This window comes from Homo sapiens, chromosome 3 (assembly GCF_000001405.40).
Source record: "Homo sapiens chromosome 3, GRCh38.p14 Primary Assembly".
NCBI classification, from domain to species: Eukaryota; Metazoa; Chordata; class Mammalia; order Primates; family Hominidae; genus Homo; species Homo sapiens.
Window position 1 is genome coordinate 190,686,268 of NC_000003.12, and position 72,089 is coordinate 190,758,356.

Genomic DNA, 72,089 nt, shown 5'->3' on the forward strand with positions numbered 1-72,089 from the left:
ATTTGGTGCTATTGTAAATGGAATGGCTTTCTTTAAAATTGTAATTTTAACTGCATGTGACTATAATATAGAAGTATAATAGATTATAGTAAATTGATTTTGTATCTTTCAACCTTGCTAAACTCATTTATCAGATTTAATAATTACTTTGTAAAATACATGGCCTGCATTTTTTAATAGCAACCACGTTGTCTGTGAATAGTTTTTTCTTTTCAATCTTTCTAACTTATTTTTCTTGCTTTATCACACTAATAAGAAACTTCAGTACACTAATGAATGAATTAGTGAAGGTAAACAGTCTTGCTTTATTTCTAATGTTGGAGAGAATAGGATGGTCATTTGATATTTTTCCAATAAGTATATTTGGCAGGTTAGGAATACCACAAGTGTATGTGCAAATGTTCATACACATTTATGTACACACACACACACACACACACACACCCCCTTATAGGACGAAGTTATGTTTACTTCATAGTTTACTGAGAGCTTATATTATGAATGGATGTTGAACATTATCAAATGCTTTTTTTCACTTATTGAGAAAAAACAATATGGATTTTATTCTGTATTCAGTTAATATGGCGAATCATATAAATTGATTTTCAAATGTTAAACAAATCTTATGAGGAAAACTAACTTAGTTATGTATTATATAACACATAATAATACTATATTATGTTATATTATATGGCATATATTATATATTATACATGAAGATATATATACAAACAATATATATAAAATAATATTTAATATATAAAGAATAAATATTTGAAATTCAGAATATATATCTCAGATATAAAATATATATCTTATTTTGTTTATATCTTGAAAATATTTTATACTATATCTAATGTATATTATAAAAATATATAATACATAAAGATATATATAACGTGTGATATATATCTGAATTATATATTCTTTTATTATGTGTGTGTACTATATTAAATACATATTTATATTATATATATAAATATTTCTTACGATAAACCATTGGAAACAATATGGGCCTAAGCATTTTGTGCGTGAAAAATTTTGATAAATAAATTCAACATATTTAATAATTTAATGGTTTGTAGATTTTCTATTTCATTTTCTGCTACTTTTGCTGAATTGCATTACTAAGGAATTTGGCCAATTAATCGAAGTTATTAAAGTTGTTGGCATAAAGCTACTTTTATATTGAATTATTAGAATTTTAGTGTCTTAGGATCTGTGTTGATAGCCCCTCTTTTAATTCTGATATTGTTAATTTGTGTGTTCTTTTTTATAGTTTAATTCTTCTGTGGGTTTATAATATTATTCTTTGCAATAAGCAATTATTCCTTTACTAATTCCTTCTATTTTTATACAATTTATTGGTGTTCTTGTCTTTGTTCTTTCTACCTATTTTTGGTTAATTTATTTTACTATCTTCTATCATTCAATTCAAATAAAAAATTATCCAAATCCCTACTAGCCAGCAAGATTCCTGCTGAGAAATTTGCTGATAATATAACAGGCATTCCTATGTATATTATGAGTCATTTTTCTCTTGCTGCTTTCAAGATTATCTGTGACTTTCAACAATATGTCTTGGTGTAGGTCTTTTTAGATTTATCTTAACTGGAGTTTATTGAGCTTTTTGAATTTTTGTGTTCATTTATTTCCTCAGATTTGGAAATTATTCGCCACTGTTTCTTGAAGATTCTCTTTCTCTTTCTCTCTTTCATCTCCTTCTAGTACTTCCAAATGTATATTCTTCCACTTAATGATGTTCCATAAATACCCCGTCTCTCTTAATTTTTATTCATTCTTTTTTTTTCTCCTCTGCCTCAGTGATTTCAAAAGTCCTTATTTTTGAGTTCGATGATTCTTGCTTCAAGTCTCTAATAAATTTTTCAATTCAGTTATTGCATTCTTCAGTTTTAGAAGTTCTCTTTGGTTCTTCACAGTTTCTCTTTGTTGATATTCTCATTTTGTTTATGCATATTATTTGTTTACAAACCACAGCTTCGTGCATATTTTTTTTAACTCTACTCTGATGTGCAAACTGGGGCATTCTCTCAGGCAGAAAGCTGCATCAATAAAAAGTTCACCCAAAACATTTCCCTTCTTTCAAGGGTATAATCACCTCCAGTTTATCTATTTTTTGTCACTCTTCAGTGCCTTCAATTATTTTTTCTTAATTTTTTCTAAAGTTTATAGTCGTTATCTGCAAGACTAAGATTAGACTGATAGTCTTCTCTATCATTATCAAAACCATATTCCCCTTCCTTCTCATTTTAATGTTATAAAACGAATTATGGTTATTTCAGGTACTTCAGATGAAGTATATAGTCTTATGAAATTAAATATAACTAGTATAGGGACTCAGAGACGAACTCCTTGACCATGTAACAATGAACTTCAATTATTAATGACAATGCGTTAACTGTTGAAGAAGGGTGGGAATGGAGATTACCTGCCTTTCTGACAGGAGGAAACGCATGTACAAAAGCTGTAGTGGGAGAAATGGTATTCTCAAGGAAATGAAAAAAGGTTGGTGTGACTAGAGCAGAAAGAGTGAAAAAAGAAAAAAGAACAATTGTCTGGACATATTCATAGTGGCTCAGACCGTGCAGAGCCTTATACTCTGTGTAAAATAATTTGGTCCTCAGTTTAAGAGTAATAGAGAGCTATGAAAGGATTTTTAAACACAAAAAGGGCATGATGAAATTACTATTTTGTAAAAATTGTTCTGGCCATACAAAAAAAGAATGGTTATGAAGAGGAACAAGAGTCGAGAAGAAAGACCAAACTGGAGGCTATTTCACTAATGGTACCAATGAAAGTTGAAATAGCTTAGATTAGCTGATGTTCATGTTTTGAGAGACTGCGCAGATTTAAGAAAACATTAGATAGTTAAAATGTTAGGACTTGAAATATAATGGTTAGATAGATAAATATGACAAAAGAAAATTGTTTCCTCTCACGTGGAGGTGATCTTTGTATGTTTTCTTTGATAATGTTCTCTAAATATATAAAACATTGTCTGCCACTCAGGAGGTCAAATTAATGAATGAAATGATAAATCCTATTTCTGTTGCACAACTGAATAAGTGATGTTACATTCCCACCAGGATAAGGAACATTGATGATACTGATAAAACATTGTTTAAGTTGCGGTTTTGTTTTGATTTGGTTGGAAAAATCATTAGTCCAGTGTTGGATATGTTGAGCTTGGAGTAGGTTTTAAACGTCCAAGTAGACATGTCAAGTTGGCAGCTAATTTTAAGATTCTGGAGTTCAGAGGAATGCTCTGGATTCATGTGCATACTGGGAATCATCTTCATTCAGTGCTAACAGAACCCAGGATAAAAATGAGATCACTTAAAAAGTATGCAGTTGGAAGAAAAAGAATGCTCCAAACTAGGTCATAACTTAATCCACCTTTTACAGGTTAAATAAAGGAAGAAAAAAATTCCAGAAGATTAAGAAAAAAGAAACATAGGAGTAGGAAAAAATCCGGGAAAATGTGGTATTCCAAAAACCAAAGAACTAGACATTTTTTTTTCAAAAAGTATTGCTAATTATAAGACAAGTAAACTGAAGACTGCAAAAATATCTATTAGGTTTAGTTGTGTGGAAGTACTGTCAGTATAAGTGAAACCTGTTTGTATCTCTTTCCCCAGTTCTTCTGTGTCTCATGGTATTTTATTTTCTAAAACAGAGTTGAGGCTCAGGATGCACCACCTCAAAACATGATTATAGGAGGCCAGAATATGCTACCCCAAAATAAACTTCTTTGGCACATTTTCAGCATGTTATTTTGAGGAATTGCAGGCATAGGAGAAACTATGAAAAGCTGGCCTTTTATAAAGGAAATGTACTTCAATAAAGGACATCTATATTAGTAAAAGTATCTGTATCAGGAAGAAGCCTGTTCTGAAATAACTGTTATTATCTGAGAGACATTTTATCTGTATATCAAGACAACTGTTATTCACAATACATACCCTCCCCTTACCTTCCCCCATAACTTGTCTCTACAAACCCCAGAAGCCCCAATCCCCTATTTATTTTTGTAGCTCAACATGCTATATAAGCTTCAATCATCTGGCCTTTCTTGGAGTCTCATATTTTTGTGGGACTCTCGTGCATATGCATGTCATCGAATATGGTTTTTCTCCTGTTAATCTGTCTCATGTCAATTTAATTTGTAGCCCAGCCAAAGAACATAGGAGAGTGGAGGAAAGCCAATTTTCCCTCCCCTTCAATGGAAACATGTTTAAGGATAAACACATGTCAAGTCTTTAAAAAGTTATTTAAGTATATATTTTGAATACATTAAAATACTGTTTAAAATTCCTGTTGAAAGGTAGGTACTTTGGGCCGGGTGCGGTGCCGCACGCCTGTAATCCCAGCACTTTGGGAGGCAGAGTCAGGTGGATCACCTGAGATCAGGAGATCGAGACCAGCCTGGCCAACACGGTGAAACCCCATCTCTAATAAAAATACAAAAATTAGCTAGGTGTAATGATGCTTGCCTGTAATCCCTACTTGGGAGGCTGAGGCGGGAAAATCACTTGAACCTGGGAGGCAGAAGTTGCAGTGAGCCCAGATCATGCCATTGCACCCCAGCCTGGGCTACAAGAGTGAAACTCCATCTCAAAAAAAAAAAAAAGTACTTTAGGCTTTAAAAAATGGTTACTTTCTGGGGTGCTTTCAAAAACGTCACGAGAGAGAGACAGGGCTGGATGGCTCATGCCTGTAATCCCAGCACTTGGGAGGACAGAATGGGAGGATCGCTTGAAGCTTGGAGTTTGAGATGAGCCTGGCAAACATAGTGAGACCCTGTCTCTACAAAAAACTTAAAAATTAGCTATGTGTGCTGGCTAGTGCCTGTAGTCCTAGCTCTTGGGGAGGCTGATGCAGGAGGATTGCTTGAGCCCAGGAATTTGAGACTACAGTGAGCTATGATTATACCACCGAACTCCAGTCTGGGCAAAAGAGTGAGACCCTGTCAAAAAAAAAAAAAAAGAGAGAGAAAGAAAGGAAGGAGGGAATAAAGGAAGGAAGGAAGGAGAAAAGAAAAAGGAAGGAAGGGAGGGAGGAAGGAAAGAAGGAAGGAAGGCAGGAAGGGAAGGAAGGAAGGAAAGAAGAAAGGGAGGGAGGGAGGGAGGAAGGAGAAAAAAGAAAAAAATAAAAGAAAACAGAAAAGAAAAGGAAAGAAAAGGTTTTGAGAGGGACCAGTGCTTCTACTACTTTTTTTCACCGAATACCCACTCTAATGTCATCTCTTTCCAATCTCTACCAAGACGTCTTTCGCTCATATTGTCAAGCTAATCGAGGCTGGTATATAGAGAGATTAAAAATATTTGCTCAAAATCTATTTTTATGGTTTTCTCAGCTCAAAATCAGCTGTACTCCATCTCTGGATTAGAATGTGTGTGTACTCTTTTGTGTGTATATTTAATAAAGAAGTTAGTATTTGAAGAAATAGCCAACAATTAAAGAGGCCTATTCTCAATGGGCTAGAGATATCTTACAAGGCTATGGTAATCTTAAGATCCTGTGGTGAAAATGTATTATAGAAATATTTTTATTTTACAAATCTGCAGAAGATGAACTTTTTACTTCAACCTAGTTACTGACAGCTCAAGGAGGCAATTATATATTTATAATTTATATGGCGGTATATAATGAGGAATAAACACCTCTTCAACTAAGAAAATGCCTTAATAGGATGAAAGAGGATAATATTAATAGCAACTAATATTTATCTTGCTCTTCATAGTTAATAAAGTGCTTTCACAAACATTATCTTGCAGATCTTCACAACATCTCTGTGGGGATGTATTACAGGAGTCACTATTATTTTAATTCTCTGCATGAAGAATCTGAGGCTCAGAGCAGTTAAGTGACCTGTTTATAGACCAAGAAGGAAGTGGTAAAGACAGGACAAAATATATATCTTCTGAAATTCTATGCTTCTTCTACAATCTCAAATCTCATATCTCCTACAATCTCCTATTGCCTCCCTGTGGAGAGCCCACAGAGAGAAGCCAAGAAGTTCTAGGCTGAGAATGATGACAATACTAATCTTATCTACACTGAGTTTAGGTTTCATGGGGTCTTTCCTATGACAGACTCTCCCTTGTTTCTTCCATTGGCCTAAAGGGTTTGTTGTTGTTGTTGCTATGATGGTGGTGATGATCTAGTCTGAGAGCTACTGAAGTAGCTTAGGTAGTTACCTGACCAGGTGACTCAGAAAGGAGGGAATGACCCTGTTTCACATAACACTCAAACCTTTGGGCTATTCAGTAAAGAGTAGCCTCCCTCTCATCTTCCTTCCTCTCCTGAATCTGCCTCTGCTCCTTTGTCTTACTTTCTCTTCAATATAGGAAATTTTAAAAGTAGCTTTAAAACTAGGACAAGTGGTAGAGCCGTGTTAGGAACTTCTTTGTGGAGCTGTATCAGATGTAATTTCGGTGCAGATTTTTCTAAAATAAATGGAAGGAGGAACTTTTCTTTGGTTAATGTAATCATGGACTTCAGCACACCAAAAGTGGAAAACAATTTTCAAGAAGAGTGGCCTTGTTAAAGGCTTCAAAGCTCTGTTTTCAGGTGATATGGGCTAATCTTCTAACTATTGTCTGCAGAAACTCACTAAAAGTACTGTCCATGTGTCTTAACCTTGGTTTTCTTGGGAACCTGAGATGAATGTGAAAGATGTATTCTCTACTGCTTTATTAGGGAGAGGGATTCCAGGAAGTAACAATGATGGACAGGGGGAAAATAAAAAACAAGGTGGGAGAGTTAATATGAAGATTTATTATCCAGTAGTCTACCACAAGGTTCACTGATTGGTCAGTCCCACGGGACTATCTTCTCAAAAACGGTACAAACTGTGTATCAACACAGTCTCTTCTGGAGAAAAAGGAAATCGTTTATACTCCAAGTCTCTGCTCCTATTGGGCAAACATTTCCCCTATAAGTTTTTAAATCCCCAACACTTCTCAGTTGCAGATATGTGGGCCCAAGTGGAAATTCACAGCTTCCATCTTCAGTATGGATAAGGAAGGCCCAACATGGGAGGCAGGAAGAGTACAGTGTGGATGTGAGACAAGGCACTGTCAAATGATACATGTGTGAAGTTAGCAGCCACATGGCTACAACTGCAACAAGAAGCAGATGGGACCAAAATAATCTAAAATGGTTCATAAACGGTACCTGATAGAGCCAACTGTAAACCAAAAATAAAATTCTAAGCCCTCCAACAGACTGAATGGATCCCTCCTCTCAGCCAAGGGCACTCCAAAGTAAACCTGAAAAACTAGTCCAGGCCATGATGGGAAGGGGGGCCAGATATGCCTCATTCATTATACCCTCTTCCCTTTGGAATTCAGACACAACTGACCAGCGTTAACATTAAAACAGAGATCTTAAGACTGACAAAACAGACTCTTTGTAGCAATAAGATACCAGATTCCAACCTGGTTCTAGCATAGCATCACATGTTAGACAGCAGGCCTTGAAAGAAATTGAAGTACCTTATTCCAAAATATATTTCTTTGACATATTTTTTAATGGCCCTAAAAAGCTGGTAGCAGGCTTCATCTATATAATAAGAACCTTGGTCTCAACAACCCCTTATCTTAGAATTAGAAAATCTTTGAGTACACCTATGACCTGGAAGCCCCCACTTCAAGTTTTCCCACCTTCCTGGACTGAACCAGTGTACACCTTACATGTATTGGTTGATATCTGCTTGTAATTTCTGTCCCCTTAAAATGTACAGGATCAAGCTGTAACCCAACCACCTTGGATACATCATGTTCTCAGAACATCTTGAAACTGTGCCTCAGGCCTTGATTACTGATATTTGGCCCAGAATAAACCTCTTTACATCTTTTACAGAGTTTGACTCTTTTTATCAACATCACCCAGTACACCACTCTGATTTCTCATTATTCTATTATATCTGACTGCATGTACCAATATGGAGTCTCATTTTTGTGAGAACCTGATGCCTTTACTTTTGTCCACTCTGTCTCCAGGTCTCCTTCTAGACATTGGCCACTTAAAGTCACTTAGATGTAAAGAGATTTAAGGTAAGATAGTTATTGATGTATACTCAAGTCTCTGCTGCGCCATTCAGCATTGAGGCTGTAATTGATACCCATCATCTTCCTTCTCTACTTCTTATTCTAGATCTCCCTTATCCTCAGCCAGCAGTTGGCTGGTCTGTGTCACTTGCCTGGTTAGTTCTAAGTTCTTAGTTTTCTTTCTGAGCTGTGGTTGCTGCTAGTGTTCATTGACTATTGTCAATGGATCTGAAATGAGTGTGGCAGTTCCAAATACTGTCATCCCTGCCTACATTAAATAGCAGAAAACATCACTCCTCGTGACAATCCAAATCGATTGGGTCCTTATTACATAAATTCCTTTCTTTGCTGGCTGATGCATTGTTTTAAGAGCCAAAAGAGCAGGTGGTAGATATAGTTTCAAGTTTATGATAAACCTTACTGTGGCCTCTGGAAGAAGTGTTTACTTTTCTGGGAACCAGAAACTCTTAACTTGGCAAAGCCTAAGATTGCAGTGACAAGCTTTACAAATTATGTAATTGGGGCCAAGAGGAGGAATGGTGAGAGGTGAGGATCTTATTTCCTTCCTTTAGTTCCCAGATGAATATATATATTTCCAGACAGAGCATTATATATTAACCTTTCCTCTGAAAAAAAAAGGGAAGGAAGAGGAGTACATTGTACATTATTTAATTTCCAATTGCATATGTTTTGTGGCTGCTTACTTTTTTTTTTTTTTTTTTGCATTGAAAATCTGAATCAGTTCAGCTTGGTTTTGGTTTTGGGGTTTTGGGTTTTTTGTTTCTTTGTTTCTTTGTTTTGCCTGATGACTGAAAAAGAAGGAACATAAGATAATATAGGTTGTGTGTGTGCACACGTGCACACGCACATTTATCTATCTTTCTATCTATTCAAATGCCAAGTCAAAGACTGTGAGAGTCTCTAAATGTTGGGTATCCAGTTCCTCCTACTCTCATAATTCCAACTTAAAACATCCTGTGCTTCTGGTTTAGTTTCTTTTCCTATCCACACCCCCATAGCACTTTGTTGTGATATCATAGTCTAAACTTACAACTTGTCCCTGTTATTTAAGGAATTCCCCACACACATCTGTGCATTTAGCTTAAAACAAGCTGTGGGGATTTTTGTTGGTGCGTGCTGTGTGGGTTTCCCAAATGGAGTCTTTATTTTCAACACCTACAGCTTGCTCAGTCCATTCTGATGCTGGGATGGTTTCCTTCTGTGAGTAAATGTCAGTGAAGTGCTCCAGGCAAAGCTATTGCCCTCATGAAGCTTATGAATCTGGTTTGTTCCCGGAATAGACCCCTTATGCCTACATGCAAGTAAACATTCAGATCAGGTATATTAGCTAATCCAGCTTTAGGAGATTAAAAGAATTGACTCTTGCTGCTGAAGGCTAAAGGACAAGTTTTGCCTCACATTATAATGCTTCACCCAAACCAATTATATACACATTTTTTGTGTGTGTATGTACAGGCATATAGTAGGTACAAAAAAATGTGTGTATATAATCTTATTCTACAAAAGTTCATGGGATCTACTATGAACCAGGAACTATGCTAGGAGTAAGCAGAAAAATACATAAATGTAAATGAGACATACAAACTTGTGAGGGTGATAGGACATACCCAATAAACATGATAACCAAAGACACAGTAAGGTAAATAAGAACCAGTGAAGAGTTACGGGTTTCTAATACCATAGCAGATGTAAAATCCTTTTAAACTCTGAAGCACTCTAACATGTAAGTTGGAGATGATCAGGCTATCCTTGGGTAACAAGTGGGTCAATATTTGGCTTTGGGGCCATTATCTCTTTCATTCTATGTTCTTTTTTATTCTGTGTACCTGGGGAGGTAAGGTTTGCTTTCAGGAGTCATCAGAATCTATTTCACTGCCAGTGTTTCATCATACGCTTTTTGGAGAGTCAATTTCCTTCTGAGGAGAGTAGTTTCACCAGCTAGCATACTGAACGTCAAAGCGTGGTACCTTCCTGTATTCGTACATCCCAGTATTATCTTTCTTCTTTGAAATTACACAAAAACATACATATAATTATATATATAATAAAATAAATATAATTAAGCACATATAATAATACATTTTTCTCAAGAGAACTCTTTCATGGAAACATAGTAAGAAAAGCAAATTACCTTAGTTGAATCGGAGGAAGTGCCAGAGCCTGCCTTACTCAGCCCTCTTTCTGCTACCCTCACTTCTCTGGGTAAACTCTGTGAAGCCATAATCTCGTAACCTGGTTTAAAACAACTCTATTATATAGCTTTTAAAACACTTCAAATTTTGGCATTCGTGAATCTGAGACTGATAATGCCCGTGTGACCCTATGTCTTTAGCTGCTCAAGCTTACAATCGATGGTAGAATCAATCTTGTGGCAGAGTTCCCAGCCTCCTAGGCTCCTCTTCGCGTAATGCTCTACCTACTCCCCTAATTCTCCAGTTTTGGCAACTGAAACCCTGCATATGGCCTGCTTCAGATCTCTGGTGTGGAAATGTATGAGATATCAAGTACTTTTAGCCCCTGAGTTTTCCCTGGACTTGGTTGAGCCTTCACCTCTGGCTCCCTGGTCGTGGATACTACGCTGAATTAGAAAATCCTGCCGGTTTTTCCCTAGTGACCCAGTCTCAACAACTAACTTGCATGACCAGTACATGAGCTGGGACTTCTCTAGCTCTCTGGCAGAAAGTATTTACACTAAAATCTTTGACAAAGTGTACTTCTCCTAAGAGTGCGGTTTTTTTTTTTTTTTTAACCATAACACGGAAGAAAACCTTAGGTTAATTTCTGACCTGCACAGCCTCAAACTAAAGCATGCCAGAATTGCAGGAGGATACGAAGAAAACAGAAAATTGCAGTACCTGAAATCTAACAGCTACCACCTTTACTGAGCTGAATGTACTAGAATTACCAGGGAACAGCTAGAAAGAAAAAATAATAATAATTCAGGAAAGGAAAAATGTGTGTTTTTGACCCTATTTCTTTTTGATGCAGGCTGTGTGTGGAAAAGAGCTTGAAAAGAATTTTATCTTGCTCCACCTCGTGGTGGATGCCTGCAACATAATAATTCTTATGCAGTTTCTTCCAAAACAAAAACAAAAACAGAAACAAAGACAAACAAAAAAAAAATCACTGTGGATCTCTTTGCATGTCTTAAATAAAAATTTTCTGAAATTGAAAATTGAATTGCAATTCTTTTGCAACTGTATACTTATAGCATAAGAATGGAGACATCTCAGGCATTCAGTACAGCAGAAAACTATATTAGAAATTATAGTTTAAAAATAATTTTTAAGACATTCTTGCAGTGAATATCAACAATTTTTTGGTACATGAGGAGCTTCTGCCCCTGTAGGAATAAGTATGTCTGAAACATGAAAGAAAGAAAGAAAGAGAAGATAAAAGGAAGGAAGGAAAGAAAAGAACAGAAGGAAGGAAGGAAGGAAGGAAGGAAGGAAGGAAATTAATTTTTAGAAATAACCAGGGGCTGATTTATGTGCAATATGATTTTTTTCAGAGTTCATAAAGGGGAATGTGTGCTCCCCTACTCTCTAATTCCTGACATTTTTAAATGGTTAATACGGGTCTTTTATTTAAATGATGTTCTTTTTTATTGGCACATGTGGGTCAATTTTCTCCTTTTCTGTTTTACTCAAACCAAAAGCTGCACTCTCGGCAATTTGTCCCTTACAGAAGAGGCTGTTTCTTGTTACAACAGTACCGTGCTGTGCTTCAGCCATCCATAACACGCCCACTGTATGTAGTCTCATAGGAGGCATTGCAGGTCCAGTGTCTAGCCAGAAATGAGAAGCAGAGATTGTTATTTTTTTTTTGAGGTGTGACTCACCCACAACCTTCTCAATTCCAACTAGTTTTGTTTTGTTTTCCTGTAACCTAGTTTTAAATATATTTCCAAATCAGAGGCTGCCCTCAAAATGTAACCCTTCACCAACAGAAGCTTGTCTGGGAAGATTCTGCAGAAACTCCTCTCAGATTTGAAAAAATAATGGATTGGAAAATCATGTTTTGGCCAGGGTTCAGCAAAGAAAGTTAGGAACTGGCTACCAACATCACAAGAAACAATACTATATATAAAGGTATTGGTGTATTGAGATAGCTTATATTATTATTCTAGGTAAGGTCATCTAGGGGAATCATATGCCTGCATTTCGGTTCTCTTTTGAGGTACTTACCCTGGGCAATAGGAAGTATGAGAGGGGTTACAGAGATCCTCTTCCTTGGGCAGGAACACGTTTACAGCCATGATAGACACTCACTGTGAGGAACATCAGGTGGTGTGCGTGTGTGTGTGTAGGAGAGGTTGATACTTGAAATAAACCTCCTGAACCATGCTAAGAAGTCCAAAGTATGATAACAAGTGTGGATTTATCCAGATGACATTGGAGTAACACTACAGTGTTTTAAGCAGGGAAATTACATGATCACATTTATATTTTATAACTATAGTAAAGCTTCCATGTGTAGAATAAACTGGAGGAAAGCATACTGAAAGGATGAAGACCATCTAGAAACATATTCAAAAGTCTAGGCAAATGATGGTGATATGCCTAGCCTAGTAGGATTATGGATATTGAAATTGACTGTATTCTAGAGATATTGAGGATAGAGAAACAACAAGACTTGGAAATAGCTTGGGTATCTCCATGATGATAAACAATAATTTGGAAAATACGGTCTTGTTTTAAGTCTTACTGTGAACACATGCAGCTATTTGCCTGTGGATTTGTGTTTTTCTGACTGTAGGAGCATATTGGGTCTACACTCAAGGAAAACTAGAAGTGCAATAGTTATTGCCCCAGAAACAACCCTCAACAAATAACATAAAGGAAGATGACAGATCAATATTTCACTTTCCTCTCACTCGATAATATACCCATAAACTCTGTCCCACTAGAGTTCTAGGGTTCCCCAGAAAGATTTAGCTCCAGTTACCAATAGTGGTACATGACTTCATAATGCCCCCTGCGCTAGAATTCTTCCATTTCCTATTTTACTTCTCCACTTCCTCCCTACTCCCCTACCAGCATTTCTTGGGAAAACTTGAATATTTGTCTTACTGTCTGTTTTGGATAAAAACAAATGATGAAAACTTTCACTACAAAGGGATGATATTGGGGTGGAAATGAAGAATTCACATTTGAGAAAGATGAGATCAAGATACTCTATTCAGGTTGTTGTAGTTTAGCCCTTAGGGTCTTTCTGGTGTCATGTTAGAAGACTGCTTCCAGAAGCCTAGTTTCTGAAGCTTTGAGCTAAGGATTGGCCATCTTTTGCTAATAGTCTTCTTAGATGTCTGATTTGTTCTTCCATGAGTGGTGAATTTGTTTTTGATTATGTCCCCTCTGTTGAATGAAATTTAATTGTATTATACAAATTGCATTAAAGAGTATTTCTGGTATCACGTTTAGCTTCTTACTTCATTTAGCTAGGGTAAAATATGGTACTATAACCTGAACTGTGTTCCTCAAAATTCATAAATGAAAGCCTTGACTGCCAATGTGACTGTATTTGGAGACAGGTCCTTTACAGAGGTAATTAAGATTGAGTGAGGTCACAAGGGTGGGGCCCTAATCTGATAGAACTGGTGTCCTTAGAAAAAGAGGAAGAGACACCAGGGCTGTCTCTTTTTCTTAGTTCTGACAAAGGGAAAAGGCCTCGTGAGAACACAGCAAGAAGTCTGCTAGCCACAAGCTAGGAAGAGTTCCCTTACCAGGAACAGAATCAGCTGGAGTCTTGACTGGGATGTCCACCCTTCAGAACAGTGAGAAAATAAAGTTCATATTAAGCCACCCAGTCTGTGGTGTTTTGTTATGGTACCTTGAGCTAATACATATGGGCACATTAATGTTTAAATGAACGTCTTTACTTTATTTCCAAACTTCAGTATTTTCCTTCCTACATTTTAATTTTCTTTTTTCATAATGTTCTTTCATAAGAGAATGAATTTTGGACCCAGATCATCTGTTACGTTGGTCAAATTCCTTAACTTTATTTGAATCAATTTTCTCAAATGTCTGAAGATGATGATACTAATATTTGCTTCCCCGTCGGATGGCTGTCTTCAAAATAAGCACTTTAATTATAATAAAGGCTGGAAATAAAAATATTTCTTTTATTATTGCTGTATGTTTTCAATATTCTTCAATATCTTACATGAATTTTTTTAAAAAATTAAGTTGAAACTTTCTATTCCTGTCTTATTTTTCAGACATAGCTTTTTCCTGTCTTCCGTTCCACTCCTTCTCTAGAATTTCTTCTTGCCACACACTTCTTTCCCCTGGGTAGACAGAGCCTCACAAGCTCATCCTTATTTTTCCTCACAAAGCCTTGTCAAACAGACCATCCATTGAGATTCCTACTGGATCAATTGACAATTGATTCAATTTGGTCACTAGGCAACATATTTTAGGAAAAGAATGTTGTGAATGCTGTTTTTGCATTTATTTTCCAGGATTAAAACCTTCTTCAAATAATCTGCTTTGTTCCAGGATCCATGAAAGCTTGAAATAGCACCCACACCGTCTGCACTTGCTTGCCCTTTATGCCATAAATTCCTTCTAAACATAGACATCCATGTCAAGTTGGCATTGATATAGGATGCAGATTTATGTGTTTAGAAGTAAGTCAAGAAAGAAAGAACATTTGGAAAGACTATCAAGAAAGATGGGTTGTCAGAAAAAATAAAGAAAAAAGAAAAAAGATAGGAAAACTAATGAATGCTAAAACACACTACAACAGCTTATCAGTGTGAGTTAGCTCTTCATGTTCTCGTAGTCCGTTCTAGAATTGGGACCTTCTTTTCAGGCTCTTTTTCAACAATGGCCACTGGAGGGCATTGCCAGCCAGCAGTGAGGGAGGTTTATAGCAAGTCCTTAACAGGGAAAGTTAAGGTATAAAGGTCAGATGTGGCAATAGCGTCAGACAACAATAGGGCAAACATGAAAAACTACAACTACGTGTCTCAGAGCAAGATTTTGCTGGCACTTAGACTGAGGTCTAAGAAAGAGTTGTTGAAATATGGTGGGTGTTTGCCCTAGGTTTTATTTTCCCTTCTCACTGTTAACATTGATGTTGTCATTTATTTACAGCTTTATGGTTGCATGGGCCTCATATCATTTGATCAGTATGTTCTCTAACAGTTTGGTCTAAATTGAGTTTCTGAAAATTTGAACCTGTCAATGAAGATGGCTGATCTCCATGAAAAGATGGCATAAGCAGGTCTCTTCAAAATGGGAAAAGGTCCTCTAGGAAAGCAAAATGTTACTTTAACATTTGAACATACCTGCAAATTTCTTATTAAGTTGATTTATAGTGTGACACATCAATAAGGTACTTGAGGCTTGATTCACTAGACTGATATGCCACTCAATCGGGCAGTCATTTAGCTTATTCACCACCTCTACTCGGGGGGCCAGTGATGCTTCCTCTGATCACGTTGAAACGGCGCCCATGTGAAAGCCCAGCACCATGTTACATTTCCATTCTACCTTCTCTTCTTATGCCTTGGAATATTCAAATCAATATTCTTCAAATTTCAAGTCTATGGGAAAGGGTGGTATTTTTAAATTCTAATTTGTTTTAGTGTGCATATGTGTGGTTTGTTCATGTAGACGGCTTTGCCGTTTAATCTCAATTCTTGGCAAGCCAGTGTTAAGTGACTGGTTTTACACTTGGTGTGACTGAATGGGTACTGAGGCTCAGCTTGCCTGAATTACAAAGGCCATCGAGATGTTCTAACCTCATGTTTCTGGAGAAGTTTTCAATTGGCTTTTAGCACTATATCATCCTGGATTGCCTCTGATATCAATGACTACTTCTGTCAGTTTCCTTTACTTTCCTCTCTGCTGTTGGAACAGAAGCATGCCCAGAGATCAGACATTGAACCTATTTTCTTCTGGGTCTGCCTCACTTTCATGGTGATATCCTCCAGCCTCATGACTTTTAAAACCACCTATAGGCCAATGACTCCCAAATTTATATTTCCACTCTGCATCTCTCCCATATACTCCAAATTCCAATTTCCAAATGCCTACAACTCTACTTGAGTGTCTGATAGATGTCTCAAACTTAGTATGTTCAAAACCAAACTTGATCTTCCTTCTAAAGCTTAGTTTTCCCTTCTCAGTTTATAGCAGCTTGTGGTTTTCTGTGTGAAAAGGGCTATGTAAACCAAAATAAAATTCTGAGCCCCTAACAGACTAAATGGACTCCCCTCTTCACCAAAGGGATCCCAAAGAAACCTGAGCAACTAATTCAGGGCATGAATGGAAGGTGTGGGAGGGGATCAGACATGCTTCATTAAACCTTTCTCCGTTTGGAATTTGGGCACAACTGACCAGCATTAATAATAAAACAGAGTTCTTAAGACTGACAAAACAGGCTCTTTATAGCAATAAGATACCAAATCCCAACCTGACTCTGGTATAGTGTCACAGGACAGAGAGCAGGCTCTGAAGGAAGTCATAGTGTTTTACCCCAAAATATATTTGTTTGACATATTTCGAAATGGCCATGCAAAGCTATCACTTGGGGGGGAAATTTGAATTCTGTAGAAAATCTTTTTCCCTTACTAGATCTTTTCTGGAGAGGAAAGTCTGATACCATTTAAGGTCTGATCAGAGATGTTTACTATCTATTCTTTTTGAAGCCTGCTACCAGAACTTCATCTATATGACAAGAACCATGGCTTCCCTTAAGAATTTTTTTATGCTGACTTCAAATTCTTTAGGCAATGCCTAACTCTTTCAACCAAATCCACTCATGACCTGGAAGCCCCCACTTTGAGAAGTCATACCTTTCTGGGCTAAACCAATGTTTACCTTAAGTGTACTCTTTTATGTCTTTGCCTGTAACTTCTGTCCACCTAAAAGGCATAAAACCAAGGGTATACCTCTCAACCCTGAGGCACATGTTCTCAGGACCTCCTGAGGCTATGTCATGGGCCATGGTCTTTAACCTTCACAAACTAAACCTTTAAATTGACTTAGACTGGTCACAGATACTTTTTTGGGTTACAGCTAGAATCATCCTTGACTCGTCTCGTACCTACATCAAATTCATAATCCGATCTATAATTAAATCCAGAACCAACGATGCTCACCGCTTAATTGGGCTTTAAATGTCATCCTTTCTCTCAGATTATGGCAACAGCCTCCTTGCGTCTACTGTCAAGTCCCCTAACAACATGGCAGAGGTACTACGTAGATTATAAACCTTTTTCACTATGCATATATAAGCAGGACAGGCCAGGCAGGTTTTAATGGGAGAAACACACACGTTAGAGGGGAGATACTAAGGACACAGATGAGGAACACTGTGATGGAAATGTGAAAGGTGAAATATTTAGTTGAGATTGAAAAGGAATCTAGTTGTTGAAAGAGGGATGAATGTCATCAAATTGGAAAAATCTGAATGACTTAAGGAAAATATTTATTGCTTGCATAGATAGAGATATTTACAGCTTACAGAGTGTTTTCAAGTACTACTATTTCACTCAGTCTTCACCCTTTTGTACTAATGTAAGTAGAAAGAGATAAAAAAAAAACTGGGTCTCTAGAAGGTTAAGGGATTTTTTTCGAGGTCATGAAGTGTGAAATTGAGCCTTAAGTCACAGGAATTTCTTACTATACCTAGAACTAGTGGTAAGTTTTCCACTGGCCCATGGCAAAATAAGAAAAATAGGAACAATGAAGTAAATTTTTCATAAAGCTAAAAGTATTTCATTCAAAGAGGTATTCTTTATTTTGAGATTATATTCTCCTCAATCTTTGATGTCATAATGTTTTTTATTTTAAAACAATAATTAAGAGTATTTATAAATGTCTTAATTGGTCAAAATAAAAATGAGTTCTTAAAAAGCATAACTATCTATCTATGCAAAATCTGGGAACTACTGACCTACACTCATGTCTCAGGTAAGAAAACTTGAGAACCAGGTTGCATTCTCATTAACATGTTTTCTTCTAGTCAGTATCCGGGCTTTTGAAACTGTCTATTTTTTTAATATCTATTTAAAGCAAAGGAATAATTCTAAAGCAAGAAGGACTAAATGGGAACTTTCTGTATGTGTGCCTCATGTGTGATCTTCCTTTCTGGCTCCCTGCTTTCATTTAGGAATTGAGACTATAAAAATTTAAGTGTAAAAAAAAACTTATTATTTTATTAGATGAACAGTATTATTCACGTCGCTAAAGAGCTCAAAGGAAACGATGATTACATTTTAGAAAGTTGTCTCTGTTCCTATTAAATTATTGCTAAGTGTATGTATTTTTCTACCTCTTTTTCCTAAATTCTACTGAAATGATGTAATAGATACAAAAATACATCCACAGCAGTGTGAGTACTTGGACAAAAATACCACCATTTTATCAGAGCAGTGAAAAGTTTCTGACAATAAATAGCACATTCATTTATTTTTTCAACAGCTATCTACTGAGGATGTATTGTGCCATTCTAGGCATATAATATAAATGCCCATTTGTTAAAAAGAAATATGTCGGATTATGATAAATGCAATGTAAATAATAGATAAGTTCATATGATAGAAAAATGACTTGGTGGCTGCTGTAATCTGGGTAGTTACGGAAGAGCTCTTTGAGAAACTGATCTCTTAATCGACAGGTAAGTAAGAAGGAACTAGCTGTTTAGATATCAGAAAGAAAACTTTCCTGAGAGACAGAAAAGCAGTGCAAGGGCTTAAAATGTTTGGGGATCTAAAAGAATGCTAGTGGGGTGATGGTAAAGAGTAGGTCATAGGGGGAAGAAGGACCTAGATTATGTAAGCTTTTAAAAGCCAGACAAAAAGTTTATATTTTATTGTAAATAAGATGAGAAGCAACTGGAGAAATGTAAGCAGGAGAGTGGTATGGTGTGATATGTTATTTTAAAAGACAGCTTTGATTGGTTTTTGGAAAGTGAAGGTGGTATATAAATTTGGATGATTTGGCTGTAATTACGGACAAGGTAATTTAGTCTATATAAAAGTGTTAAAACTACGATAACTAATAACAAATCCATAGATATGACATCTCAAGGGTCGTTTATTCAGTGACAGCAATAACATTAAAAACTACAGCCTTTTAACCTTTTCAATCTGACATCTTTGGTGTCTTGGCTTTGTCCCCATGGTTGCAAGATAGCTGCAGTAGTTTCAGATTTTAAATGCAGACATGGCAACACCCATAGGTATAAGCTTCCCAATAGACCTTCACTCTGACCAACCTTTTCTTTAAAGCCACAAAGAGTTACGATTTACATGTACAGATTTATCTTTACAGCAATAAAAATGTAAATTGGAGTGAAAAATTATTCATTGGCCAATATTTGCCAATTAGGATTTCAAATATGAGTAACTAAGAAAGTTGTACATCAAAAAAAGCAAATAATTAAACTCTAAGTCTTAAGTTAGGAACCAGAATAACCCTAGATATAATTATTGTCCTTTAAATTTTTTTGAGGATACCACATTCATAAAAACGATCAGACTGTTTTGAAAGAAAAATAAGACTTCAAAAATAAAAATACAAATGCAGAAACAAAAAACAGATGGGCCAAAATAGCAGAATGAACACAGCTGAATACGAAATTTCTAAACTAGAAGGCAGAGCCAGTCAAAAAAAAAGTGGAGATTTTTGCAACCCACAGAAATACAAAATTTCAGTATATTTTAAAAAGTGAAAAATAATAGAGATCAGATTTCTTGACTATAATGTGATGATAGTAAGAAATTAACAGCAAAACGGTAGACAGATGAAGATGATCCACTTGGAAAATATAAAAAGAAGACAACTAAAAAGCAAAACTTTGGATAAAGAGGGATTGAAAACTACAATTATAGGCAATTACATGGCGTGCCAGCTATGCTGGCTGTATCTCTGAGACATGTTGATTATTTGCTGAACATACAATAGCAGCATATATGAAAATATGTAAGATTAGGCCAACGCAATATTTAGAAGAAATTATGTTGCCGTAAATACATTAATTAAAAAATAAAAATGATTGAAAGTAAATCAACTATGCATTCAACTCGAGAAAAAGAGAGACAAAACATACCTAAAGATAAGATGGAAGTTACTGAGCTAAGAAGCACGAGAACATGCTCATGGGGTCAGGACTGAATGAGGCTTACTTTGTTATTAAATCTTTCTCACTGAAGTGTCACCTTACAACTTTCTCTGTGCTGCAAGATCCTTTATGCCATAAAAACTTCGTTTTTGAAAGTGACACTTAGCTAAATTTGTCCAGAAATACTGTGAATAGTAATGAAAAGGTAGGTCAGAGTGGGGTAAAATAGAAGCAAATATTTCATCCATGGATGAATGATCACTAGGGAATAAATGTCTACTCAAAACGTACTGTGGGCTCAGAGATGAAGTGTGAGTTGGTCCTATAGATGCCTCACCTATGGTACTTGGCCAAAAAATGAGGGTGGGAATGAATCATACTTAGTGTGAAAACCGATAGAAAATGACAAGAAGCTTGAGATGTCTAATTTCAGGAGTATTACTATGATACCTAAATATAGGTGATTTTAGAATGCTTACCAATAATAACTTGTTTTAGTGTGATCACAGGTCATTGGAGCCTCAACCTCCTGGGCTCAAGCAATCCTCCCACTTCAGTCTCTCGAGTAGGTTGGCCTACAGGCATGTGCCACCATGCCTGGCTATTTTTTTTTTCATTTTTTGTAGAGATGTGGTCTCACTATGTTGCCTAGGCTGATCTCAATGTCCTGGAAGATTTTTAAGTGATCTTTCTGTCTCAGCCTCCCAAAGTGCTGGGATTCCCAGCATGAGCCACTGTGCCCAGCCACAACTTTAGTTTTATAGTACGTATTCATAGTCCTTATTGTTTATAGAATATTATCATTCTTTTTGCACTAGGAATTAGTTCCTGTATGGAAGTTACTATGAAACAAAATTGTGTTCAAAGTAAAGAAAAACATTCAAAAGTCTAAATTATCAGGTGGTAAGGTGGCTTCCTTGGTAGTTGAGAATTTTTCTGTCTCTCAAAACATTAAATAATGGCTAGCAGATCGCTTATAGGAAATGTTAGAGAGGAAAGTTATTTATTGAGTGGGATGGGGAGAGGGGTGACCCCAAATTCCCTTTACATCCTGACATTTTAGGATTTGTGTTTCTGGTGTACCCCACTTACTATATATATATATCAAAGGAGTCTTCTACTAATTAGCTTCCAAATAATTCTGTCTAAGCATAGAAAATAGTTGATCTAGTATATTTTCTAGTCATTCCTAGCCCTTTCAAAGATTCTACAGTTTTAACCAAAAAGAAATAAGTAATGTACATTGCTATGGTTTGAGTTTGTCACCTCTGACACTCATGTTGAAACTTACTCCCCAATGTACCAGTATTAAGAGGTGGGGCCTTTAAGAGGTTATTGAGTTATGTGCACTCTGCCTTCATGAATAGATCAATCCATTCATGGATTAATGAATTAATGGGTTATCACAAGAGTGTATCTGTTATAAAAGCCCATTTAGCAAACTTGGCTCCTCACCATGTGATGCCCTGCATTGTTTTGGAACGTTGCAGAGTCCTACCAGCAAGAAGCCCTTCACCAGATACACTTCCTTGCCCTTGGACTTCCCAACCTCAGAACTGTATGAAATAAATTCCTTTCCTTTACAAATTACCCAGTCTCAGGTATTCAGTTTAGCAACAGAAAATGGACTAAAACAGCATGCCTTTATTCAAATATGGTTGTTCCATATATTCTGGACTTTCCAGCAATAGCATTAAATGGCGTTGTACATTTTGAAGCTGGAACTTCTTTTAAGATATTCTGCTCAGTTTCTGACAATAAATACAACATAATCCTACTCATATTATTCCTGCCTCATCACCAGTGCTTTAAGCATACCAGGTATGAGTGATGTTGCTTTGACTATTATGGCAAAGCCAGCACAATAGATCACATTAACATGGTGACACTATAGGATCATTTACATAAAAACACTTAACATTTGTTGAATATTTTCTACCTACCAGGCATGATTCTAAGTACTTTACATTTGCTGGCTCGTATAATCTTCAAAACAGCACTACGATGTTGATGCCAATTTTATTTTAATTTTACTGGTGGTAAAATTGAGGCAAAGAGAAGTTAATATACTCAAAAGTCACAAAACAAGTGAGAGAGAGAGCGAGCGAGCTCAGATTTAAACTCAGAAAGTTTAAATTCCAATCGCATGCTCTTTTTTATCATTTCTACTTTAGATGATGTAGTCTATACCAGGGAGAAAAAGATTTCAAGAAAAGGAGAGGAAAATAACAAGGGGCAGTGAGATGGAGTGGAGAGAATATTGCACTTGTAGCCAAGACTTTGTATTTCTCGTTTTGACATGCCTCTGTTTAATTTTTAGTGGACCATTTAATGGCTGATCGTCATCTATAAAATGCAAATTGACTGCACGCCTCTTGATTTAATACTCTTTCTTTGTCTCATTCTAGACCTTTCACAAATCAACTTCACATGAATGATCTCATCTAAGTCTGACAGAAATTTTCCAAGAAACTTGAGGTTCAAAATAGTGGAGGCTCCCACCTCCACTGTCCCACCCACTTGGTTGCACAGATGGTAAGGATCTTCGGACTCCAAAGGCAGTGTCTCTTCCTCCTATATTCTGCTGCCCTATTTTATGTATATAAAAGCATTTTTAAACTGTAAAATAACTTTCATAGCTAAAGTGGCATGTAAAGGTGGATTGGTAAGGGTTTCAGCAGAAGAAGGTTGCAAAGAAAGAATAATTCTTGGATTTATTTGGAGGAGCCAGACTAGTTTACATGAAAACCACATGCATTCTTAATTAATTTTGTTTAAATCCCAGAACAAATGCTAAACTGATGGAAGAATATGCTGCTTCTCTGTGCTCCCGTGAATTCCTTATTTTGTAGCATAAAATGATAAATGTTTGAACAGCTGCAATTATAAAGTTAAGAAACCATACAACACACATACACACAAACACACACAAGCACACACTTTTTTTCTGTCCAGGATTGTGGATTGGAACTGTGCCACAGAAAAGAATCCATGGGTGACAAATATATTTTCATTCATTATGCTGAATCCCTTGCATGGCATAACTTTCTCTGTGGGAGGTTTACCTCAAGAATGGCAAAAAAAGAAAAAAAAAAAAAAAGAAAGAAAAAATGTGAACAAACCAGCTTTCTTGATTTATTGTCTTGGAATAGTTTCTGAGATATTGTTCTCCTTCGGGTACAAGCTAAATATTTTTGCAACAATTGAGGATTAATGGGAAGGAGTTGATGGGTGGAGACAGCTCGGCCTTAGTCATTGTACAAATCTTTAGTTTGCATTTTGTCTTTGTATACTTAAGCAGCATGAATAGAAGGGGTTGTTATTTCTTATTTAACTTATTTTAAGCACATGTGCTGTAAATATATACTGTTATGCAGGTAAGCCTGTGTGCCTATTTAATTCGTACGCAGTCATTGTAAACTCTTTTATTGGTTATATATTGGAAATCTGAGAACTCAGTTCTTGGTGTTCTGGGAAGTACATGAAAACTTACAGTGGGCTGAACTTCCTTGTTGTCTGCTGAAAATGAATGAATGGGCCTGAATCTGCTCCTTGCTATTTACTGAGATATACGTAAATCATATAATATCATATGGGATGGAATTAAGAGAATCATAGAATGTCAGATTTGGAAGAGACCTTAGAGCACATTATCACAACTTTATTGGTCAGGGAAACAGAGCCATTGTGGGTATCATGTGAATAAGGGATTTAATATAAAAACTAGACCTCATCCAATATTATAAGAACTGAAAACGTGAAGGTCTAGAGGGGAGTTGGAAACGCCAAGAAAAGTTCACTGGTCATTCAGCCTTTAGGCACTGGTGTGAGCGGGCAAACAGGAGCTTTCATGGAAATCCAAGAAATTTAAGGACTACATAAAATTTGAACAATTGTACTTGTGATATATTGAAACTTCACTAGGTATCAGGCACTATGCTAAGCATCACACATCTTGCGTCTCTTTTTCTTACTGATTTTAAAATTATTTTTCAATTATTTATATATAAATAAATATGGAAATCTATACATAGAAAAACTGAGTGGGAAACACCAAAGACTCTGTAAGAAAAGCCGCGTTGTCATCAGAACAAGGATCCTAGTAGAAAATAGTTTAGGTAGAGTCTTTAGATCATAGCATATTTTTCAGCTTCCTTTTGAAGTTATAAGAATTTCTTTTGGAGAATTAAATGGGAAAGGTAGTGAATGAGCCGAGGGAGCTATAGAAAGCTCCACAGTCAGGCATCTGACAGATCTATAAAGTGAGCCGAATACTGGATATCTGGCATGAATATGGTTCGAGAGTGGGATGGTTTGATTTGTTTTTTCTTCTAGGCTCACCATGACCAACTTCCAGCTCTCAGAAAATTTCAGTATGGTAGAGTGAATGTCCTCAGCTGACAACAGTGCATAGAAGCAAGAGTGGGGACTTCATCAGCATATGGTCCAGGTTAATAGTAACCTGAGCCAGGTATCCCAGAGCTGAAGGATTCTTAGTAGTAATAGCCATTAGCATATCTGTTTCTTGGGTCACACTGCTTAATCTAACTGGTTGCTCTTTACGTCTGTTCAATTGTCATCTGGAATTGCCCTTCAGCATAACCCTGAGGATTCCCCTTACTTGTCCCCTGTGTTAGATCCGCTAGATCCTGTATTGAAGTGAAAGGCAAAATCAGAAGCTTTCTGAGCAATGGTTCATGAACTTTACGTTGTGAACTAAACTAAAATGTTTTCATTATATTATCAGATTTTTAATTAGTCTAGATTAAAATTTTAGGTTTTTCATTATTTAGTTTAAAATTTTGAAGGCATTGCTCAAGCACTGTTTTTTTGAGAACTACAGAGACACTTTGAATCCCAGTCTTACATATGATATCTAATTTTATTTTCTCTTCCTGGAAGGCTGTAAGATTTTTCTCTTTGCATCCTATGTTCTTGTATTTGCTCAATTTGGATGTGTTTTATTCCACTTATATCAGTTAGTATTTATATACTATATACTATATTTATTTATATTTTATAAGTAATTTCCTTTTCTTTCTTTTTTTGTTCTATTTCTAGAGGTCCTCTCACTTATATGTGGGACCTCCTGAACTCATTCTGTAATTTTTAATATTTTTTCCCATGTTCTATTTTCTCAACTTGCTGTTCTATTTTCATCATTTCCTAAACCTGTTTTTTTTTTCCAAATTTTCTATTGAGTTCCTCACCTCTACTATTACATGTTTTTGTACTTTGATTTTGTTATAGCACTTCTTGTTTCATGGCTGGCTGAAATGTTTTTCTTATTTCTCTGAAGATTAAAATTATAGTTTTACTAAAGTTCTTTCTGTTTTCTGTTCACACAAGCTCTGTTCCTTCCAAGTTGTTTTTTATTCTGTGTATTTCTGTCTATATCTTTTATATTAGAGGTGACGTTCGGACATTTGTCCATCCTTGGCAGTTGTCATTTCCTCTTTTTTTTTTTTTTTTTTTGAGATGGAGTCTCACTCTGTCACCAGGCTGGAGTGCAGTGGTGTGATCTTGGCTCACTGCAACCTCCGCCTCCTGGTTCAAGTGATTCTTTTGCCTCAGCCTCCCGAGTACCTGGGACTGCAGGCATGCACCACCATGGCCAGCTAATGTTTGTATTTTTAGCAGAGACGGGGTTTCACCATGTTGGCCAAGATTGTCTCGATCTCTTGACCTCATGATCCACCGGCCTTGGCCTCCCAAAGTGCTGGGATTCCAAGTGTGAGCCACCTCTCTCAGCCCATTTCCTCTAATGAATCAGATCCAAAAGTGGATTAAATTCTCTGAGTGCTTGGCTTGGCTTGTTACCCGTAAGGAGACTTGCTTGAATTCTTGATATGATGTTAGTCTTTCTCCTTAGACTGGTAAGGTTGAAAGAAAAGTCTCTTCCAATATTGTCCTTGTATATTTGTGTCTTAAAACATCTCTTTAGTGGTTTTAAATGTGTGTGTGTGTGTTTGTGTGTGTGTGTGTGTTTAAGGGAGAAATGTGATAAAAGGGCTTTTAATTTTTTTGGAAACTAGGATGTCCCTATTATCTTACTAAGCCTCAGAGCAAATAACAAATTAAGATGGGGGAGACTAGTGGGAAGTGTTTTCTTTTCCTCATGGAAATGAGTTTAAAGGGTTTTATGACTTGTCCATGTTCTCACAACTGTTGAGTGGATAAATAAGAATCTGAATGTGGGGAAGGTGGATTTTATAGACACTGACTAAAGAAGATGTGTGCCCTGGGGACAAAATAAAGCCTAGATAATAGCTTCCCTGACAGTTTGTGAGGATCTGACAGTTTTTGGTCTATATAAATGAAGAAGGAATCAATAAAAGAGGTATATCAAATTATATAATCAAGTAAGCAATATTACTTGATTATATAATTTTTGAGTAAAGATTTTAGTCTCTTTAACCAGAGAAGCTTGTTCAAAATCTGTTAGTTCTACTTCAAAAATTAACTTCAAGTCTGTGCATTCCTCTCCAACTCCACTGCTACCTTTCTAGTCTTCAAATAATCACTAGTATTCTCTTGGCTTATCACAATAAACCTCCTACCTGATGATCTCACCTCCATTCTTCATCTCTTCTTACAAATAATGCATATGGAACTGAGAAGAGTCTTTTCTAAAATTTATATCATCCCCTTTCCTGGCTTAAGATGTTTTAAAGTTTTTCTATAACAGTAAAAGGTAAAATATAATTCCTCAGCATGGTCCATAAGTCCAGAATAGGCTGATGTTTATCCACTTTTTCAACATCAGCTTTTGCTTCACTCACTATGTTCCAATCATAATTGTTTTATTTCATTTGAAAAAGTGCTGAGAGATTTCCTGCTTTAAGGATTTTGCTTATGCTATTCTCTCTGCCAGGGATGCTCTTCCTACTACTGCCAATTGATTGACACTTCATAATTATTCTTCAGAACTTAAATTCCTTTTTTAAGAGTCTGGCATAATCTACTCCCTGGGTGAATTATATTCTTTGTTTCTTTTAATGTTTCAGATTATCTACATGTAATAGCTAAACTATCAGAAAAGAATCTGGAGAATCTGAAAAGTCATTCTTTTCATTGTGTGTGTTTGTACTTTTCCAATCACAATGTCAGAAGCATGTTATCAGATGAGAATGTGCTTTTAATTTGCAAAGTAAGGTTTTAACCCACTTTGTGTGAGATAGTGAAGTGTACTGAAACAGCATTGGGGGCTTGGGCTTTGCTGCTAAGTTGAGGAGTCACCATAGACAAATTAAATTGCTTCCATGGACTTCATTTCCTCTATCTCTGAGGTACAAAGATTGGATGGAGACAATTCCTATAGACCTTTCTGGCTTACTATTCCAATGGTGCTCTATGCTAAAACTTGGCTTTCAAATGATTTTCCAATACAGGCATACCTTATGGATACTAGCAATTCAGTTCCAGACCACCGCAATGAAGTGAATTTTGCAATAAAGTGAGCCACACAAAAATTTGGGTTTTCTTGTGCATATAAATATTATGTTTATGACATACTATAGTCTATTAAGTGTGCAATAGCGTTATGTCAACAAAACAATGTACATACATCTTATATAAAAATACTCTTGCTAAAAAATGCTAACCGTCAACCTGGACCTTCAGCAGGTCCTAATCTTTTTGTTGGTGTAAGATCGTACGTCGATGTTAATGGTTGCTGACTGATCAGAGTGCTGGTTGCTGAAGGTTGGGGAGGCTGTGAGGATTTCTTAAAATAAAACAATAATAAAGTTTGTTCCATTGATTGACTCAAGAACATTCTTGTCACAAAAGATTTCTCTGTAGTGTGTGATGCTGTAAAACTTCTCTCAAAATTGAAGTTAGTCCTCCAAACCCTGCCACTGCTTTATCAACTACGTTTATGTAATATTCTAAATCCTTTGCTGTCATTTCACAATATTTACAGCATGTCCACCAGGAGTAGATTCCATCTTTAAAAAACAAAACACTCTTTTTGGCTCATTCATAAGAAGAAACTCTTCACCCATTCAAGTTCTATCATGAACTTGCAGCAATAGAGTCACATCTTCGGAGTAGATTTAGCATACTTCTTATGGACCCTAGGATTTTCAGAATGGCAAATGAGATTTGGCTTCAACTTAGTTACCATCTGCATTAGCCCCTAACAAGAGAGTCAGCTTATCCTTGGAGGCTTTGAAACTAGGAATTGACTTCTGCTCTTGATGAAAGTTCTAGATGGCGTCTTCTCCCAACATGAGGTTGTTTTAAGTACACTAAAAATCTTCAGAAGACCCGGTTAATGGGAGCCACTATCCGGGTCTTCTACGGCCTGTGCTGGCTCTGGGATCTCAGCACAGGTCTTTTGCTCTTCCTCCTCTTGAGCAGCCATGGCTGCCAGGAAGACCCAGAACCCCAAGGCTGAGGTGGCCCAAGTGCAGGTGGTTTTGGTGCTCAACATCAGTGTGGTGCAGGGGCTACAGGACATACTGAGGACCAACCTGGGACCCAAGGGCGTCATGAGGATGCCTGTTTCTGTGCTGGACACATCAAGCTTACTAAAGACAGCCATGTGCCACTTCACAAAATGCAAATTCACGAAATGCAAATGCTATTAAATGCATTCTTAATAGCAAAAGTAGCAACAGCTCAGGATGATATAACGGGTGATGGTATGACTTACAATGTCCTAATAATTAGAGAGCTACTGAAACAGGCCAACCTCTACATTTCTGAAGGCCTTCATCCCAGAATAATCACTGAAGGATTTGAGGTTGAAAGGTAAGGGCCCTTCAGTTCTTGGAACAAGTCAAATTAAGCAGAGAGATGCACATAGAAACACTTAAGAGATGTGGCCAGAACATCTCTTTGTACTAAAGTTCATGCTGAACTTGCAGACATCTTAACATAGGCTGTAGTGGACTCCATTTTGGCCATTAACAAACAAGATGAACCTATTGATCTCTTCATATTTGTGATCATGGAGATGAAACATAAACCTGAAGCTGATACAAGCTTAATTAGAGGCCTGTTTTGGACCATGGAGCACGGCATCCTGATGTGAAGAAAAGGGTGGAAGATGCATACATCCTCAAGTGTAGTGTGTCATTAGAGTAAGAAAAAAGGAAGTAAATTCTGGCCTTTTTATTTACAAGAGTGAAGAAGAGAGAGAAAAAAATCATAAAATCAGAAAAAGTTCATTGAACATGGAGTTAAAAAATAGTAGAACTGAAAAGGAAAATCTGTGGTGATTCAGATAAAGGATTTGTTGTGATTATCAAAAGGGAATAGATCTCTTTTCCTTAGATGTTCTTGCAAAAGAAAGCATAGCAGCTCTACACAGAGCGAAAAGTAGAAATATGGAGAGGCTGACTCTTGCTTGTGGCAGGGTAGCTCTGATTTACTTTTATGACCTAAATCCTGACTGCTTGGGACTTGTGGTTCTTGTGCATGAGTATACACTGAGGAGAAGTTCACCTTTATTCAGCAATGTAACAATCCTCACTCTTTCACATTATTGATCAAAGGACCAAATAAGCACACACTCTCTCAAATCAAAGAAGCCATCAGAGATGGCTTGAGGACTGTAGGAGGAGCTATTAATGATGGCTGTGCAGTTCCAGGTGCTGGTGCCGTGGAAATGGCAATGGCAGAAGACCAGTGTAAAGGGCAGTGCACAGCTTGGAGTTCAAGCATTTACTGATGCATTGCTCAATTATTCCCAAGGTTCTTGCTCAGAATTCTGCTTTTGACCTTCAAGAACGTTAGTTGAAATTCAAGCAGAATATTCAGAATCAGTCAGCTTGTGGATGTGGACCTCAACATAGGTGAGCCAGTGGTAGCAGCAGAAATAGGAGTATGGGATAACTATTGTGTAAAGAAACAGCTTCTTCACTCCTGCACTGTGATGGCCACCAACATTCTCTTGGTTGACGAGATCATGAAAGCTATTAATAGAATGTCTTCTCTGAAAGGTTAAGTTGAAGCTTCGCTGTATCTGAGTCTTGAGACTCTGCAAAGTGATCCTGAGGAATGTAGCTGTGGAATTTTTGTCCAAGCTTCAAATGGTTTTCAAAGGAATTTTCTTTTCCCATATGAAAAAAGGAGAGAACACTGGTACCTAGTGAAATTTTGAAGTTCTGAAATTACAATTACAGTATTTTTTTAATTGCACTGAAGTAAAAACCCATAAAGCAGGTCCATGTGTGTCTTTTACCCAGTGAGCAGGATGTTTTGCTTCAGCTGCAGTGACATAAAAATCCATGTTAGAAAAGCATATGTTATCTACCTTATTATTAAATATTTCTTGAAAAACAAATTTTAATGGTTTAATAATTTCTTATGAAGATGTTTGTTAAATTATCCAACAGTGTCCTATTGTCAAGTATTTAGGTTTAAAAAAAGTTTTATGCTAATATAAATAACACTTCTGTAATTTAAGATTTTGAAAGCATCCCTGTTGGTATAAATTTCTATTTGTAAACTTATTGGATCAGTTGGACTTTTGCTGCTTTTGAAATAGCTTTGCTACAATACTCCCCCCAAAACGTTAAGCTGTAGCAAATGGGAAGAAGAATAAACTAGAGGCAAAGGGAGTTGAGAGAGCTGCAAGGGACAAGTGGCAAAAATAGAAGAGGCAGAGGTAAAAAGATGATGGAAGGCATGGTGACTAAGGGCTAGGGTTACTGGGTGAAATATGAGATTAATAGCTGACCATATTTTCAAGCGTCTGAACTTTTTGCTTGTGCAACATATCCATCCCAAATGCTCTAGTGCCATATTTTTCTCACCCAAATTACTGTTCTCTCCTACATATTTCCACAAGATTGTTTATATACAGTTGGTCTGTTTCTGTAGTCTTTGGAGACGAAATTGTGTGATACTAAGCTGTGTGGTTTGAGGGTTTAGCAGTTATCTGCAATGAATATGTAATAAATATTAAGTTGAATCCTCAAAACAAAAAATAAAATGTGTTGTTTAGTATGTAGCCACCTTTACCAGCTATCTGAGCGAGATCTTTTGGATAACTTGCTGCAACTTCTATATCAGCACTTGCTGCCTTACCTTGCACTTTCATGTTATGAAAATGACTTCTTTGCTTAAATCTCATGAACCAAAAATTTGCCAGCTTCTGACTTTTCTTCTTTAGCCTCCTCACCTCAGTTTGTAGTGTCTTGTGGATCATAGTACGGTCTTGCTTTGGATTAGGCTTTGGTTTAAGGGAATGTTGTGACTTGTTTGATACTCTATCCAGACCTCTCTAACTTTCTCCATACCAGCAATAACGCAGATTTACTTTTTTATTTGTGTGTTCACTGGAATGGCACTTTTAATAGCCTTCAGTAATTTCTCCTTTGCAATCATAATTTGGCTGCTGGGAGCAAAAGACTTAGCTTTGGGCCTATTTCAGCTTTCAACATGTCTTCCCCTCATGTAATCGTTTCTATTTTTTGGTTGAAAGTGAGAGGCACGTGATTCTTCCATTCATGTGAACACTTAGAGGCCATTTTAGGGTTATTGTTTGGCTCTATTTGATTTGATTTTTTTAAATTTATTTATTTTTGAGGCAGAGTCTCACTCTATCACCCAGGCTGGAGTGCAGTGGTGCGATCTTGGCTCGCTGCAACTTCCGCCTCCCAGGTTCAAGCGATTCTCCTGCCTCAGCCTCCTGAGTAGCTGGGACCATACCAAGCTAATTTTTGTATTTTTAGTAGAGATACGGTTTTGCCACGTTGGCCAGACTGCTCTCAAACTCCTGACCTCAAGTGATCCGCCCACCTCAGCCTCCCAAAGTGGTGGGATGACAGGCATGAGCCACAGTGCCTGGCCTGGCTCAATTTGAATATTGGGATGTCTCAGGGAATAGGGAGGCTGAAGTGGAAGGAAAGAGATAAGAGAATGGCCAGTTGGTGGAGCAGTCAGAACACACACAGCATTTATCGACTACTTCAGTCTTATATGGGTGTGGTTCATGGTGCCCCAAAACAAAAACACCAAAGATCACTGATCACAGATCACCGTAATAGATATCATGATTATGAAAAAGTTTGATATATTGCTAGAGTCACCAATATGTGACACAGAAACAAGAAATTGAACACCTGCTGTTGGAAGAATGGCGCTGATGCAGAGAGCCTTCCTTGTTCCACACAGAGTTGTTACAAACTTTCAATTTGTAAAAAACACAGCATCTGCCAAGCACAATAAAGTGAAATGAAATAAAACAAGATGTGCCTCTTCTGCCAAAAACTGCAAAATTTTTCAAAAATTTAAAGTGAATCTTAAAATGTATACTTTTTTATTTTTGTTAATAAAAACTTCCTTGAGTAGGCTCAGATTTGTCGTCATAAGAATATTTTTGTTTTGATTTCATTCCAACATTGAAATTAAACTGTTTCCTAAGAATACCAGCTGCTATGAGGGATTCGTGATCTGAAAGTACCACAGAAAGCAAAGAACAGAAAATGAAAACATGGTGATTAAATGTCCATTGGATGAGTCATATGATGGTTATCCTGAAAGAACCTGAAAATGAAACATCCCTAAAACTATGAGAAGCAAAAAAAAAGTGCTGTCTAAATATACACTTGCCAGTAAATGCGTGTAAGGGCAGATTCCAGCGTGGGCATAAACCAATATTAAATTAATAACCACAAAAGAAGCTCTATTGATTAGCCTATTGCCTCACCTGTAATGCCAGTACTTAAATCTGAATGCAAACACTAATGAACAGGTTTAGGTTGTACTTTACAGTGATTGACAGCACTACGGGAAGTCAGATGCCAATGTTTTCTCATTGTAATATGTTAAGAACCTTTTTCCCTCCCAGAATCACCATGCAAAGCTATCCTCCAGGAAAATCACAGGTGGATCTAGATCCATCACATTTTAACTACAACTGTAGTTATAGTTAAACAGTGATTTAATATTTTACAAAATCTCAAAGATGTTGACTACTAATAATATGTTACTAATTATATTTTTGGAGAAATCTCACTGTTGAAACTAGGACTAAACCAAATTATAAGAACGTAAGAAAGACATGCCACATAACACTAATAAGCAATGAGTCTTTTTCCACAGATTCTTTTTATTTTATTTTTTATTTTTTTATTTTTTTATTTTTTTTTACACAATTCTCTCTAAAGGACACTTGTTGGATAGCAGATGGAGGTTGTATGGCATTGACCTCAAAGGTTAATGATGTATCTTTAAGTATTCATTACACAACTTTAACAATTCCTTACACAGTGAAACATTTTAGAGTTTTCAAAGGGCTTTCACTTTGACTGCTGATTATATTGTGAAGGATTGAATAATGTACAAAGTGTCTCAAGCGTATGTTTTTCTTCACAGCATAATCCTGACATGTTTAAATATGCTATAAAAGTATATTGGATGAATTAATGAATTTGGTCCACACAACAAACTATGTTAGGCATACATAGAAGAATTATTATACAATTTTACATGCTAGAAACAGTTCTAGTGATTTGCTAGGATGTCTTAACTATAGATAAAAGCCTGAGAAGGAATAAAGAAGTGAAATAGCCAATAAAAATCTATAGACATGGAAATTTTCAAAGAACACATACATTTATTTCAACACTGTTATTATACTTATCAGAAATGATCAACAAAATATAGTAGACAAATGGAAGCCTCAAATCAGGATTCATGTTTTCTCAGTTTTTAGATTTTACTATTTGTACCTTGTGATGTAACTTAGTTTGTTGTTTGTTTGTTTGTTTTTATCCACAGGGGCCAACATCACTAACTTTTTTTGGTATTCGCTTTGAGGATTTATCTTTATCTTTTAAGGGTTAAGGAAGATAATATTTGAATCTTTCTTAAACCCGTTTACGTCTTAAGTAAAGTAACATTTCCTCTGAGTCTTAGATAAATGGGTTTGAATGCCAGTTTTAAAATTGGGTGAAGAGTGTTTCAAATCTAGAAAACCATGTGAGCAAAGCCCTGATGTGAGAAACTTCTGAGGATATGTAGGGAAAGTAAGTTTGGTAGATTCATGAAATACATGAAAAGGAAAGGGTTCATGTGTGAGGATTACATTATGAAGCACCTTGGATACCAAACAGAGCACGTTGTCCCATGGACGGTAGGAAGCTATAGACGGTTACTTAGCAGAAGAGTTTCAGTGTAGGTCACTGTTTCCTTTTTAATAATAATGAGTTCATAGCCATATCTCTGCTATAGTGTGATCACTCTGGTGATAATAACAGAAAAGTAGGGTGTGTGTGTGTGTGTGTGTGTTGGAAGACAGGATTAGAGTAAGAAACTGGGTAGGATTACCATCTGAGAGGCGCTATTTCAATAGTCCAATTAAAATGGAACACGTACCTACTACTTGCTAACTTGCTAGGTGTATAAACTAGGACAAGTTACTTCCCTCTAAGCCTTGTTTTCCTCATTTGAATCCTATAGAATTGTTGCTTTAATTAAGTGAGAAATTGTATATACTACAATTATTAACACCATGTCAGATATATCACGGGTACTTAATAGGTATTTATAATTATTATATCAAGCCAATTAAAATATGTTGTTTTGGGAGAGGAGGACTTTACAATTACTTATCATTATTGTGTATTTATTTTCATTGACAAAAAATGTACGTATTTATGAGATAAAATGTGATGTTTTGATATTTGCACACAGTGTGGAATGATTATGTTAATTAGCTTGACTTCAAGCTAATTAACATGTTCCTCACCTCACATAATTTTTTGTGTGTGTGTGATGAGAACATTTAAAATCTTTCTTAGCATTTCAAATATACAGTACATTATAATTATAGTCACCATGCTATATGATAGTTCTCCAGAATTTATTCTTCTGATGAATATGTTTCAGTAAAATATTTTTGTCTTTTCTCAATAAAACTTTCTTTCATAGCTGGGACATCCTATTTGACAAAGATAACAAGGCACATCCACACCGTCTTTCCTAAGACTATCCTCTTGGCCACTCTCAGCTAAGAAAGCTTGGCTAAGGGGGCCTATAACAGTGAGGTCATGTCACCGGGAGGTTCCGCTATTCTGCACCATACAACCAGAAAGACAGCAAACCTATGAAAGAACACTCTGCCATGCTTGAGAAGCCAAGCATGAGCTCTGCATATTTGTTCTCCTCCCAGAGTGAGTCAACCATGACGTTCACCCATTGCGGAGTGTTTGCTAGGCACTTGGCTTTCATTAATCTTCTTGCATTTCTTTGACCCCACCTGTATATAAGATGGAATGGTGAGACTATTTTTTGTTATTTACCATATTTCTCCTCCTTAAATGGTGGAGGTCTTCTTATGCTGGAGACCAAATAGGAGCTTTGACACATTTCCATGACTGGAAACAGTAAGACCGGAATAGTTATGTATTAGGAACAAAGTATGCAGCAAGCTTTTATGATCAAGGAGATTCTGTTCTACCTTTGGGACTGGTTTTATCTTAGCAGTACTCAAGAATGATTATATGCTGGTCCTAGAATGTACAATAAATGCACATGGTATTGGATGGTAGTAATTTTTGTTGTCAGTCATAACTAAGCAACAGTGACCTGTTATGGTCAATGTATTAAAAAACAGAACATTGAGATAAATAATATTATTTAATCCAACATACTTAACTAAACACTAGCCATATACCAGGCCCCCTACAGTGTGTTGTTGGAATTCCAACATTGCTATGTAGTAGTTCCTTCACTTAAAGTATTTTGAATGGAAGGATCCCCCTAAGGAACAGGCTTGGTGAATAGTAATAACTAAGTAATCCTTCTGGTCTTTAATTAATAAATTTATAGTTAAACAGGATTCATATTAACTTCATTTCATTTTATCCAAGAAGACTTTAGTACTCATTGGAAATATGCCTTCGCATGTTTTGTTTGTTTTGGGGGACACTCACTTTCTTAGACTGCTGGAAAGAAGGAACAGCTGTGTTTTTCTCTCTAAAGTATCAACTTGGTGATTTCCCCTCAGTCTTGTACAGATAAATACATTTTGACATTTGGTTGGGTCGTCTTCTTCAGTCAGATTGGCATTACCAATCCCTTAAGAGTTCATAAACAGAAAAGGAGGAGGCAAGGGAGCAATGAAGAATCAAAATGTAAAGAATTTTATTCTCACAATGAAGACTAAAAGTATGCTTAGGTTTATTTTCCACTTGTTAACTGAATGATTAAAGAAGGAAAAAGTATTTCTTTGTTCTCGAGTTTATTTTTCTGCCTGTCATAAGATACAACTCTGACTATGTTTGCATACATCTTTGTGGTGGGAAGAATGTTATTCGAGAACACATTCCTTTTAATAAAGTTTGGTCATGTAAGCCACTTTGTTATGAAATACAGTACACATTCCTGTTTTATTTATGTCAAATTTTCATTAAGGACATAAAAAATTATAGGTTCAGAGAAAGGGGGAAAATACCCAAATCTCTACATTTAATATGAAACATTGTGTTGAAGTAATCAATCAAACTATTCAGTATTAGCCATATTACTGACAAAGGCCAATATAAAGGCCAAACAGTTCCCCCATTAATGCGTTGGGATTCATGGGGAACTCTGATGTCTGTGGTTGGTGGTGACAGTTTCAGATTAGTATTTTAATATTGTAATTTCCCAGAGTTGCTTCGGAAACAAGAAGATAAGATTCCATTCTCTTGTGAAGAGTATTAAAATTCTAGGATTGAATCTATTCAATTTTTCCACCTGTACGTTTGATGTTAGAATACGTTCAACTTCCTTAAAAACTGCTCTGATGAGTGTTGCAGGGATATCATCAGTTGATTCTTTCATTTGAGAAGCATCTCTTCTGATTTCTGCCATGAAGTAGAAGGGGAATTAAATCTAAGTATGCTTTAGTAACTCGCTAAATATATAGTCCCAATTATAATAACTCAGAAGATTAATATTTGTTTTTGTTAGACCCAGCAGGGTATGTTAAATGAAGCTCAACATTTTGGCCAATCTCGATCTGTTATTAACAGTGTAGACAAATTTTCCACCTATTAATGTACCACTAGTCAATGTACTGGAATTAACTTACTACCTGGAAAAGTCACATTTGATATTTACACGCATATAAGCTTCTAGTTAACATAAGCCCACCTAGTTCACTGGAAACATTAGGACATTTCACTCAAGTTGGAGAAAAAAGTTATTTTCTAATTCAAGAGGCAATTGTATCAGTATAGATGGAGGAGACATGAGGAGGTATTTTTATGAAAATTGCCAAAGTCTAATTAATATTCTTGGTAGAATGGTAGAACTTCTCATCAACTTTTTGAAACAGTAAATCCAATACAGCAATTCATCCATTTACATAGACTTAAAAGTATAATCTGTGATTATTTGTCATTGGTTTAAAAATCTCTGAATGAATTAGACACACATTTAATCCTATAATAAGAAATAAGATCCGTTAGAACATCCTAAATACAGTGTTTATATTTCTTTGCCTGACCTCTGCTGTCAAAAAGCCATGACAGCTGTTTGGTTTCAGGTGTGTTCAATCCAGTGAAGTGGCAAAAATCCTTTTAGAACAAGTTAGATTGCTTCTCTCTTGTTCTACTCCCCATTGTACGCACAAGCGTCATCTCTTTAGATGAGATGGCCACACTTGCAATAACTAGTTCGTTCTTTTTCTTAGGCTAAATTTGAATATTTCCTGTTTATGGCAGGATAGAAACATTTCTAGTATCTGGAAAAGCCTTGGGCTTTCACTCCAGAAGGCAGCCCAGAAGACTGTGCTTTGTGTTTGCCTCCTACCCAATGACATTTCTGTATAGAACAAGTCTACTCCTAAAGGCTGATGGGAAAATAGAAGCATGGCCATCAGAAGCCTACTTCTAGACATTTTTTGCCAGGGCCCAAAGACCTTTGAAAGAAAAGAGGGCTTTTTCCTGCAAATTTATCCAAACAGGTTTTCCTATGATACAAGTTGTTAACTTTCCTTCCTGCTGGATTACTCCCTAACCTATTTCCACTACAAAGTAATGACTTCATTGAACTTTCCCCGATGAATCTGTCACCCAGAAGAGTCATTCTTTAAAACAGAAAGGCAACATATGTAAGGACAATCTTTTGAGACTAACGTAAACTTTTTATTTCTTGCCCAAGTGTAGTATTAAAGAATAGTTAATCTCCTGAATAACACTTCGGGCTAATTTGCCACTCAGAAGAGAGAATTACCAGAAGGAGCTCTGATGGCCACGACTCAGATTTAGTTACAGAAAGAGGTCAATGACCTTTAGAGAACAGAGAGCTCAATGACATGCGTGTTATTTAACCAGACACTGAAATTCATCAGGCAAAGTCATATTTTAAAATATCATATTTTAATAAAATCAATACCTCATATAATTATTAATATAGTTATAGATAAAATATACTGACCCACTATGTGCTGGCACTGTACCAAGTGCTTTACCTACATTTATTTTCTTTAATTATGATAATCTTATGAGATAGGTATATTATCTGTCTTTCCATTTTAAAAATAAAAAGGTGGGGTGGCCAAATAATCTAGTAACAATGAAAATACATATCCAATGTTTATTATTTGCCAGGCCATGTTTTATTATATTTAATAATATTATAAATATAATATTAATAATAAATATAAATATATTTATACTAAAATAAAAATAAAAATAAATATAATAAATATATTTATATTTATAATAAAATAAAAATAAATATAAATATAATATTAATTACATTAACTCATTGAATCTGCAATAAAACCCCATCGAGTAGGTATTATTATTAGTCCCAACTTTAAGGTGAGGTAGTAGAAAGGCACAGGAAAGGTTAAGTAATTGCTCAGAGTCTCAGCTAGGAAGTGGTGGAGTTGTGACTGAAATGCTGATGGTCTGGTTCCTCAGGCCATCCTCTCACCACTGCATTGTACTGTCTCTGCCTTTCCAGGCAGTCAATTACTAATGATTTCTGTCTGCTTAGTGGTAGCAATGGGCCTTAATTTAAAGTCTGTGCTCTTAATTGCTATTTACTCTATTGCCTCTCATTTAGTGTGCTTAATACAAAGTCCTGTGCTTTTCATTGTACATACAAGTGGAAGAGAAGTGTGCAGAGATAATCCCTGTCCTTGGAAGTTTTGCTGTTTGGTAAGGAAACTGTGTTATCTCTAAAAAAGGGGTGTACTCATCCAACTAAAATCAGAATGACTTCTCCAAATGGTAACTCTAGGATGGTTAGAGATCTCTCCATGACTCCAATAACTTTGACTCCTGTAACTCTTAGGACTTCTAGACTCCTATAGGACTCCTATAACTTTGACTATTGAATGAGCCTAGGGGATCTCCACTGAAGACATCTGTAGAGGTTATTTTCTGTAAGAACTGTTATAATTATTAAGAAGTGAGCTAGTGCCGAAGGTTGTACCCCCTCACTACAAAAAGGCAAATGGCTGAACTAATGATTGGCAGTGAAAAGGACAAATCTACCATTAGAGTAATACCAGCTTCAAAGTGGTGGCCTCCATTCTTTGCTAGGGGAGAAAATGAAGATGTGACGAAGGAATTAATGAGGATTCCAAACTTTAATTCAAATGTTTATGGTCCCCAAATATTCTCTGCAAACAAAATGTAGTTTACTGAAGGAAAAATAATTTCTTTCTGGAGACACAAAATAATATTGAGAGAAAAGTGGAGAGGAAAAGAGATTTTTGAGAGAATAAAATCCTAAAAGTTTTGGTTAAGTTTATATCTGATAAAACTGTAAATGTTATAGAAATAACACTAAACTACGAATCAGATGCCCAAGTTCAAGTTCTCACTGAAATCTTAGAATTTATTCTCATAGATAAAATATTATTGTATTTAGTAGATTTTTATTAAAGTGACATTTTCTCACAGACTTTATTTAGTTCACAGCAGACTCTTCCTTTTCTGAGCTCCTATAGTTCATACGATTCACCGAAACTGTCTATATTATTATATTATATACTATCATATAGTATTATTTACTGGACTATGTATTACTATGCCATTTAATTCCATTTCATTATTAAGTTATGTAAGGGTGGGGCTCATGAATTTTACCTCTTTTCAGTTCCTGTTCTTTGCCAAAAGTTGGTGTTCAGTAATTGTTGATGGATTGAGATTAGGACTCCATTAGAAAGGTACTCATAAAATCAATGCTTTCCAAACAAATCAGTGGAATTCAAGCTTATTATTTACTTACTGATAATAATGAACCATAATGAATGCGTAAACCAGGGACCTCACTTTATCCAAGTAGTTGCAACCAATTGTAATAATGTAAATACGGTGATGGATACAATTACTAATTGTCAGTTAATGTAAGTTTATTCTTTGTGTAATCATAGTAGTCTTTTTTCTTAAAGATGACATTTTTGAGCATTGACACTTTCAATACATGATGTATTTACATTGGTAATCATATGCTAAAAAAGACTATTTTTTCAATGACTTTTTATAAAAAAATAAAAGTCAGAAAAAAGAATTGTAATTTCAATCCTGATTCTCCTGGGAGGTTTCTTTTTCTCGTCGCAGTTTGAAGTGAGAAAACTTGTTTTTAATCTAACTCTTACAATTTAGGGTACTATAGATCAATATAATATGGAGGTTTCAGTTATATACTAGGATAATGGAAAGAGCACTACACCGAGACTGGAGATCTGATTAGAATCCCTGGCACTATTGACAACTTTTTGTGTGATGTTGGGTAAATATCTGTGTAACAATCTCTTCCAACAATAACATACTGAGATTCCTCAAGATACAAAATTTGCATTCTTACTTCTACCTTTGGTCCCAATATGCTATTTCTCTGTCATTCTGGGATATTACATTGCTAAGAGTTCCTCATCCTGGAATGAAAACTGCAATTTCATAAATAAAACAATGTAAGGTTGAAATAGCCTTAGTGCTATAAAGAGCTGCAGAGTCTGATGATAAATATATATATATATATCTCACTATATATATCTCACTATATATATATATCTATCTCACTATATATATCTCTGTAATATATAATAAGTGTAATAAGTGGTCTTGGCAGCTTAGGCATCAGAGAGTTGACCAGGTCAAAGTGGGTGGTTTTGCTTGATGCTATTTACCTATTTTTCCCTTGTGCAATTTTAGTTGCTTTGGATAAGTTCTTCTTAATAAATGTTCTCAAGTCAGAAATAGAATGTCCTAGTCCTGCCTCCACTGCTTAATAGTTCCTTATATTGGGTAGGTCACATGTTCTCTTTGAGCTTTAGTTCTCTGACGCTAAAATAAGGATAATAATGTCTAGTTAACATAATTTTCATGAATATTAAATGAGCATTTATCAATTAATACTTATACACTACTAAATATTCCCAAATTCAAGGGATGATAATGATAATGACACCTTGCAGAGAATAAAAAATTTGAGGAAGATACAATAACTCCTTCAGGTGTTTATCCTTAATTAGGTGACTGTACAATATTCTAAATAAAATACCAGCAGTTTTGAAATTGTGGTAGCTTCATAATTTTACAAACTTACTTTTAAACTCGGACTTCTAACGCAATATTTGTCTTAATAAGAAGGAATTATCCACCTGAATATAAACTATTTACTTGATTAAAAATCAATAATACTGCTACAACTGCTACCACTATCACTACAAAGATAATTGTATGTTTGATGATGTAAATATCACAATATTTCAAGAATGATCATCCCTCAAAATTAATTAAACCTAAGGCAATCTTTCTGTTTTCCAAGGGTATGATTATTGTATATAGAGAAATGTTTGCTTGATATCTTTTATTTCAGATATTGTGAAGTGCGGTAGAGTAATTACTCTTTGCATCCAAAGGATATCAAGAATGACTCAGGACAAATGTACACCTATTGGGCTAGGATAAGAAAGGCAGGAATAATCAGGGAGAGAGCTCTCTTTCTTGTTTGGACTGAAACTACCTTAGCTTCAAAAGGAGAACACCTAGGCGATGGGTTGATCTGCGCAGCAAACCACCATGGCACGTGTTTACCTGCGTAACAAATCTGTACATCCTGCAGGTGTAACCCAGAATTTAAAATAAAAGTTGATGGAAAAAAAAAAGAAAAAGAAAAAGAAAAAAGGAGAATCAAGCCCAGTGAAAACATAGGTCTTAACAGAAACTTCAATCAGAAGTCTAAAGAATTTCACTGGGTTTTTCAATACCTGCTCAGAAGTTGATCATTTTCAACAACTGAAGTTGAGCCATAGAACTCTGGGACTAGCATTTTTCACAACTAAATGTGTTCACGTTTCAATGCTTCTGAGCCATACTTAGCCAAAGAGAGTGTGTCAGTTGCTTGCTTAGATGGTCATGCAGTCAGGTCACTATCATCCAAGGATTTGGCAGCCTGTCTTCATGAGCAACCTTCACTACTGAAATGTATGACTTCAGTTTCAAGACTCTTGATAAGTAAATAATGGCAAAGTAACTACAGATATTAAAAATATTAATGAGGAAATTAATTATTATGAACTTTCCTCTGAAAGATGGCTGGAGAGGCAGTGACTGCTATTTGGCTACTCTGGGTTTGTGGTTAGAGCCCGTAGAGAGGCTTTGGCAGGATTAAGCAATGTTGACAGACACATGCAACCGAAGTCTCTAGTATGTGTTTACGTGCTATGATTCAGCTCAAAAATGGGGCAGAGAAAATTTACGGAACGCTTAAAGTTGCAAAAACAATCCAGTTTTTGATTGCTAAGCAAAAGTACCTGAGGGTATCTAAGTTTTAAAAATGAAGTGCTCTGTTCCGTAAAGTTTTTAGAGCATTTTTTAATATGTGAGCTAATGTAAAAATATAACAGATGTCATAAATAGATAGGGAATTTGTTTTTATTTGAAAAACTACTAGGGATGTGATTATTTGTCTAAAGTTGATAAGAGGCAGAATCACCAGAACCTAAGAAGACATACCCTAGATAGTAACTGGTCAGGGAGATAAAGAAAGTAAATCTTTGTGTTGTTTTTGTTTTTAAGTGAGAAAGTGATTCTGACCCACCTACCAAGTTATTACATTGGGCTCTGGTTTTTAACAACATAGCATATATCAAGATCACCCATGAAACAAAACAAAATATTAAAAAAAGGGGAGGCAAGTCCCTGCCCCCAAAATATCTGACTCAGAACAATTGATGTAAGGCCCTAGAGACATGCCCAGTTAAACCAATTTGTTTAGTTCACAGAAGATGTATCCACACAAAAAGACATTTCTTTCCTGGATTGTTTTCACACATTAACTTCATATTATTCGTATTATTTGATGAGGTATTTAACCAAATTACTTTTCACTTACCTTGCTTCTCTGCTAGGTTATAAGAAAAGTAATTGGGATTATCAAGTATATTTTACCGAAGTTTTATGGACAACAGCCTTCTCTGTTAATTTCTTTACAAAAGAAGGTTTTCTGAAAGTCAGCTAAGGGTCAGACACTGCTAAGTTCACAGATTTAAAGCTCAACAACAGCCAGCTCCTGACCTCAAGGAGTTCACAATTTAGTTGCAGACAAACAGGTCAAGTATGAGCAGTCAGAATCAATGTCTTTCTTCTTGGCACTCACAGAGTCCTTTATACTAATTTAAAAATTCTCAATGTATTCTGTCTTTTGTGGCTATATCCATATCTATCTCCTCAAGTAGACTGAAATTTTCCTGAGGGCGGAGATAGCTACAGTCCCATAGGTCTGTTGGTACCAACATATAATAAGGATAAGTAAATCAAACCTGATAAAAGAAAACGAGCAAATATCTTGCAGATGTGATTGTTGATAAAAAGTCATCTCAACTTTGCATAATTATACAAGATTTACTTAAATCCCAAACTGGAAAATTAAAGATCATCCTTTGTTCTTCTATGTCTCTATATCCAAATCCAAAGGACACAGAATTTGACTGATTATATGTCAAGAATTGCATTCTTGAATATTTTTACTTTTATTTATTTACTTATGTAAAATCAACATTTCTCACTTGGACTATTGCAAAAACAATATGCTATCAGATACTTATTTTCTCTCACCAGGACTTCCACTCTTTCTCCAAGTCTATCTTCCTATAGAGCAAATTTGATCTTTTCTCATGCTTATAAACCCCTTTTGACACCCCTTTTGCTTATAAGATAAAATCCAAACACCTCAGCAGATGAATTTCTTCTTCTTGCCCCAGCTTACATCCCCAGACATGGCCATCTGCAACCCCTCTCCCCACTGCCCTTCAAATGCATCAGGCTTCTTAAATATCTTTTATCTTGCCACGTGCTGCTCATTCCTTTTAGGAAGCCCCTTCTCATTTTTATTCCTGATGAAGTCTTAATCAGGCTGTAAACAATCCCCAATACTACATTTGTGACACGTTCCTGAATTATCTCTCCAAAATTAGTATTTCTATCTCTGTATGGTGAAGTTCAAATTTCAGAATATAATTCAAAGCCCAATTGTAAAATTTTTGCTCTTCTAATCTTGCCACTGGCTTAATATTTCTGAACCTATTAGTCCTATGAGGTAAGGTTTTTACAACTACAGGAATATCTTTCTGAAAAAACAGGTAACTTTAGAAGAGCTAACATGCTACAAAACTCCTGGAATTTACCTAACACTTCAGAGTTTATAATACATTTGCATTTATTTAATTTCAAATCAGGAAGACAAATATCTCTAATCACTAATATTTAAATCAAAGAAATCATCTTTCTGATTTTGCTTTTCTGCAGCTAAATGTTTCCGTAGCCTTCTCTTTCAGTTTGTTAAATATACATAGTTGTGGACAAGATCTCTCCTGACAATTCTGCTGCTCAGGCTATTGAACAGTCTCCTGAAGGAGGTGAGGCTGTAGGGCCTAGAGGATCACATGGGGTTCAAGACCGAAACCCTGGGGCACCTAATGAAAACAGTAGCTCCTGTAAGTACTCTGAGCTGTTCATTTCCCAACACACATGCATGCATACATGCACAATATACATTTGGAGTAAATTCATAACATGCAGTTCATTTTTAAGGAAAGAAATAATACAAATGATATAGTTTCATCACTCAAAGCTAAGCACTCTCCTGATTTGGATCTATGTCCTTGCCGTCTTTCTTTTTGAAAAATATCACATCTCATCACCTGTTATTTGTCACAAAGAGTATATTTTAAATGTTTTATCTTTGATTTTTTTTAAAGTTGAAATTTATAAAATTTTCATTGGAGCTTGGTAGAAAACTCAGAGAGGGTCCATTATAGAGCTAAGGGCAGTCACAGTTCAGCTGCTTCATGTTCTTAAAGAGAAGGTGGATGCTGATACTTGTCTAAGGCATTCTTGGGAAGGTAGTCTGCCCTAGAGAGCTCTGTCATAATCCCGTGACAGCTTTGCCACATGACATTGTTGCAGAATTTTGCTCCTTAGTTCAGCTAAACCAGGTTCTTGTCACACAACCAGGAAGGATTAGGAATGCTTACACATTAAAAGGTGAGGGGAATGGAATTTATTGGGCGAAAAGGAAAAAAGAAACATATTCTCAGCAAAGTGAGAGGGGATACTGCTAACAGGCCCCCACCTCACAGATTGAATACCAGGCCACCACACCGGAACTGAAGAGGCCAGGCTTCTCCCCACTGCACAGGGGCTAACTTCCCGTGGCTCCACCCTGTTCTCCCAGTGCACAGGCGGTGGGAGATTCTCCAGAAATCCTCCTCCTTATCTGCCTCCTGCATCTATCAACATGACTGGGCCTTACTGTTCTCCAGTACAAAACATGATGACCTATTTAACTCTCTGTAATATATTTTGAAAATGATTATGTATCTATCTATTTATCTATCTATTATCTATTACCTATCTGTTTTCTATCTATTATCTATTACCTATCTATCTATCTGTTATCTATCTATCTATCTATCATCTATCTGTTATCTATCTATCTGTTATCTATCTATCTATCTATCTGATATGGTTTGGCTGTGTCCCCACACAAATCTCATCTTGAACTGTAACTCCCACAATTCCCATGTGTCATGGGAGGAACCCAGTGGGAGGTCACTGAATCATGGGGGTGGGTCTTTCCCATCCTGTTCTAGTGATAGTGAATAGGTCTCATTAGATCTGATGGCTTTAAAAACGGGGTCTCCCTGAACAAGGTCTCCATGTAAGATGTGACTTGCTGTTCTTTGCCTTCCTCCATGATTGTGAGGTCTCCCCAGCCATGTGGAACTGTAAGTCCAATAAACGTCTTTCTTTTGTAAATTGCCCAGTTTCAGGTATGTCTTTATCAGCAGCATGAAAACAGACTAATTAGCTAGCTAGCTAGCTAGCTACTGCCTTAGATAAATGTCCCTAGGGCCTCAGTTTCTTTATTTATAAAATGAATGTGTCAGCCAGATATTTTAAAAAGCCTTATCCAACCCCTATATTTCCAGTTTCTAAATCAATTTTCTAGGCTGTCATTTAAATATAATCAACCTAATTTTTACCATTAGAATCAGAACAATTACTCACTCCATTCTTTTTAAAAACTTTATAGTATTTGTTCAGCTAATTTCCTAGTGGTCATTTTTAGGCCTATGGTTTTGCAAATGCAGCTGCTACTTCAAGATTTTCAAACAGAGCCTCAAATTTAATGTAAATCCTTAAACTATTTTACTTATTAATTTATTCCATTTCTTATAACGCTAGATTGCTAAGCACTATTTTATGGCCAAGTGCCCTATTTCTGTCTTCTCAGCTCTGCTTCTAATGCAGTTCTCCTTATGATTTGGCTTTGCTCAGTTCACTGCTAGAATAGCTACAAAACTTTTCAAGCCTGCAACTCAAATCAGACCTCCATCTTAATTTTCACTCCTACAAATACTAAAGGATCAAATGTATGATAAGGTAAGATAACACTATCAAAATCAGAAATGATCTTAAAGTTGATTTTCCCCAGTCCTTTCATTAGAGAGGTGCAGGAGAAATCTTGAACCCCAGGCTAAGTGATTTAATCAGACTCACAGAGGAAATTTCTGTCAAAGCCAGAACTGACTTCCTCCTCTCCCAATTCCTACTCAGTCCTCTTTCAACAATATCCTGTGCCTTTCTGATGTGATTTGTAAAAGCGTCTCTTATGACACGTACCCAGACATTTTCCTGTATTTAACACAAAAGGAAATGGTGTTTGGCAATCTTGTTGCTACTTTCTATCTTCCTGACCTTTAGATTTTATGCTGCGATTTCCTGGAAGTGAATCTTACTACATCAAACACAATTTTTTCCAAAGTCATCAACTTGTTCTACCTTCTGAATTCATCACAGCTCACAGGTATAAAAGCCCCTTAAGGAATTACTAAATGTCTCAGACATTTCAAAGATGTGCTGGGTCAAATTACCATTTAGAAAGAGGACACTTAAATTAGAGGTGAATAAAAGAGTTGAAAATCAACTGATTTACTCCCTAAAGGAAACAGGAGTGTCTCAATTAAATGCAGTATTAGGTCACACTTCCCTGGAGATTTTACAGTGATATATGCTTCTAGTGTCCCTGAAAAACCAAGCCTTTATGGATGACCTAATTTAGTTATAAAAATAATTGTTATAAAGGGCAGTATTCACCTTACATTAGACTAAAGCCTAGGACTATTAAAATTCATTAGTCCATTTGCTTCAGTTAAAGCACACTACTTATCTATTATTGGGCCTCAATTTTCTCTTTCTCTCTCTTTTTTTATTCCTGCTTTAAAACCTGTTCAACTTATGAGCTCATAAAATGCTTCCTAATCAAAAGTGCTAGCTCTCATTCAGTAAATCTTATGGCACTTAATCTCTGGCTTGTGCCACTTAGATTTATGAGCGATCATGAATTATGCTTCTTTCTTTTCTCCCCCATTACATTGTAAGCAACTTTATGCAAGAAATTGAATTCATTCTTTATCCCTAAAAGCCATCTTAGGTCCTGGAGTGCAGTAGGGGTTCAGCAGATGCCCAAACTTACTGAGCAGAAGCTGATATGTGTTTGGTTCTACTCACTGTACCACCCAGAGAAAGGCTCAGAAATGTATAGCTATATGGCAATTGTAGAGAGAAATGTTTTCTTGAAATCTATGCCAAAAGAGTCAAAATGTTCTATATGTGTTCAAAGGAATAAGTTATTAGTTTTGAGCCAGAAACTGAAAATGAGAATCAGCTGATTTTGTATGTGAAGAAAACAAAATTCATAAACCACTTAAACCACCCAACCGAAACACAAACAGGAGTGGGCTGTTAGGTATTTACATTAGACTTAACATTCATTTCTTTAAATGAGGAACTAGTTTAAGTTAGTTTCTAAAAAGTGATAATTTACCAGCAAACAGTCACATGTATCTGCATGGCAGTAGACTTGGCAGTGCTTAGAAGGGGAACAAAACAAAGAGAAATGAACAAATCACCCTAAGTATCAACACCGATCTATTTATTTGATTTAATCAATCTCATGGCATTTTGGACTTCCTCATCAAATAAAGGCACAAAAGTTGAGTTAGGTCAGTCATCCTTCTTGGTTTTTGTCTTGGGAGATTTATTCTGCTCACATGCAAAAGAAAGTAAAGTTGGCTTTTTCAACTTGTATTAAAGCATTTAACAATGTGATTCAAATCCATAAAATGTCTACTGAAACCATTAGCTTTAAAGTAAACCCTGAAGGAATTTAAATAAAGGCTGAGTCCTCAAAGGATCTCCTATATTACAAGTGCATTTTACATCTGCCACCAAAATGCCTAGTGAACGAGGGCTGAATTCATTCCGTCACTGGAATGAAGATCTACCATATTTTATTTCAACCACAAATTTTGTGTGTGGGATTAGGAAAGCACCAAAGTGAAGAATAAATGAACTATACCATAAGTTCCACATTATCAAAGACTTTGGAAGTATTTGATAATGGACATTGGAAGGTGTTCAAATATCACTTTCTAACAACTCATTTGTTTCACAAATACCTTTTCTGGTGATTTCAGCCTCTCCTTGCACAACTTCTAGGTCAGGGAATAACTCATAATCTTCTAGGGCTAGCCTATGCTATCTTTAAATGATTTTATTAAAATATTTTGTCAATATCTGTTACCTTGAAGTTTCTATTCATAGTGTAATTGTGTTTCTTATAACCACGTATTTATTAATTTTACCCACGTGAAAATCTTTCCAATGGAATAAAGCTTATAACTTCTAGTCTATCCAGGCTAAGTACCATTACTTTTCAATTGTTTCTCTATGTGATGACAAAAAATCTCACTACTATTGTTTTGCTCTTTATATAAAGACTAAAATACATCTAAGTTTATGAAGTTCAGACTTACATACGAAGTACAACACATTTTTTCCAAGGTTGATTTTCTGGCTTGCCTTATCAATTAATGTTTCTTATTAAAATAAATTATTAATGTGAATTGCATTCATAAAAGTGATAATACAGAATATTTAGTGATTAACCCAATGATAAATATGCATATTTCATATAAAATAGTAACAAATTATTGAATATATTAAATAAGAGCTGAAACTTTTATTATGGATAAGAAGCTTATTATAAATATTTCAGTTTTTCTATATTAATTTATACAGTTAATACAATTTCACTGCTACTACTACTACGTGTACAAATTCACTACTTAAATTTCACTTCTTGTATTGTAGTAACTGTATAAATTGATATGGGAAAATAGAAATATTTATAATGATTAAACTTCTAGAAGAGAGTTCTAGGAACTCTGTAATGAGACAACAAACATCCTCTGGAAATATAAACAAACAGGTAATGAATATCAAAGAGTATTAAAAGCAAAACAATTGACATACATTTAAATATATTTTTATAAATTAAAACATGCAGTACTGGATAAAACAGATGTGCAAAATAGAATATAGACAATGTAATAGACCACACATGAATTTAACATATTTGAGAAGATGCTTGCCAATCATAGAGAGTTTGGAGCCTATTTAATAATAGGTATAGAATAAACATTTAGAAATGTATAAGAAAATCTAACTTCTCAAATTGTACTAAAATATTATGTTTAGATTAAAGAGTTATATGTATAATAAGAAATGAAATTAGTTTTCTGGAGCCATAAATTTTTGTAATGTTAAAATTTACAGAAAAATTTCAAAAGTACTTGCAACTTTCTCCTTACCGTGTTCCAGTAGCATGGTGGATTAATACAGTGGACTAGCACAATATTATGCAGAATTTAAAGATGATCAGAGTTTCTACCAAATATTGTGATAGAAAGCAAGAGAACTGATATAGTTCAAGGTAAAAGTAATACATTTGTGCTACTCTCTGTCTCATATAAAACAAACTATTTTTCCTTTATTAATGAGGATTGAGAATACATTTTCCAGATCCATAGCTAAAAAACAAGTATCAGTAGCCATTTTTATCTGTTCCAGTAAGGATGCATAGCTGCATTTAGTCCCACAATTTCATGACAGCAACCATATTTCTCTGTTATCTGCCATGATCCATCTGAATTTGCAGGCGCTACATAGCTGAACTGAATGGGAGATCATCACTCCAGCATACTTTATATCTTTGGTGATGACACTGACCTCTAGAATTCCTCTTGGGATGTGATATTGATGCTGACTTACTGTCTTGGTAGTTTGAGGGAAGAGTTTTAGGAGCTTTCACTTGGCCTTTTAAATATAATATTGTTTATTCCACAGTCACAATGAAGGTTCTACCAGCTTCTTAATATATTCATCTCAATTATGCTCTTGGGATCAGGGAAATGACCAGAGTATGTGCCCTCAGACCTGTTGCATCTGTAGTGAGATATATTTGGACCATAATTTCATTCATCGCCTGGCCTTCAAAAGTCCTCATCCTGATGGTGGGGTTGGGGGACACACAATGTGTTTCAGAGTCCATCTCTTAGATCCAATGTCAGTTCAGACTGTATATCAAACTTCCCTATAAAGATATGGAGATTTTCTCTTCTCCAGTGAACTGTTACCTTCTAAATGGATACAGGTTTCTGTGGGGGAAGTAGTTATTTTATGTACATGTGCTGACACTGCAGGGTCTTTCTCCAAGACTTGGCCTCCCTTTTAATTGATGAGCTCTGGTTCTCAAGATCGTCCCATATAAAGAAACTGTGAGGGATCGCTATTTTCCTTTGCAGTTGCTGACATCGGCTTTCTGATTGCCTATATTTGAATTCCTGGTAATACAGTTATAGTTCAACTACCTTACCAGGCTGAGTTAGTCATCACCACAGATTCCTAATGTTCTAAACACCCTGGTTGCCACACCAACTTTGTAGTTAAATTCAGTTTGCCTTAGATGATTAGTGCTAATATCTGGCCTTTCCTATATTTTCGGATCTGATCAACCCCATTGAAACTCAGGTTCCCAGGTCCATGCACTACTTTCTACAGTCAGCTTTGACTGAGAGAGGATGGTCAGCAATAAAATTCGCAATAAAGTCCATGTTTCCTCACGTATGCATTCCTATCATCTTAATGAAGACAATGGTGTGCCTCCTCAGGGAACACAGGGCAACTATCAGCTCTCTAGTTTTACAAGTTAAATCCATTATTACTTGCCTATTTCCCATGTCTTCTGACTTCTTTCACAGAATTCTGATAAGACAATTCTTGCATTTCTACTTCATTTACTCTATGCCATTTTCATTATGCCCAAGATCTAAAGAACCATTTTCCAGCAATATTTTAGGGCCATATCTGTGTGTCCTTGCCATAACGTTGCCATAATGTTAAATCCTGAGTCATGGAGGAGTTCTCCTATATCAGTAGCCATTTCTGTATGCTGTCTGACATTCAAACTTTCCACCCTGGCCTAACACTGTCAGAGTCCATTCCCTCATATGTTCTCCTGGTTTCTTTTTGTACAGGTTACTTAGTTAGAACTTGAAACACTTTTGGAAAGAAAGCTATCTACTATCTGGGCAAAGATTGTACATCCTTTCTAGCCTTTGTTTAACCTGACCCTCGTTATTGGTCTGCAGGCATCAAAGAAAACAGAGACAGATTTTTGGGAGAAAAGTACCATCTTGCAAGATCATCACCTCATATAAGGTATTTGTATTGTCTCCAGGAAAGAGAAAAGGTACTCTTTTCCAGCAAGAAGAATGAGGTCACTTCTTATCAGCGGAGTCTGGTAGATTATGTTCTTAAATACGTATATCTAAATATTTTATTCCAAAGTTTCAAGGTCTAATATCTTCCCCATCACAGCTTTGATTTTAGCATATGGAATTCATTACAGTTTGGATTTAGTTTCTTTTACAATTCTGTCATGCTAATGATTAAATCCTGAACTTGATTTTAAGATCAGTCTACCCTTTGGCTTCAAGAAATGAAGATGCCTTTAAATGCTATGGGAAGGTCTTCCAGCTTTCACAGCATTTCCTGAGTTGGTTGTTGGCTGACCTGATCATGCCTTTCTCTTTTTTAAAGGCTTATAGAGAAATGTACAAAAGTCAGCCAACTCCATAATACTTAAAATTGCTATTACTCTCATATCTTTCAAGGGCTGGAGTTGTTGCATAAGTCAGCATGTCTTCATTATCCCAGTCCACCGCAGAGTCTTAGCATGTCAGGGGTGATTACCATTCTCTTATCTCCAACAATGGAGCTCTTGTGGCCATCTGATTGGTGAGTGATCCTATTCAAAATTCAATCCTGAGAATCTAATTCCTAGGGCCATTTTCATTGCAATTCTCTCAGTTCGAGTTTCTCTGAGAGCAGACCCTATAACAGGCACCTTGCAATCCCATAAAGCAAATGAAAATGAGCATGAATAATAATACAGAGAAGAAGGAAAAGCCAATAAAGAAGAAGTTAATAGGTGGTTTATAATTGTGGTGAACCAGATAGAATGCACCTCAGAATTGTCCCCAAAGTGGATGAAAATCCCTGGGGACAATAATTCACCAACTCCTCCGCTCTGTTAGTTGAGGGTTTCCTTCAGCACTATTAATACCCCTATACTTAGAGGTTGTATCTGAACATGTCAGAGCAGCTTTCTTGGCTTTGCAAAAAGCAAGAGGGAGTCTTTGAAGTCGACTCTTGATAGGGGACACATGAAGTGCAGGGAACTATCCGTCACAATCATACTGAAGTCAGATGGGCAGAGGAGGTTTATCTTGGTGCATCACATGCTTCAGCTAAAAATGATTATCATGTCAATCCCACTTTGTAAAAAATATTCTTTGGCTTGCAATTTTTTGCAGGACAAATACCATAGTCTTTAGCAAGTTATATATAATCATTTCAAATTGACTTCTACTTACTTTTCAAGCCTCATGTACATAAAAATCCACTCCCTAAACACTTCACTATCTATTCATATAAAACTGCTTCTTGGTGTCAACAATGTCTGCTCTTTCATCACTTCCAGACTTTGCACATGTGATCTTCTCTTCCTGACATATCGTTAAGTTTTGCTACCCTTTCTAGACAGAATAAACTTAAAATTTCTTGCTACGACATTCAAATCCCTCTAAAACTGGTATTTCTCCTGCCTCGTCACCATGGCATTGCTTTCCAAACACGCTAGAAAACCTTCCTTACTTTTTTTTTAATGTTTCAGTGCAATAGTCACATGCATCATGAAGCATTGTGAGACTTTCTTATCCATATCCTTCAGGACTGAATGAGTCACTTCAACCTCATCTCATGCAATGATTTTATATATTGCTGTCATGGCATTTATCCTGCATTACGGTAATCTGCATTAGAATGTGTGCTGTTAGGAATATGAAACATTGTCTAATTTGCTTCTTTGCATCTCTAATACTGTTGTTGGTTAGTTGAATGTTGAATCAATAAAGGAGGGAAGATAACATTTTTGTATGTTTTTAAATTTATATGAAAATAAAACCAACTCTATGACAGGCTACTTTGCTGATTCAAGATTATTTGAAGCTCAACAGATTTTTATCTGCATACTTAGTATATTTTGTATACTTTATACCTTAAATTATAATTGACAGTTGCGATCGAAATCCATTTTTGTAAACATTTTTATAAATAGTAGTAACAGAGCTAAATTTAAGTAGACAGAGAGAGTAATATATATAATCGTATTATATCCTTTTAAGAAAGAATGAATATTAAAGTATTTGGATAATGAAGCAATAGACAGAAAGTTGAGACAGCTTTGAGATATTAATTACATTCAATTCAAACTCATGGAGAAAATGTTATGAGTAATATAAGCATACCATCAATGAGATTGTTGACTGCTTAATTAAAAAATATAGCAAATTATGTAATCTAGCTGGTCTTTTCTTCTCATGGGTAAAATGAAGAGGTGGGACAACTTAGGCTAAAATTATTCAAATGAATAAAAGTTTTTGTTAAAATTATTGCTTCCATCACTAACTTTTTGGCTCATCTCTGTTTTTTTTTTCCCCCTAAGAAAGCTACCACATCCAACTCCCTCACTATTTTGTTGTCCCTCTTTCTCCCATTAGGGTTCATGCAAAGTTCAAGATAGGCTGAGATTTGAATGTAAATGATTTGGAAAAGTAACCCTTTATTGTCTATTTGTTTTCCATTAGAATTGTCAAGATTCATGAAGTTAGAGCCTTTGTTTTCATTCACTTCTGTAGCTCCAGTTCCTAAAATAGTATGTGGTATGATATGGAAATTCAGTAAATCTTTATTGAATACATAAATATGTTAACTTCCAACTAATCTAGGTTTGAAACAATTTGGTTTTTTATTTGCAGCCAACTAGATATACATTTAAAGATTCTCCCAATAAAAGCAAATATACAATAGTATTTTGTTTGTTTGTTTGAGACAGGGTCTCACTCTGTTTCCCAGGCTGGAGTGCATCAGCATGATCATAGCTCATTGCAGCCTCAGATTCCTGGGCTTAAGCAATCCTCCTGCCAAAACGTCCCAAGTTGCTGAGACTATAGGTGTACTCCACCACACCCACCTTTTTAAAATTTGTTTTTAAAGAGGTGGGGTCTTGCCAAGGCTAGTTTTGAACTCCTGGACTCAAGCAGTTCTCACCCTTCAGCCTCCCAAAGTGTTGAGATTACAGGCATGAGCTACAGCACCTGGCCATACAAGGACTTTTAAAATGCAAATTTTTGGTAAGTTTGCAATAAGGTAAGAATTCATCAAAGGCCTAAACAAAGTCAGGGTAGGAGACACAGGAGATAAGAAAGCTCAGTGACAGGCTAGGCACTGTGGCTCACACCTGTAATTCCAGCGCTTTGAGAGGCTGAGACTGGAGGATTGCTTGAGCCCAGGTGTTCAAGACCAGCCTAAGCAACATGGCAAGACCTTGTCTCTACAATTCTTTTAATTAGCCAGCATTGTGGCATGCCTGTGGTCCTTGTTACTTGGGAGGCTGAAGCAGGAGGATTTCTTAAGCCCAGGAAGTTGAGGCTGCAGTGAGCTGTGCTTGTGCCACCGTATTCCAACCTGGGGGACAGAGTGATACAAGAAGGAGAAGAAAGAAAGAAAGAAGAAAGAAAGGAAGAAAGGAAAGAAAGGAAAGAAAAGAAAGAAGGATGGATGGAAAGAAGAAAGAAAAGGAAAGAAAGAAGGAAAAGGAAAGAAGGAAAGAAAAGAAAGAAAAAGAAAGAAAGAGAAAGAAGGAAAGAAAGAAAGAAAGAAGGACAGGAAGGAAGGAAGAAAGAAAGAAAAAGAAAGAAAGAAAGGCAAGCTCAAGGACAACTTTTATCCAGAGAGATTTTGAAGACTGCATAGAAAGATCTCTTGATGTTTAGGTGGAAACCCAAATAGGGACATCAACATAAAGCTGGCACTTAAAATGATTATGTCTTTAACAAAAGTGTGAGTGAGAAAAAAACTCAATTTGCAGAAATTAGTAACAACAAAAACTTGCATTATTTGACTTTAACAGAATGTTGAGGAAAGAAAACATATTTACCTGAACATTCACAAACACAAGTTGGCTTTCATGTGAATACATAACTCAGATTAACACATCTGCATGATCTAACATAGCATAAGCACAGAGTTATGTTCACAATGGTCCCAGGTTGACGGTGCCCCCAGTCACCTACCAAAGCAAACACTAATTCTCTGAAACAAATACAATTTCAACCTAGACCTTAAAACTTCCCACAATTTCTTAGAATATGAATATTCTTAGAATATGAATCTGTAGCCTAAAGTAAAACACACACACACACACACACACACACACACACACAAATAGGCACAATTAGTGAGACTCAATAGAGAAGAGAAACCCATACAAGTCAGACCTGCAATTATATCAGGTACTGAAATACAAAATATATGACAGAATATTTAGAATATATGTTAATATGTTTCTATAAAAAAGACAGGCTTGGACAAGTGAAATAGTGTAAGTAATAACAAAGAAAACTAAAAAACACTTCTGTTTAAGAATTATTATTATTATTTTTATATGAGACAGGGTCTTGCTCTGTCTCCCAGGCTAGAGTGCAATGACGTGATCACGGCTCACTGCATCCTCTATATCCCAACTCAAGCAATCCTCCCACCTCTGCCCCTGGAGTAGCTGGGACCACAGGTACACGCCACCATGCCCAACTAACTTTTTTACTTTCTATAGCAGCATGTTCTCACTATGTTGCCGAGGCTGATCTTAAACTCCTGGGCTCAAGGGATCCTCCAACCTCAGCCTCCCAAAGTGCTGAGATTACAGGTTTATAAGATACCATGCTCAACCAAAAAACACACTTCTAAAATAAAAAGTAGATAAAATTTAAAACATTATAAATGGAATTTAATATAATATGAATACAATTTAAAACCCAGTGTATGATTAAATAAGAGATTAAACACAGCTGAAGAAAAATCTAGAAAATAGATCTCAATAGACAATTCAAAATACAGTGAAGAGAAACAATGGGAAAATGTGAAAAAGAAGTTAAGAGACATGAAGACCAGAGTAAGTTGGTCTAGCATACCTTTATTTGGAGATATCTCAGAAGGAGATTACATAGAAAATTTGAGAGAGAGGCAATGATAAAAAAAATTGCTGTTAAATTTTCAGAATCGCTATGAAGTATTACTTCTATGTTTTACAAAAACTATTATCATCAAATGGAAAAAGTAATAGTAACACCGATTAACTTAGAGCATGGGGAAATTTTGGAATACCAGAGGCAAGGAGATTATCTCATTATATAAATAAAAAAGAAATTATACACATAAAAAATGATTAAACTTAGATCTGAATTCTCAACAGTAATATATTAATATATTTAAATTAGAGTGCTTGCATAAAAATTTTGGAATGACACATCAAGCTATTAACAGCAATTACCACCAGCGAATAGGATTAGGGTAGGGGGGAGTTTCTCCTGATTTTATGGACTTCTGCAAATCTTTTACTTTTTCGCCAACTAAAACCTTTGTCTTGTGGATTTTTAAAAAGTAAGTACCCTTTTCAAATTTAAGGAAATAAAATGTTATATTTACCTAGTGGAGTGATATGCAGCATATAAAATAAACAGATCTCTCTATCCTACTATGGGAAGATATTCAGTTTATTATTACATGAAAAAGCATGTTGCAGGATGGTGCACACTGGATGATCTAATTTCTATTTAAAATAGAATCGCACACTTGATAATGGCATTTTGGTCAACAATGGACCACATATATAACAGTGGTTCCATAAATTATAATGGAGCTGAGAAATTTCTACTACCTAGTGACGTGGTAGCTGTTGTGAGGACTTTAGTGCAACACACTACTCACATGTTGGTAGTGATCCTGATATAAAGGAACTTACTGTGCTTCCAGTCAGATAAAAGTCTATCACAGACAATTATGTACAGTATATAATACTCGGTAATGATAACAAGTGACTATGTTGCAAGTTATGTATTGGTGAATTTTGTTAACTAAGACAAGAACACACATCTTAGTATAGTACACTTTTTAACTGCTGTTTTAGAGTGTACTCCTTCTACATATATACATATATGTGTATGTGTGTGCATATATACATGCACACATCCTTATATGTGTGTGTGTATATATATATGTATAATATATATGGATATATCCTCAGACATATCCTTCCTTGAAGAACTATTTCAGAAGAAGGCATTCTTGTCATAGGTGATGACAGCCCCATGTCTGTTATTGTCCATAAAGACATTCCAGGGTGGAGATGGAAGACAGTAATACTAATGATACTCACCCCATGAAGGCCTATACTAAGGTGTGTGTTCTTGTCTTAGGTAACAAAAATATTTGAAAAGTTAAAAAAATTTGAAAGACAGAAAAAAGCTTATACATAAGAACATAAGGAAAGAAAATATTTTTGTACAGCTATACAGTGATTGTGTTTTAAGCTAAGTATTATTTATTATGAAAGTGTCAAAGAGTTACAAAAACAAAGTTCATAAAGAAGTTACAGTAATCTAAGGCTGATTTATTACTGTAGAAAGATGAAATATTTTTAAAAATAAATTTTGTGTAGCCCAAGTGTACAGTGTTTATAAAGTCTACAGTAGTATATACGTATCATTGTGTTATAATCACCTAGAGTATTCAGTGCAGTAACACATTGAAAAGTTTGTTTGTTTGTTTGTTTTTGTTTTGTGAGACGAGTCTCACTGTGTTGCCCAGGCTGGAGTGCAATGGTGCAATCTTGGCTCACTGCAACCTCCGCCTCCCGGGTTCAAGCAATTCTCATGCCCCAGCCTCTGAAGTAGCTGAGATTACAGGTGTGTGCCACCATGCCCTGCTAATTTTTTGTATTTTTGGTAGAGATGGGGTTTCACCATATTGGTCAGGCTGGTCTCGAACTCCTGACCTCAAGTGATCTCCCTCGACCTCCCAAAGTGCTGAGATTCCACGCGTGAGCCACCGTGCCTGGCCTCACACTGTACAGTTTTATAGCCTAAGGGAAATAGGCAATACTATATAGCCTAGATGTGCAGTAGGCTATACCACCCAGGTTTGTGTAAGTACAATCTATCATGTTTGCCAATGATGAACCAGTCAAAGGATGCATTTCTCAGTATGTATCCCTGTTGTTAAGTGATGCATAATTGTACAAGTGAGCAAAACAAGTATGGTATGGTTCGAATACCATTTATTTATCCCCACCAAAACTCATGTTGAAATTTGATTCCCAGTTGGGAGGTGTTGGGAGATGGGGCCTAGTAGGGGGTGTTTTGATTATGGGACAAGATCCCTCATAAATCACTTGGTGCTGTTCTGGAGGTAGTGAGTGAGTTCTTGTTTTGTCAAGACTGGATTGGTTCTAGAGGGAATAGAGAGTGGGTTGTTATAAAGCCAGGATGGCCCTCATGTTTTACTGTCTTCACATGTATCTGCTTACTTTTTGACTTTCTTCAATGTGTTGTGACATAGTGCAAAAGCCTTTGCCAAATGCCAGAGCCATGCCCTTGAACTTCTCAGCCTGCAGAACCGTGAGCTAAATACATCTCTTTTCTTTATAAATTACTCAGTCTCAAGTATTATTTTATAGGAGTACAAAACAGACTAAGACAAATGGTTACTAAGACCAGAAAAATAAGCCTCCCTTATCTGTGAGAGATATGTTCCAAGATCCTCAGTAGATGCCTGAAACCCTGCATAGTACTAAACCCTATATAAACCATGTTTTTTTCTATATATTCATATATACATAAGATAAAGTTTAATTTATAAATTAGGCACAGTAAGAGATTAACAGCAATAACTAATAATAAAATAGAACAACTATTATAATAACATTTATATGCATATAATATGTCTTTCTTTCTCTCCCAAAATACTGTAATATTTTGGGGCCATGATTGACGTAGGGTAACTGAAACCTTGGAAAGTGAATCCATGGAAAATGGGAAACTACTGTATATATACACTTCGTAAATCCCAGTGTCTTTGTTCTTGAGCCTGGGGGTATTTCTTATAAATCAGGATTTGGGATTTAGTGTTCAGATTCTGATAACATTTTGTGTGTGTGTGTGTGTGTGTGTGTGTGTTTTCAACCCAAAGTGAGGACCTATACAAATAGGAGCAGTTCACAGTTTTGGCTTCTGAGTAAGATTGATGACAATAATAAATATAGAAAATGGTAGATTTCATGCTTGAAAGAGTAAAAAAAAAACCAACCCATTTTTAAAAAGCGAAAACAGTGTATGTAAAAGATTTGAGCCAAAGTCAAGCATCAAGCAACCAAAAAGTTACAAGTAATTTGAACTCTGCAGAACCAGATAGGCTTCACATGGGAACAATCCTGTTTCACTTAAAACAGATACACAATCAGCCAAGAACATCATCGGCTCAAAGAATTAGAGCCTTCTTGGTCATGTTCAAGCTGACATCACCAGTAGAGTAAATCTGGAGTAAACAAAACAGGTTTCTTTCTAAATATGGTGCAAATAAGGTTGGACTGAGACATGAGGCCTGGCTCTGCTTCGGACAAGTTTATTCTCCTGTCTAGACCACACTGTTTATTTCTATGTAAAGTTAGAAGCTTAAAATAAAGTTTAGGCAGTGAAAATATGAACTGAAGGATAAACACGGCCTGTCCACCTTAGGATAAGGATCACCTGATATTTTTAGCACAACTTACAACTTTTAACTTGCTAATATAGTTTATTTATTATGAGGGCCTGAAATGATTAAGCGTGTAAGTGTTAAACTGCTTCTGGAAAGTGAGAGGAAGAAAAAAAGAGCTGTTGAGGCTTTCTCAAGGAATTGTCTTCTCTGCAATGGGAGATATATTTTCATTTCTGCGTGCCAAGCCTGAGGAGACTTGTCCCAGAAAAAAAAAATATAGTTTAAAAAGCCTGTTTTGTTTCACATTACAAGTAGGATGCTGATTTTGCAATGAAAAGGCAGAAAAGCAGTGGTCAGCTTGGAGCAATAAAGAACCATATATCCTAAATCTTTCCAAAAGGATGACATTATATATTAACAGAAACATTTTACCATTTGTAATTTGGTGTTAAATTACAGAAATGGGTGAAAATGATTGATCAGGTGACCCAATAATACAACCTTAGATTTTAAAAATTGCTTTTCCTGTTACATATCAAAAGCTTAAGAAAGAAAAATACTTTCCTAATAATTTTTAGCTAAACCTAGAAGACTGGATTAATTTTGAACATTTCAATAACATCTTCTATTTCAATGATTTTAGAAAATTTGACTTCATGGGTATTATGTTGCTTCTTTAAATTCAGCTATTTTTTGCAGGTCAAAAAGAAAATCAAAGCCTTAAGGAACAACTTGGTCCTTGGGCATATATATATTTTTTTTAATCTTTCTTGTGTGGAATGCAAGAAAGAATTCTATTACTTTTGAACCAGCTCATACTAATTTCACAACCTCCTGCTCTGGCATGTCTAAAGAAATGGTTTCATTAGATAGAAAGAGCAACTTATGCAACTAATCACATAAGACTTATTCCTAAGATATGGTTGGGGATGGGAGGGTGAACTCCTCAAACTTTTAAACCCCTTTAAAGTAATCAAAGAAAGTATGTTGAACTCTTGCTCTCCTTCGTTGAGGGGCCTCTTGAGGAAATGCCTTTATTTTCTTCATTTGTTTAAAATGAAGTTTGAAAAATGTGTACTTTTTTAAATTTGGAAATAATTTTAAACTTACAACTTATTTGGAAATAATTTTAAACTTACAACTTATTTGGAAATAATTTTAAACTTAAAATTTATTTGGAAATAATTTTAAACTTAAAACTTATTTGGAAATAATTTTAAACTTAAAACTTATTTGGAAATAATTTTAAACTTAAAACTTACTTGGAAATAATTTTAAACTTAAAACTTACTTGGAAATAATTTTAAACTTAAAACTTACTTGGAAATAATTTTAAACTTAAAACTTACTTGGAAATAATTTTAAACTTAAAACTTATTTGGAAATAATTTTAAACTTAAAACTTATTTGGAAATAATTTTAAACTTAAAACTTATTTGGAAATAATTTTAAACTTAAAACTTATTTGGAAATAATTTTAAACTTAAAAAGTTGTAATAATAAGAAATAATTAAAAGAATATTCATATAACTTTTCCCTAGAGTCACCTAATGTTAACATTTTATCTCATTTGCTTGATCAGTTTTTTTCTCTTTCTTATGTACTTTCTCCTAGAATATACCTTATGTACCTGCTCAGGCTGAATGTATGTATTAGTGTGGAGGCAATGAAGGGAAGCAGAGGCATTCCTGATGAAAACAAAGATGATCTTTCAAGGCAAGTCCCTCAGTTGTCTGTGCAAGAACCCAGGGAACTGGAGGCATCTCTTCTGTTACAAGTGAGAGGAAATGGCTTCTTCTAGGCCAAAGGGCTCAGGAGAATCTGGAGGTCTAAGGTTCTAAGCTTATCCAATCAAATGTCCCCACTGCAGTCTCATTCTTTTTCTATCCACGCCTTGCCTTTGACATAAGAGAACTTTAAAGGTTATACAATTAGTTTCCTCTGCAGCTTTGCTACCTTTGTAATTAATTAGAACTTGGGCCTCTGCCTTGTAGCTGCAAGAGATGAGGGTCTTTTGTTGTTGTTGTTGTTGTTTTTGAGACGGAATCTCTCTCTGTCACCAGGCTAGAGTGTGCAGTGGCGTGATCTCAGCTCACTGCAACCTCTGACTCCTGGGTTCAAGTGATTCTCCTGCCTCATCCTCCCGAGTAGCTAGGACTACAGGCGCGCACAACCACGCCCAGCTAATTTTTGTATTTTTGTAGAGACGGGGTTTCACCAAGTTGGCCAGGGTGGTCTTGATCTCTTGACCTTGTGATCTGCTCGCCTCGGCCTCCCAAAGAGGGTCCTTTTTAAATATTTGCCATGGAGGCTTTCTTATTTTTACAACATAATTACCTGAGTCTGTTGCTTTAATCTTGGATTTGAAGCTGTAAATAAAATCTGGTCAAATCACAATGTATAAAATTATTGTCACCTCTTTATGACTTAAACGCCACCACTTAAAACTACCTCAGAAGCTTAAGCTTCACATTCTGTGTGTACCTTATCCCGGTTCCACTGGTAAAACTCTTAGTGAAGACAATAGTGTGGCATGCAGGGGTTGGCATCGCACACTTCCTAACAGCAACACGGTCCTTACTGCTGTCCGACTGATGAGTGTGTTAGTTGTAGAATCCCATCTTAATAGTAAGCTGTCTACAGTCTCTTCTGTTACTAGACAGGTAAGACTAGTTCCCTCCCAAATCAGGTGTGAAATAATGGCTTACTAAAGATAGTTTGTTTTTGGAAGTGATCCCAAGAGATAAAAGTGAGGGTGGAAAGGATTTTTAAAAAGCAAGAAAGCAAGCCAATCTAAGAGCAAATTATCATGATAATCATCACAGCGGACAACCAGTGATACATTGTGCTAGGTGCCTTGGCGGAACCATGCAGAAAGTGTATTTATTGCCCTTGAATTTTAGAAAAAGGAAGAGTTTATCCACTGGTTCCCATCTCTCATTGATTCACAGTAGCCATATGGGGCTTAACAGATTTCCCCCATGTCTGAATAGGTAACAGGCTTCTGGCCATTGTCTCACAGAGCAGTGGAAGAGAAGCACAGGAAGGGAAGTAAAGTTACTCCGTAACGGGTGACATAAGATGCCATGGATTACACCTGCAACAGGAGGTTGACATAGCACAAACTGGAGTACAAAGGTAGGCTGAAATAATGTACAGTGAGATACAAGTTGAATCACTTATACTTGTCATTTTAAAAAGGGGAGATGTATTATTACCTCAAAAAATGTTAAAACAGGAATAATTTACTAATAAAATGAAGATAAGAACCTGTATTAGTTTTCTATAGCTACTGTAACAAATTATCACAAACTTGGGGGCTAAGACAGCACATAAATATTCTCTTACAGTTCTGAAGTCCACAGGTCCAAAATTAGATTTACTGGGCTATGTTCAATGTATTAACAGAACTGATTCCTTCTGGAGGCTTTAGGGGACAAGGCAATCTTTCCTTTTCTTTTGCAGCTTGTAGAGATTGCCTATTTTTTTTTGGTTTATGTCACTGTATTAGCGATCCCTTAAGAAACAGAACCAATAGGATAAAAATACATACATATATATAATAAATATATACATATATTCAAAACAAAACTTGGAAGTAAATATATATTATATAATATATTTCTCCATATTATGTATAACTTATAGAGATATATATTAATATGTAATATATATCCTATGTATATATATATATAGAGAGAGAGAGAGAGAGAAAGGAATTGGCTCATGCAGCTGTGGGGTCAGCAAATCTGTGATCTTCAGGGCCAGCCAGCAGCTTGGAACCTCAAGGAAGAGTGAATGTTGTAGTCTCAAATGTGAAGGTGGTCTGGAAGCAGAATTTCTTCTTTTTTGAGGAAACTTCCATCTTTTTCTGTTACAGTTTCCAGTTGACTGGATGAGGTGCATCTACACTATGAAGAATAATCTGCTTCATACAAGGTCTACTGATTTAAAAGATAATCACTTCTAAAAAATATTTCACAGCAACATCTATACTGGTGTTTGAATGAACATCTGGACACTGCAACCTAGACAAATTGACATATAAAGTGAGACTTTTTTTTTTTTTGAGGCGGAGTTTCACTCTTGTTGCCCAGGCTGGAGTGCAATGGCACCATCTCGGCTCATTGCAACCTCTGCCTCCCGGGTTCAAGTGATTCTCCTGCCTCAGCCTCCCAAGTAGCTGGGATTATAGGTATGCAGCACCACGCCCAGCTATTTTTGTATATTTAGCAAAGACAGGGTTTCACCATGCTAGCCAGGCTGATTTTTTTTTTTTTTTTTTTTTGAGACGGAGTCTCGCTCTGTCGCCCAGGCTGGAGTGCAGTGGCGCGATCTCGGCTCACTGCAAGCTCCGCCTCCTGGGTTCACGCCATTCTCCTGCCTCAGCCTCCCAAGTAGCTGGGACTACAGGCGCCCGCCACTACGCCCGGCTAATTTTTTGCATTTTTAGTAGAGATGGGGTTTCTCCATGTTGGTCAGGCTGCTCTCGATCTCCTGACCTCAGGTGATCTGCCTGGCTCAGTCTCCCAAAGTGCTGGGATTACAGGTGTGAGCCACCACACCTGGCCGAAATGAATCCTCTTGATAATGCATTAGTCTAATCTCTGCTTCCATTACCACATGACCTTCTCCCTAGTTCTGATTCCTTCTGCATATCACTTATAAGAACCCTTGTGATTATATTCAGCCCATCTAGATAAACCAGGATATTCTCTTCATCTCAAAATCTCTAACTTCATTATATCATTAAAGTCTTTTTGCCATATAAGTTAACATTCACAGGTCCTGAGGATTGGGATGTAGGCACCTTAAAAGGGGCATTATTTAGGCCTGTCCTGTGGCCCCCAAAGATTCACAAGCATCTCACATGCAAAATACTTCCATCAAAATCAGGTGTGTTGAAATTCTGGGTATAATCTATTCTGAGGCAAAAATTTAACTTCATTTCTAGATCTGTGAGACCACAAAACAAGTTATCTGTTTCCAAATTACAGTGGTGGGGCAGGCATAGAACAATAGCTATATGTTCCGATTCCAAAAGGGAGGCAATAGAAAGAAGAAAAGAGTTATTGATCCCAAGTAATTTCAAAATTCAACCAGGCCCACTTCATTAAGTTTGAAGGCCTGGAAATAATCTTCTGTAGCTCTGACTTCACCACGTGGACTCATAGATTCATCTTCCGAGTCCATTCTTATTTTCTTTTCTACATTTGACACATTGTTCTTCATCATTTGACACACTGTTAGGGTCACAGAAAAATTGAATGGAAAGTACAGATAGTTCCTATACATGCCCTTCTCCCACACATGTGCAGCCTTGGCACTATTAAAATCCCTCACTAACTGGTACATTAGTTACATTAATGTGTGAATTAGTAAAACTCCATTCACACATTATATTACCCAGACTCCATAGTTTGCAACAGAGTTCACTATTGGTGTAGCACATTCTGTGGGTTGTAACAAATGCATAATGACATGTACCAACCATTATACAGAGTATTTCCACTGACCTAAAAATTTTCTGTGCTTTAACTGTTCATTCCGCCCTGCTCCCAACCCCTGGGAATTCCTGAACTTTATAATGTCTCCATAGGTGTATATTTTCCAGAATGGCATACAGAAGGAATCATAGGATATGCAGCCTTTTCGAATTTGCTTTCACTTACTAATATGCATTTAAGTTTCCTTCATGTCTTTTCACAGGTTGATAACTCTTTACATGTTAGTGCCAAATAATATTTTATTGTCTGTATTTGTCATGGTTTATTTATCCATTCACTTACTGGCAAACATTTTGATTGCTTTCAAATTTTGGCAGTTAGGAATAAAGTTGCTATAAATATCTGTTTGCAGGTTTTTGTGTGGAAGTAATTTTCCATTCACTGGATCATACGGTAAGAATATGCTTAGTTTTGTGAGAAACTACCAAACTGTCTTCTAAAATGGCTGTATCATTTTACGTTCCCACCAGCAATGACTGAGAGCTCCTGTGGCTTTATATCCTCTCCAGCATTTTGTGTTATCAGTATGTTAGATTTTGGCCTTTCTAATAGGTGTGTAGTAGCATTTCATTATTGTTTTAATTTATAATTTCCTAATGACATATGATGTTGCACATCTTTTCATATGCACATTTACCATCTGTACATCTTTTGGTAAGTTGCCTGTTCAGGTCTTTTGCCTATTTTTAATCAGGTTGTTTATTTTCTTCTTGTTGAGTTTGAAGTGTCCTTTGTATATTTTGGATAATAGTCCTTTATCGCATATGTCTTTTGCCAATATTTTCACTCAGACTGCGGTTTGTTTTCTCACTGTTTTGACAGTGGTCTTTCACAGAACAAAAGGTTTTTTGGTTTTTTGTTTGTTTGTTTATTTTTGTTGTTGTTGTTTTTGCTGCTTTTTTGAGACAGAGTCTTGCTCTGTTGCCCAGGCTGGAGTGCAGTGGCGGGATCCCGGCTCACTGCAAGCTCCGCCTCCCGGGTTCACGCCATTCTCCTGCCTCAGCCTCCCGAGTAGCTGGGACTACAGGCGCCCGCCACCACGCCCGGCTAATTTTTTGTATTTTTAGTAGAGACGGGGTTTCACCGTGATAGCCAGGATGGTCTCGATCTCCTGACCTTGTGGTCCGCCAGCCTCGGCCTCCCAAAGTGCTGGCATTACAGGCGTGAGCCACTGCGCCCGGCCCAAAAGGTTTTTTTTTAACATAAAAATTCTTCTTTAAATCCCAGCTTCTTCTTGCTCTTTTATTGGGTTTGCATTAAATCTATATAGATGATATTGGGAAGAACTGGCATCATGGCAATATTTTTCCTTCCTATACATGAACATGGGATATTTCTCCATTTATTCAGTTCTTTGATTTCTTTAATCAAAGTTTTATAATTTTCCTTATATAGATCTTGTACATATGTTGTTAGGTTTATACCTGTGTATTACATTTTGAGGGGCAGTAATGCAAATGGTATTGTGTTTTAAACTTCAAATTCTACTTGTTCATTGTTGGTATATAGCAACACAACTAAATTTTATGTATCAACGTTGTATTCTGCGGCCTTGCTATAATTGCTTATCAGTTTTAGGAGATTTTTTTCAATTCTTTTGGACTTTTTACACAGGTTATCACGACATATGAAAACAAAGACAGTTCTATTTATTTTCTTCTCAATCTGTATATTTTCTGCTTCTTTTTCTTGTATTATTTCATTACCTATGACTTCCACTATGATGTTGAGAAGGCATATAAAAGGGGACTTGCCTTATTCCTTGTCTTATTCCTGATCTTAATTAGAAAGCTCCTAGTTTCCCACCGTTAACTATGATGATAACAGCAAGTTTATATGTTGATATTCTTTGTCAAGTTGAATAAGTTGCGTCTATTCTTAGTTTACTGAGAGTTCTTGTTGTGAAGGGGCGTTGGATATTATCAGATGTTCTTTCTGCATCAATTGAAATCATATGATTTTAAAAAATTCTTCAGACTATTAATATGAAGGAATACATTCATTGATTTCCAAATGTTTAACCAGTTGTACCTACCTGAATAAATTCCACTTGGTTGTAGTGTGTAATTATTTTAATACATTGTTGGTTTTGATACGCTAATATTTTGTTGAGAAGTTTTGCATCTGTGTCCATGAGATATATTGGTCTTTGGCTTACTTTTCTTGCAATGTCTTTTTCTGATTTTGGTATTGGGGTAATGCTGGCCTCATAGAGTGAGTTAGAAAGTATTCTTATGAAATACTATGAAGCCATTAAAAAAGAATGAAATTATATCCTTTGCAGCAACATGGCTAAAGTTGGAGGCCATTATCCTCAGTGAAATAACTCAGAAAATCAAGTATCACATGGTCTTACTTACAAGTGAGAGCTAACAATGGCTACACATTGACATAAAGAAGGAAATAATAGACCCTGGTGACTCCAAAACAGAGAAAACTGGGAGGGGAGTAAGATTTGAAATACCTATTGTCTATAATATTTACTATTTGGGTGACAGGTACACTAGAATCCCAATCCCCACAATTATGCAATATACTCATGTAAAAGAATTGTGCACATGTACTCCCTGAATCTGAAACGAAATATATGTTTTTTAAAGCATCCGCTTGGCTTCTATCTTCTGGAAGGGATTGCAGATAATTTTTTTTAATGTTTGCTAGAATTTACCAGCGAACCTGTTTGGGCCTGATGCTTTCTGTTTCAGAAGATATTTAATTATGAATTTAATTTTTTCAATAGTTACAGGCATATTTACATAGTCTACTAATTTCTTCTTATGTGAATTTTGACAGATTGTGTCTTTCAGAAAATTTGTCCACTTCATCTAGATTGTCAAATTTGTTGGCAAAGAATTGTTCATACTATATTTTATTATAATTTAAGGTCCATGGAACCTGTAATGATTTCCCCCTTTTAAATTCTGATATTAGTAATTTGTGTCCTCTCTCTCTTTTTTCTTATTTAGTCTGGCTTATATATTTTATTAATCTTTCAAGCAACCAACTTTGGTTTCATCAATTTTTCTCTATTTCTTATTTTTAGTTTTATTGATTTCTGCTCTAATTTTTGTTATTTCTTTTTTCCTGCTTACTTGGGTTGCAATTGGCTTTTATTTTTCAGATTGCCTAGAGTGGAAGCTTAGAGCATTGATTTTAAATCTTTTTAGTTTTCTAAAAATGCATTAAATGTTATATATTTCCCTCTAAGCACAGCTTTTACAGCATTCCACAAATTTTGATAAGCTGTATTTTCATTTTATTTAGTTCAAAATGTTTTTTAATTTTTTTAAGGATTCTTCTTTTATCCATGTGTTATTTAAAATTGTGCTGCTCAATCAAAGTGTTTTGGAATTTTCCAACTATCTTTCTGGTTTTGGTTTCTATTTTAATTATGTTGCAGACTCAGAACAGATATTGCCTGTTTTTAAAAAATCATTCATCTGGCAGATATATATTGTATGTCAAATATGCAGCAGTCACAATGGGGGAATTCCAATATGATTTAATCTTTAACATCATAGATCCTATAGATGATAATCGTTTTTCTCCAAAGTCACATTTTTAGGGGTAAAACCTGATGTATGTAATTTTATATTCTTTTCAACTTGTTACGGTATGTTTTATGGCCCAGAATGTGATCTTGATAAATGTTACATGCGACTTTGAGAAGAATAGATATTCTACTGTTGTCAAATGAAGTTCTACTAGTTGCCTTTGTTCTTTGTTTCTGTCTGTCTTCCACTCCTTTTCTGCTCTTTGTGTTTTAATTATTTTATATAACACCATTTTCTCATTTTTTAGCATATCAGTTATACTTCTTTAGTAGTTGACCTAGTTTGCAATAAACAATTACTAAAAATCCAAATCCAAGTCCCCACTTTCAAATAACACTTTACTGCTTCATGTGTAGTGCAAGTATCTCATAATAACAAAATATTCTTATTTCTTCTCTCCTATCCTTTATATCATTGCCATCATTAATTTCATTCATATGTATGCTATAATCATCATATGGTTATTACTGCTATTTTGAGCAAGCACTATCTGTTAAGTCAATTAAGAATAAGAAAAATGAAAGGTTTTATTTCATCTTCACTTATTCCTTTTCTAATGTTCTTCCATTCTTAATGTAGGTTCAAGTTTCTGACCAATATAATTTTCTTTCTGTCTGAAGAATTTTGTTTACCATTTTTCGTGAGGCAGATCTCCTGGCAACAAATTCCTTCAGTTATTGTTTGTCTGAAAAGTCTATTTCTCCTTCGCTTTCAAAAGATATTTTTGCAGGAGACAGAATTGTAGCTTGGTGTTTGTGTTTGTTTATTTGTTTTGGGGTTTTGTTTTGAGACGGGGTTTCACTCTTTCACCCAGCTTGGAGTGCAGTGGTATGATCACGGCTCACTGCAGCCTCAACTTCCCAGGCTCAAGCAATTCTCCTACCTTTCAGCCTCTTAAGCAGCTGTGACTATACTCAGTTAATCCTTGTATTTTTTGTAGAGGCAGAATTTTGTCATATTGACCAGGCTGGTCTTAAACCCCAGGGCTCAAGTAATCCTCCCACCTCAGCCTCCTCTCTATATTTGCATGATGTTTGAGGAGATCTTGGCTATAATTCTTATCTTTGACTCCTCTGTAGGTAAGGTGTTTTTATCCTTTTGTTTCAAGATTTTTAAAATTTATCTTTGATTTTCTGCATTTTGAAAATGACATGCCTAGATGTAGGTTTTTTTTGTTTGTTGGTTTTTTTTTTGTTCTTGTTTTTTGTTTTTTTAGTTATCCTGATTGGTGTTATCTGAGATTTCTGGATCGGTAATTTGGTGTCTGGCATTAATTTGTAGAAGTCTTAGTCATTATTGTTTCAAATATTCCTCCCATTCCTTTCTCTTTATGTTTTTTTTCTTTCTGGGATACCCTTCATGAATATGTTACACCTTTTGTATTTGTCCCACAGTTCTCAGACATTCCGTTATTTTAAAGAATATTTTTCTTTTTGCTTTTAGTCTTGAAAACTTGTATTCACAAGAAAAAACAAACAATCCCATAAAAAAAGTGGGCAAAGGAGATGAACCGATACTTTTCAAAAGAAGACATACGTGTGGCATTAATCCTATGAAAAAAAGCTCAACATCAATGATCATTAGAGAAATGCAAATCAAAATAATGAGATACCAACTCACACCAGTAAGAATGGCTATTATTAAAAAGTCAAAAAATAGCAGATGCTGGCAAGGTTGTGGAGAAAAAGGAATTCTTATACACTGTTGGTGGGAGTGTGAATTAGTTCAGCCATTGTGGCGAAGTTAGTTCAGACAGTGTGGCAATTCTTTAAAGACCTAAAGACAGAAATACCATTTGACCCACCAATCCCATTACTGGATATATGCCCAAAGGAATATCAGTCTTCTTATAAAGACACATGAACACATATGTTCATTACAGTACTATTCACAATAGCAAAGACATGGAATCAATCTAAATGCCCGTCAATGATAGACTGGATAAAGAAAATGTGGCACATATCTACCATGGAATACTATGCAGCCATAAAAAAGAATCAGATCATGTCCTTTGCAGAAACATGGATGGAGCTGGAGACCATTATCCTTAGCAAACTAACACAGAAACAGAAAATTAAATACTGCATGCTCTCACTTACAAGTGGGAGCTAAATATTGAGAACACATGGACACACAGAGGGGAACAACACACACTGAGGCCTTTCAGAGGGTGGAGGGTGGATGGAGGGAGAGGATCAGGAAAAATAACTAATGGGTACTAGTCTTAATACCTGAGTGATGAAATAATCTGTACAACAAACCTCCATGACATGAGTTTACCTATGTAACAAACCTGCACATGTACCCATGAACTTTCGTGATGGCTCACGCCTGTAATCCCAGCACTTTGGGAGGTTGAGGCGGGTGGATCACAAGGTC

General features: G+C 35.9%; 1 long non-coding RNA gene and 1 pseudogene across 1 annotated transcript; one reads left to right on the forward strand and one right to left on the reverse strand.

The window, feature by feature from the left end:
- Positions 1 to 11,677: 11,677 nt before the first annotated feature.
- LINC02013 (long intergenic non-protein coding RNA 2013) lies at positions 11,678 to 13,047 on the reverse strand. The gene is made up of 2 exons (NR_183762.1): positions 12,284 to 13,047; positions 11,678 to 11,883 (listed from the first exon to the last, which is right to left on the reverse strand). It is a non-coding gene; the product is annotated as a long intergenic non-protein coding RNA 2013 (long non-coding RNA).
- CCT6P4 (chaperonin containing TCP1 subunit 6 pseudogene 4) lies at positions 28,442 to 31,106 on the forward strand (annotated as a pseudogene).